General features: G+C 38.2%; 1 pseudogene; it reads left to right on the forward strand.

The window, feature by feature from the left end:
• The first annotated feature begins 16,533 nt into the window (after positions 1-16,533).
• LOC147609510 (phospholipase A1-Igamma1, chloroplastic pseudogene) lies at positions 16,534-18,330 on the forward strand (annotated as a pseudogene).
• Positions 18,331-72,089: the final 53,759 nt, after the last annotated feature.

The following is a 72,089-nucleotide window of genomic DNA, read 5'->3' on the forward strand; positions in this document are numbered from 1 at the left end:
CTTTAAACACCCCCTTTAAATGATACCCTTTTGTATGTAAAACACGTGTAAAAAAGAGGATTTAAAAAACCCTATTCTATTGAACCCACGTGCTATGTTTACATATTTATGACTGAACCCCCCCCCTCGAGATTGGGTTGCATAGGCCATTATTACCTTCCATGGGAATCAATATATCTTTTTTGCTTTATTTCTTTCTATCTCTATATTTTATTTCCTCTCTCTCCTTCATGCTATCGTATTTTTTCACTATAATAGTTTGACCAAATACTAGTTAGACTTAAAAAAGGATTCACAAAGAGGAATCCTTAACGAGGCTTCAAAAAGGGAAGCACCGTATTGATCTAAGTACAAAATTATACTAGCTAGTTTTAATGCGAGATTTTATACTCTTGATCACATGAATAAGAGACATATACTAAACTCAAAATTATTCAAATTAATGTGCCCTTTTTCACAACAAGTTCTACCTATGTTAAAGAACCGTGTTGTTTTGTTGTGTTTTTGACACGTGAAAGACTCAATGAACTTCAAGCCGTTAAAGTTTTAATGAGGCTTCAAAAAGGGAAGCATCGTATTGATCTAAGTACAAAATTATACTAGCTCGTTTTAATGCAAGATTTTATACTCTTGATCACATGAATAAGAGACATATACTAAACTCAAAATTCTTCAAATTAATGTGCCCTTTTTCACAACAAGTTCTACCTATGTTAAAGAACCGTGTTGTTTTATTGTGTTGATAGGTTGTGTTTTTGACACGTGAAAGACTCAACGAATTTCAAGCCGTTAAATTTTTAAGAAATTCTCATGAGAGTATTTTGATCAATTGAGGATATTGAGAGATCAACCAAACTCCCTAATTTTGGCATGAGATTAAACTAGGGTTTTTCACAACCGTGAATACCTTAAGAAATTTAGGTAAAAATACTTTACGTATTTTGACTTCTGAGGTAACCGATCATTGTAAATAGGATGTAGGAATTAGTTAGTAGCAATTTGGCATTCAAAATTTAAAACATATTCGGCATCAGAAACCAGACTTTTTTCATGACCATGAATATCTCAGGTTTTCACATGTAACTATCATTTGATTTTCATGTAGTGTTTTTCTTTTGGGATAAAATAATTATGGACGATGTCTGTTCTAGCTAAGTAAGTAAATAGAACCAATGAGAAGAGTAACCTTGAGTTTAAGGGATAAGTGAAAAGTCGAACATGAAAAAATAGACTTGTTCAAATTGTTGAATAACTCAACCTTTAGGTAACCAAAGGTTCACAAAAAAAGGTCAAAAAATTAATATTTAACCTACTCCCTTTCAAGCAATGAAGATCATGAAACATTTTGGGTGATGAAGTCTCTCTCTAGATGATAGTACATCAAATTACCAAGTATCTTCCTATCTAGAGAAGTATCCAAAGGAGTGTTGGATCTATCCTTTCGGCTAGCACACATTAAAGTGTGTTTATTTGGAGAGGGTTGTGTTCAATAGAGACTAGACTGTAAAGATGATTTTAGGGAGTTTGAAAACATTCCATTACTTTATTTTCAATATTGTTTTTTACTGTATCATTAGTATACTGAAGTTATCGATTTAGAACCTACCCTTCAAGAAGAGATTTCCAATAAATTTTCCATGAGCTTCTTTAAACAAAAAACTTAAAAGGATTCACTAATGCCCCCATTTTTCTTCTCTTACAAAATGGGAACTAGGATTTTCCCAAACTCCCTAACATGGTCTTAGTAACAAAGAGTCCATGGAAGATGCTTATATGGTTGATGAAGTGTGAGTAGAGGAAAGAGTTTCCAACCCCGCATACTATTTGGTATCCTGTTGAACATTATTATCGGGTTATTTGGTATGTGGATGAGTACGGATCAAGAGCCTCATTCCGTCAATCAGGGTCATGTAATGTGGAATATTTTAAGGCTCCCAATAGGAAGAGGAATTGTTCAAGCATCCTCTTTAGACTTTTGTATAGAGAAGGACCTTCAACCATTCTCAAGAGTCAAAATCTCTTACACTCCAAGGATTTAGAGAGATGTAGAGAGTATCGCTAGAATAGGGGAAACCTTTTCTCCTACAAGCAAAGGGATGGAAATAGAAATGGTCGCCCAAAAATAATTACAAATTTATAACCAAGCAAAAAAAGATTTAGATGCTAGAATGGGTGTCTCAACAAAGACACTACGAAAGAGGGACAATCCTATAGTTGAATTCTCTACAGAATGAAAGATCAGAGGTTGGGCATAGGACCAAGCCCTAGGACATGCATTAGCAGATGGGATGACCCTCTAGGACTAATGTAGGAGGAACCAAAGGTTGAGAGGGTGATAGATACCCCTTATGGGATGTTAAAACCCATCTCAGAAAAAAGTGAAGAACCCAAAGAAGAATTGTATAATACCAAGGAAGATATTAACAAGATGAACTTTTATTGCTTACATGCAAACAACACTATTACAAGGGCAAGAAAGAGTTTTCAAAGGGGAACAATTTTATTACAAGGGCAAGATAGAGTTTTAGAAGAGAAAGAATCACTAAATGCTAAAATACCATCCTTCCCCACCACAACCTCAGGTAGAGAGGAGTATCACAGAGAAACTCAACCAAGAAGCAGGATTGGAAGAGGGAGAGGAAAGGTACATTTCATTGAACTAACCTATGAGCTACTTCTAGTCTTAACTATAACTACTGTTGATGAGAGGTGAGAACACCCCCTAGCATTAGTAGCATTAGCTTAGGCTAATGAGTTCTGGGATTTTCTTATTATAAGATGTCATATCAAGAAGTGGTTCGAAGAGCGCTAGTGAGGAGTTAGGATCTTACAGAGGTTATGGGAGGCCAACAGTCACATGGGTAGCCCAACAGCCACATGGGTATCCCAAGAGTCACATGGTTGGATGACTATATAAATCCCCTCTTGTATGCAAATTGGACATGACATGACATGACTTTTATATGGACACGATTCTTACACATGATTCTTGTACACACAATATGTGATACATGTATATGGAATACACTGTGGTGTTGTGTTATTATGCTTGTATGTTTATCTTGTTGTTGATACATGCCTCGTACTCCATGCTCATGTGTACATTTTTACTCAATGGCTATGTATGTAGGAGCATGTGTTCCCCTATGTTAACAAGGTGATGCTAACACTTGGCCATCACGGTGGGACGAGAAGCTTCAATCTTCTCCTTGCCTACAACTCTTGAGTACAAGTTAAATGCCTAATCCATATGCATTTCTTTGCAAGAAGAGAGATTAGTAGCGTGCATGATTATTTCTTGATTCTAGATTAATCATGATGTTTGTTGCTTTTCTCAAAACTCCATAAGAAGGAAGATTAGCGTCATTATTGCTGATTTTTGGGATTATATTATAAATCATTGAAAATTTTATTCTTAGTTATATAACGGATAAACATCTAGCATTAGTGAATAGTTAAGGGTAGAAAGTATATACCGATGAGACGAGCAGCCTTATCACGACGAATCCAGTATGCAGTATGATCAATTTTCCACTATTCAAAAATAGGACCTTCGGTAATAATAACATCATTCTGAAGTGGAATAGGTTGAGGAGGGCATGCAAGAATACCAAGAACAATATCTGCCAATTCGTCTCCTTCCAAAATTAATAGCATCTTGTATTTCCAACGAGGAAATCCTTGGCCTTGGAAAAGAAGAACCGAACGCTGCCTAGAAGGAAATCCGTTATTAACAAGTATGGTGTTTGCCATGTCGGGTTGTGAGAACACGTACAAGATAAGATCGCAGAACTTGCAGACCATGTACGAGATATGAGAAACGTAGCCAAAAATAGGCAGGCACAAGCATAAAGTGATCATGTAAAGAATAGAACGTGAACCAAAATTAGAACTCTAAAAGTGGAGACGCGTGTCTCATGCACGTAAGAAAACTTAGAGGTCCATAAAGGACAAAAATAATAATAAGAAAAAGCACCGCGTTATGATGCAACTTGCATGCAAGTTTTGTATGTAATCGTAGCTTGTACAGCAAGCATTCATCTGAAGCTTTCACGGAAAGCTTTGCTACCTCCTCATCTCGCTGATGAGGAACACAAAAGTGGCAAGCCGTGAGAGGAACATAGTTGCTAAATTGCCCTTCCCTAACCTCTTCACCTCCGGCTTATTGAAGGTACAATAAGCTCGTGCGAGGATGCAGATGATGTCTATGAAGCATTCAAGGCGCTGGATGTAGGGGTGGGCATATTATTGAATGTCCTAAGTAGCTCAACAGGCACCCATCGATCATTGGGGCAATGGGGAAAGGAGATGGAGTGGGGAGCCAAGTATTGCTCCATGTATGCAATCTGCATCTCATAATGCTGGGACGCAAGGGCGAGCGACTTTTCAAAGTTGGCTTCACGAGAAAACATGGCAAAGAGCTCGCTCTTGCTGCCTGCCCATGAGGTGGTGGAGAGGAACTCATAGAAGTTGTCAAAGTGGGTAGCCATGTGAATGCAAAGAGATAGTGTGAGCTCGTGCTTGGTTTCTATCACGTGAAAATGAGAAAGAAGGCACCTTTGGCTATTTATATTAAGATTTCAGTTAAATAAAGATTGGTTAAAAAAGAGCCTCCTACAAAATTACAAGCATGTCATCTAATCTAAAATTATTATAATGTCTTCATTTTTTGCCCCTCTTGTGACATTTACTTCATGTGATCTCCATCTCCTTGTTGACTTGAAAGTTTGTCATTGCCTTCACCTCAATCCTGATACTCTTGTCCCGCACGTGCATCAAAACAGAGGCTATTTTCCCATATACTCAGTTCATCTTCAAGCTCTTCCACATGCCTACTATGTGTTGGGTTTAGGGCTATGCACCCCCATTTGCCATGATTCTGAGACCATGGTTGTCCCCTCCTTACGCTTCCCAATCTATAAAAATATAGAAAGTGGCACAATAACCAGAAAGTGTAAGGGTTAATTCTAGACTTGTAGTGGAATCAGATATACCTTTCCTCTCATCAACTTGAAACTTGACTCTTCCACATTGTCAAAGCCCATGATGCTAAAGTGTTGACGCAGGTCTGCTAGGCTCCAATGCTTGCTTGCTGACTTCCACTCACTCAATCCATACATTTTGATTCATCACACCTACCTCAATAGGCATAATTTCTTCTTCTGAGGCTTGAAGTCGATCCATGTCCCGTGCTTTTGCATCCATCTTTGGTAGTGCAGACGCATGTACAAAATAGAGCGTGCCTTCAAGAACCTGAAAGACACTATAGAGTCTACTACATTGCACTTGTACACATCACCTTGATGTGACCCCTCATTAACCTCCCAACCCTCTCCTAGTAATCCTTGAATGAGGTCAGACCGTACCTCCTTACAAATATACATTGTTTTTGTTTGGTGCATTGGCATGGAATTGAACATGTGTACAAAAACATGTAAAGGACAAAACCAATTTAGTCCTATTGACCTAGATGCCTTTGAAAACTTGAGTGATGTCTTGATATCACTTACCATCTTAAACTATAAGATGGTCCAAGCATCAGGTTTGGGCCATTCGGGATTGTTAAGAGGGGGGTTGGGGATCTCTTCTAGCTTGCCAAATAAACCTTGTTTTTTATCTACAAAATATGAGAGAAAAGAAAAAGATATTATTTTGTACAATATCACTTGGGCTTTGAGATACAAACATTGCCTCTCCAATGGATGCATGCATAGCATAGAAAACTCTAGTGAGTCTTTGGAGTGGTTGTTCCTCATTAGAGGGGAAAATATCTATAGAGAGACATAAGAAAATGGAGAATCATAAGAAAATTTGAAACAAAAATTCCAATATTAGCATGTTGTTAAAGCTATGTTTATGTTACACTAACAATTTGAAGGAAACCTTGGTCGTTGGCCTTGAATGTACAGGTCTCCAAGGGTATTCACATGTTGCACTATGGCAACCAGTCCTTCCTTCTTAGTATGCTTGAAGCCTTGTAGCCGCCCCTTCCAATGATGTAGCATATTCCCCAGTTGATGCGCTCGATGTGGTCCCTTAGAGCGTGGCTGCATGTAGACCCAAGCCCCAACCCTGAATCTTGTTGGAGCCCAAACTCCATTCTCATCTCTTGTGTTATGTAGCACAAGCTCTTCCACCTTCTCCCTATGTCTTCTCACATTACTAGAAGAGGCCATGGTGGTAAGAAAAGAGAAGAAGGGAAAAGAAAAGCTTGTTTTACAACAAAGGAGTGGAGAGGAGAGAAAGTTCAAGGTTTTCAATGCAGCAATGGAAAGCTTAAAAGCCTGGGTTAGAGTTTGAGAATAGGCTTCCTGAACCTAGAGTAGACTAAAGAGGGATAGAGTTTCTGGAGCAATGGAGAGGCAGGGAGCTTGAGAGGAGAGAGAGAGAGGGAGAGAGCTTGAGAAAGAGGGAGAGCTTGAGATGGATGGAGTTTCTGCAGCAGTGGAGAGCTTAGAAAAGGAAGAAAGAGGGAGAGGGAACTTGAGACTGAGGGAGAGGGAGAGGGAGCTTGAGACTGAGGGAGCTTGAGACTAAGGGAGCTTGATAAGAAGAGAGAGCTTGAGAGGTATGGAGTTTTTGCAGCAATGGAGAGCTTAGAAGAGGAAGAAAGAGGCTCAAAATGAGCTTTCAAACCTAGAGGATGTTGGGGGGGAGTTTGAGAGGGAAAACACACTTTTGGAAAAAAAATTAAAATTTTTAATTTTTAGGGTTTTTAATCTGCGTGATTCTAGGTGGGGGGACCTCTAACTTTGGGCCCAAGAGGTAGGGGACAAGAGTAGTAATTAGGCCCCATTAGCAAACCAAAGCCTAGGGTCAAAAAAGTCAAAAATGTGCACCCAGCCCTCTTCCTTTTGGTCCATTCCTAATCAAAAGTTTATCCAAGAGGCCATCTTTGGGTCCAAAAAATTCCTAATGGAATAGTAGATATAAATATGTAAATGATAAATATACAACTATGAAAAACCTATAAAATCAATGAAAAGCAGATATAAATATGTAAAAATAAAAAATATACAACTATGAAAAACCTATGGAAAGCAATGAATATGTATCAATACCTTGACATTGGTCGGGCATCGATCATGGAATAATACGCACCACGTACTGGATGCTCTCAGTGGTACTATGCACATCGATCCCCACCTAAGTGCCAAGTGCCTGGATAGTAGACAAAGGTAAAAATGGTGGATCTGCAACAACTTCACGTAGGGTTGGTGAGGCCATCTCTTGTAGTCTCAGAGATGAACTCGACCAGCACCATCGTTGTGCCAATGGCTGGTGTAGTCAACTTGCTTCCCCAATTTTTTTTTGTGTATACTTGCTTCAGAAAGTAGATGGGGATCTAGCAGTTGTTCAGCATCCTCCCATATGCGACAACACATAGACTATAGATATGTGCTACCATATGAGGATGTGAACAACACAAAATAGTAACGGGATTCCCTGCCCCAGGCCACATCCCATAGCTATCAAGAACAAGGTCCTAGTATGCTCTATTTCTAATAGGTCAAGGCTTACACACCTGATGATATATCAAGCAATGTGATAGTGGAGCAATACGATGATGTGCTATCTACTCATCCTGAAGGCTATGAAGGGATGAGAGCCTCTCCTCCAAGCCCAACAAGATATGTAAAGTAGGTGGGGTGTCTCTAAGACTCCTACGGATAGATGCTCACTCACAAGCTACACCCTAAGCCTAATACAAATGGGAGGGCCAATCTGAAAGGATAATGTGAAAGGTCCAATGACTAGTGCTAAAAAAATACTAATGAAGCATTAATGAATCTCTAAAACATTATTAATGTTAGATTTAAAGCCCACTAGTTGTGTTTAATGCAAGAGAGAACACAAAGTAAAAGAGAGTGAAATACAAAAAAATGACACAAGATAATGAGGGGAAAAAAACTTTGGGATTTTATAATATGGATCAAGGTCACATGGCATAACTTCTAGGGTTTGCAGAATGAATGATTCTGATGTATGCATGGTTTAAGGGTTGGTAAAATGAACTGCTTAGATTTATTGAGAGTATCTCAATTGAGATACATGGATGGTTCCAATCAGAACCATGTAACTCGATCAATTAAAATTTACATCTAAGATCACATCTCAGTATCTCATTCAAGACACATGAACGGCTAAGATCACATCACAATATTGCAATTGAGATATGTCAACGATTGAGATCACATTCCCATATCTCTTTCAAATTAGGTGCATGGCCAAGATGGCATCACTCTACATGCTAAATGTACATCTAAGTGGGGAGCTATGTGTATGTCAACAAGGAGTGAGATCCCTTGTGGCATTAACGTGAACTCGAGTGGCCTTAGTATCTAAATCGAGATGTCCAGGTAGCAGCAATGTCATGTTTTAGTGACATGGATGGTGATCGAGGTACAAGAGCCCTTTTGAGGCTACTGGCATGCCAATTCTTTGTATCTCGATTGAGACATTGGGCTATTAGCTTGGGAGACACGTGTTAAGCTATAAGTGATGTTCATATCTACATTGAGATACCCCGCCTGTGAGTTTTTCTTCTTGCATTGATGTCCTATTTTCCTTGAGAGTGAACATTCAACCATCTACACAATCAATTGGAGGCTCTCTAGCATCACGAAAAGTGAAAAGCACACATTTTGGGGGTTTATGTCAGTTTCAAAGAAGATTAAATAAGAGAAACTATGTGCTCCAACAAGGGGTGCAAGAAATAATAAAAGAAACTCTTGGTAAAAAAAAAGTTATGGTCACTACATAAATGAGCTTACATTTCATATATGATTCTTCTTTGATTTTTTGTACTTAATTCATAGGTATGCAACAAATGAAAAGGAAACATTGGGTACTAAAGGATGTTTTTTATTGTGTCGATTAAGATTGCACAATTGATACCCCTTTGATTGTTGGTACCCAATATTGTCATGGCATATATAATTATTTGGAAGGAGAGAAAACCCTTTTTGCACCAAAGTATGGTGCTTTTTTCAAAAGAAAAATTGTAGCTGATATTTTCCTCATCAAAGGATTGGATGTAGAGGCAAACTTTATTACTCCGTAGATGTATTTATAAATCAAGTATTATAACCAATATTATGGTGTCCCCCCTTAAAGAAAAATCCTTGTGAATGTGTTTTATTTTGAGATTTTATGCATAACCATTGTGCATAAAGCTAATCATTTTTAAAAAGCCATATAAATTGAATTACTTATTTTTCTTGCACCCTCAAGCTTGATTTATCTATTATCAAAAAAGGAAAATAAAAAAGAAAACACATATTAGGCAACCTTAATTTGTTTACCTTTTCAAAAAGAGCTTCAAGAAGCATCTCTATGCATAAAGTTTGTACATAAGCTCATGCATATAGTGTATACATAAAATGTTTGTAACATTAACAAGAAGAAGAAGAAGAAGAAGAAAAAGATGAGAATGAAAAATAAAAGAGGAAGAAGATACTAAGATTTTCTTGGGATATAAAGAAGAACCTTACCTTGCTTAAATAGAGAGCTGGAGAGAACCCTCTTGAGATCTCAATGTAGCAAATTTGGGAAAAAAAATGTTTTACATTTATAGGTGCTTGTTGACCACATCAATGTGCATAAACTAGTGGCTAACAAAATGGCCCCCATGCATCCCCATCCAAGCAGGAAATAGGGGCATAAAAAGAATGTGGTGCTAAAATTAAGAATAAAAACTAATATATGTATGGATACATTTATTTGTAAACTTTTTCATCTAGAATAACTATCAAGAACTCTTTGATTTCTACATAAAGGAAATTCACACAAATATATTTGTCGTATAATTTTAAACAAAACATAACTTGGATAGATATTGCATCAAATTTGAGACTTGAATTTAAATCCGAGAAATGATCATCACCTCCATTCTATCTTGAAAAATACTTCACCATAGAAGGAACCTCAATGCTCTAGAGGCTATGTAGCAATCTTCCTCTCAACCTATTTTCTTGGTTATGAGTGGAGGCCTTTTTGGGCAATAAAGATACTCCTTTACATCCTAACATGTTCAAAAAACCTTTCTCACCCTTGGGTTACTTAGGCCTCACAAACATTGCTTATCGGAGGCTTATGTTTTATGAACTTCTTTGGTGTCTAAAGATTACCTTCAAACACAAAAAGCAAGAGTTAATGAGAAATATACATGTCATTGAAGTCTAACATCAATGCTCCTACATGTCTTAATTTATAGTAGACATGTGGAAACACATGGTTAATTATAAACTGTTTATAGAAAACTTTAAAATCAAAAACTCTAGATATGTGCATGGTTTTGTACAATCTTCTTGTGGAAACACACCTGTCTAAAATATAAACATGCAATATGATTAGATGTTTTGATGCATCTAGATAATAACAAAAACCAATCCATTAAGAGAAATTAGTCAAATTCAAGGGTTTTTTTATGGTTTTAAGAAAGTTTTTGAAAGATTAAGCTACTCCTAATACTTGCTAACATTCTAATCCAGATAATTTCAACAACAGAAAACACACAATTAAACTAGAATTAATGATCTTAGATCTATGTTTAAACTAAAGAGAGCTAACATTCACTAAAAATTGCGTTCTATTGCATTTCTTGATGTAATGGATGAAAACTAAGCCTATACAACTATGTGCAAATCCTAAGAACATGAAAAACCACAAAAATAATAAATTAATATAAAAATTAAGCAAAAAACATTCTTTTCAAAAACAAAAAGAGAGCTATTCTACACCAAATCTCACACAAATCACCATCAAATCCACATCTTTTTCATGGGAAACCACTAATCAAGATAATGGGCAACGGATTATGCATATATTAGACAAAATGATGGAAAAAGCAAAGGGCTGGCTCCCCAGCAGCGGCACGAAAAATGTTATGGCTCACCAAAAAGAGATTACCTGGTGAACCGCAAACTATCGTGAAGATCTTTCTAATGGCGAGCTTGCAACCCTTGAGGTCTCCAAGCTCCACACCTCCTTGAGATGCACCACTGCGTCTCCTGCGAGCGTTGTCACACCGCCGCGTTGCACTACAGGTCCTCGTCCCTCCTCTAACTTCACTTCACTCACACACACTCACTAGCATGCATTAGGGAGAGATTTGCAAGAGCAAGACTCAATTGCACAATGGGAGAGTATGTTGTATAATGAGAGAAATTCATTTATATACATGGCCATAAGTGTTCATACTCACTTAGACTATGGCCGTATGGGCACTTTAGGCTCATAAGAGGCCTAATGCTATTACAATGACTACTCTCATAATATATCCATGAGGTACATCACTTAGGACTTCATCCTAACTTGCTTCCACATGCTCTTGAAGTGGGAATTGCCATAAATACTCTGTCACACCATTACGGGCGCCCGCCCAAGACACTATTGCTTTATATCTTGAATGTATGACCCTTTGGTGTATCTACCATGACTCCTTGATGCAAGATAATGGCAGTAGATCTTGTTAATCCTAGAACTGGATTAATAATAATACATTAGAAAGCAAATTGACCAGCCTTCCACATACACACACATGATTCGAATTTTGAATTTGGACGCGTGGGAGGGAGGTGATGAGTGCCTTGGGGAGAGAGAGCATTATAAGCACCTCTTTTCAATCACAAGGCCTTTTGTCAATTTGAATTTTGAATTTGAAGAAGTGGAAAAAGAGAATGCATTCAAACCCTTGTCTGATTAAATTAGATGCCTACATTTGGGCTAGAGGAAACTTTTGTATTTATTTCACTTATATATATATATATATATATATAAACCACACACAATATATATGCACAAACTATACATACACAAACACACACACACACATATATATATATATATAAAAGACATGTGCTCACACACACACACACATACACACACACATGTATACACATACACACACTTTTTAGTTAGAATTAGATAATATTTTCCACACACGCATGTGCATACACACACACACACACACACACACACACACAAACACACATGCAACCCCAGGGTCAGGGGGACAAGAGGGACACACAAACACAAATACACACATGCACACACATTACCCTAGGGGGAAGAGAGAGGAGTTTTGTGGTTAGGGAGGGTGGATCTAGGAGGGAGGGAAGCACAAGGCTGGGAAGGGATTGGGGGAGGGGGAGGGGGGGTACACACAATATATGCATACATACATACATACATATATAATATATACATGTATATGTGTGTGTGTATATATATATATATGTGTATTTGTGTGTGTGTATGTGTGTGCATACATACATATACATGTATACATTTAGACATACATATGTATATATGTGTGTGTGCGTGCGTGTGTGTGTGTGTATGTATATACGTGTGTGTATATATATGCGTGTGTGTATATGTGTGTCTGTGTGTGTATGTATATACGTGTGTGTATATATATGCGTATGTATGCATATATGTATGTATGTATGTATGTATGTATGTATGTATATGCAACTTGGAATATATAATTTCATGTCACAAATTTACAGCTTTAGAGGGGGTCGAAGATAGATAGATAGATAGATAGATCAAGAGAGAGAGAGCACCACAATATACATAAGCATACAAATACACACTAATCTATACACACACACACACACATATACACACATACATTCCCTATATAATATTTATAAACCCTTTCTCTCTCCCTCACATACACACACACACACACACACAAATATTTATATACCCGCTCTCTTGCTCTCTCTCTCTCTCTCTCTCTCTCTCTCTCACACACACACACACAAATACACATAAATGTATACACTACTCAAAAGCATGCACATGTATAAACACACGCATATATAGATGCATTTGATACAAAGATTTATATGTGCGTGCATGTATGTGTGAACGTGGCATGATGTGTCAAAGATGTACTGTTGCACATGCATGTGTGTGGGGGGGGTGGGTGTGTGTGTGAGGTGGATCATATTTATGAACTTTAGATATATATATCTATTATGTGTGTGTGTATGTATTTATATATGTATAAAAATACACACGCACACTTGCAATCATGCTTGCACACATATTCACACGTACATGCACAAACACACTTGAGTGTATGTGTATACACACATATTTTTAAAGAAACATACCCTCACATGTGCATGCACAGACACATGTATAGACACATAAGTGCTCACACACACACACACATATGAATGCAAGCAAAAACTTTCTGTCCTAGGTTTCTTGTTACATGTATTTGCATGAATAGATTCTAAGCCTTGGGAGGTTGAAACATAAGCCTTGTGCATGACCTTGTTTGATGGGAAATTAGTTGGAGCATTTAGAAATAGTTTTTGCACTTCTACAAGGTCTTCTATTTTCGACGGCTAGTTTCGATGGTACTCGCGTCGTCGAAATGAGCGACGAAATAAATGTCAAAAAAATCATCCATGCTTATGTTGAAATAAGCATCAAAATGAGAGTCGAAAAGAGCGTTGAAATTTTATTTTTTTATTTTTTTTTGTGTGATTTCAAAAAAAAATTGAAGTGTTTTTAGTTTTTATAGTCCTTATCAACCTAGCTTTTAGTTACTTTTCAAATAAATACAAGGATATGTAACAATATCAATAAAAATTAATAAGCCAATATTTGTTTGCCAAATCTTCTACTAATGAGTACAGTAGACATGTTTAAATAGATTTGTGGAAACTCATGTTTAATTATAAAAACTTTTTAGAAAACTTCAAAAGCAAAAAGTCTAGATAAGTGGGTGGTTTCAAGCATGTGGAAGCGCAAGTTTAATTACAGAAGACTTTCTAGAAAACTTCAAAAGCCAAAACTCTAGATAGGTGGGTGGTATGATACAATCTTCATTATTTTTGTTTCAAAAATAAACTCCTAATTTGTAACCAGTTCTTCTTACTATGTATAGAGGTGTGTGTCAACTAAAACTTACATCATTTTATCTATAGGAAACCACACTACTTTTTTCTCTCCTTGTCTTACACAAATGTTCTCTCTTCTTTAAACCATTCACAACTCTTTGAAACAAAAAGAAGTGAGCATATAATCTTTGCTAGATAAATTATGGGTTTGAACTCTTTAAAAAAACTATTCGATGATGCACGTGTAACAATTATTGGCCAGATGTGTCGTTAAATGGCATAAACAAAGTGGCACCCCTATTGTTACTTAAAGGCACCCATAATTTTACTTTTAAATGTGTTGTTATGTGAAACCCATATAAATTCTCTCCTAGTAGTGCTATCAAGGTGTCCTTAAGCCTTCCCTCCCTACAAAAACGTTAACAGAAAAATTCTAGATAAATGGTATTGCACACTCTTGTTAGGTTTTGTTCCAAAAATAAGAATCTCTCTGTAGTAAGATCTTTTTTCTATGTATATGTGTGTGTGCCAACTAAGTCTCACATCATTTTACATACATATAACCATACGGGTTTTTTTCTCCTTCTTTTACATGTGATCTTTTCTATAAACCATTCACTACTCTTTGAGAGGAAAAAATGTGCATATATATTCTCTTTGAAAAATAGTGGGTTTGTACTCTTAAAAATAAAGTAATCCATGAGTAGGTGTCGCTAGGTGTGTCGTAAACCTCCCTCTATTGCCACATAAAGGTATGTATAAGTTTGCATTTATAGGTAAGTAAGACATAAAAGTGTATGTGGACATATTTATGTCATGTTTACTGGCCAACTTTATGGAGTTATTTAGAACACATGGATAGTGAAACTCAAACTTTTCCTATTTTCATATCATCAGCTATATAGAGGAGGAAAATTAGGATTTATTTGGGATCACATTGGTTACGTCAGGGCTTTTTAATTTAATAAGAACTCATAGGCTACATTATAATCAAAATGCATAGCTATTTGGACTATATTAGGATCAAAGGCTTTAATTAGCCGATTTCTCATAGCTTTAATTAGCCGATTTCTCATTGCTTTTCAAAGTTTTTGGATATAAATTTCCTCACAAATATATATATATCGTGTAATACAAACCATCTTAGGCTCCAAAATCAATTAGAACTCCAAAATTTAGGTCTTATTGAAAATTCTAAAATATTTAGCTGTCTTTAAAAAAAATAACTTTGAGGATTTTTATATCTAATCAAACAATCATAGACTAAGTTTAAATCTTGCATGCATGTTCTTTACAATGTTATGCTTTGCAGCTGGTGATCTAAATATAAGCAAGGGTTCATAAACATTGTTTTGTTTTCAATGCAGTTTTAAAAGTTGAGACCCATTACCTTTTCTTCTAGCTAAAATTGAAATATTTAGATATATATTCTTGACCAATTACTTTAGTAGAGAGACATTGATTTATTAGTATAACTAAAATAAATCACCATATAAGCTCACACTATTGCCATATTTTGGGTATCAAAGACTCAATAAATAAAAAGAGATTCTAAGAAGTAAATTTCATTGATTTAATTATAATACATTTTTTGTCATAGAAATTCTCTCTCTCATTTCTTAAATACTATGTAAGGTTTAGGAAAATTTAATAATGAGTCGAGATCATTTTATTCTTGCATGTAGGAACCTACTTTGTAAATTCATAACCTATTTGGATTATAATGTTGGATATATCTCTACTTATGGTGATTTCTCAATTATATTTAAGGTTTTTTAAATTATTTTAGTAATTTTCTAAGGTTTGCCACATTCATTGTCAATATTAATCACCATGGACTTCTAGAGAAGTAGGGTGGGGTGAAGGAACTGAGACGAAGGGTTTGACACATGCTAGAGGTACAAGAGAGAAGGGGTGGACTACTATAACGAGCGTGTCGTGTGTTGCTTGCCGAAGTAGCGAGGGTAACAACGCGTGGCTTGGCATGAGAGCCACACGTGTATTAGTAAAGACCTAGGACATGGAAGCGGACCGGTTTGGCATCGAGCAAGTGTAAAGGCAAGCGGGTTGTAGAGGAGACCTAGTTGTGAACATTCTCGGCAAGGTAAATGCTGAAGACGAAGATCAAGTTGATGATGAAGGATGTTGATCTTGTTAGTGATGAAGAAGAGTTTGAAGCTCATATTTATTTATGAACTTTAGATATATATATATATATATTGTGTGTTTGTTTGTGTATGTATGTATGTATATAAATACATACACACACTTGCAATCATGCATATGCACACATAGTCACACGTACATGCACAAACACACTTGAGTGTACGTTTGTACACACATATTTTTAGAGAAACATACCCTCACATGTGCATGCTTGCAACAACTCACAGGTCACATGCTAGTTATGAAGAATGTGCGGGTCAGGCGAGGACGGAGAAGGCCGACAACAATCGAGCATCCCGGCGGAGGTGGCTTGGCATGCTGAGGTGGAGCGCCGACCAGCTGTTAGCCGACAGAATCTGTGAAAGGTGTGGCGTACCTATGCTGACTCTGCTGGGTGGCCTCCCTTGAGAAATAAGGCACGTGTCATTTGACGGCTTTATCAATATTGCAGCTTTTTATGGGTGAAAACATCTCCGGTCTAATCGCCAATCTAGTGAAAACATCTCCTCCTCGCTCTCGCATAAGCTCTCCTACGGCATTATCAGCGTGACAAGCTCTGTATTAATGGAGTACCCGCCCGCTATTTGCTCTGTGCCAATGGAGCCCTCTCGCGCAGCTATGAGCTCTAGTGTACAAAGTATGGTTTGCCCGCCCGCTAGACAATATAGTAAAGCCACGTCAAGCGAGGGGACTAGCCACTTGGCAAGTGTGTGGAAGGAAATTCAAGGGCAAAACAACTGGAAGGGCTTCCTCGACGTGGAGCCATTGGATCAGACCCTCCGGGCGGAAATCATCCGCTATGGTGAGCTCGCGCAGGTTAACTACGACGCGTTCGACTCCGACAGTCACTCGGTCTACTGTGGCAGCAGCAGGTATGCCGCCCGGGATCTTTTCAAGAAGGTCGACAAGGAGGACTGCGGCTACGAGGTGACCAGGTACCTCTTCGCCACATTGGACATCAAGCTGCCCAAGTTCCTCCTCCTGTCAGAGAGGGATGCATCGGAGCGGTGGACCGGGGACTCCAACTGGATTGCCTACGTGGCAGTGGCCACCGACAAAGAGATGAAACGGCTGGGTAGAAGAGACATCCTCGTCGCATGGAGGGGCACAGTCATGGGCACGGAATGGGTCGCAGATCTCACAGACGTTCAAACGCGTCCGGATTTCGAGCCAGGCCAGAAAAAGGTGAGGGTGGAAAAGGGTTTCCTAAGCTTGTACACTTCCAAGAAGGCGGGGTCCAAGTTCAATGACACGAGCGCCAGGGAGCAATTGGCATGTGCGCTGAAGAAGCTGTTGAAGAAGTATGAAGGGGAGAAGGTGAGCATAACCATAACAGGACACAGCCTTGGGGCGGCACTGGCTGTGTTGAGCGGTTATGACATATCAGCCAACATAGGTCAGTGGAACGGCGGCGGAGCTGGGCAGGCACCGATTATAACGGTCTTCTCTTTCGCAGGGCCTAGGGTGGGAAACTTGGCCTTCAAGCACAGAGTGGAGGAGTTGGGGTTGAAGGTGTTGAGGGTGGTCAATGTGCATGACACGGTGCCTAAGGTACCTGGATTCAACGTGAATGAAAGAGGGGTGTGGGGCGCCATAGCAGCCATGGGTTGCGGCCCACTGCTCGACTTGTGGCCATGGGCCTACTTCCACGTGGGCCAGGAGTTCCGCCTCGATAGTCATGTTTCACCCCACCTCCGAAAGCCTTCTTTCTTCTCCACACGAAACCTGAATCTCCACCACAATCTTGAGGTCTACCTACACACACTAGATGGCTTCCAGGGATTCGGGCGGAAGTTTGCGTCTGTGTTCGCTCGAAACCCTGCCCTAGTGAACAAGTCATCCGACTTTTTGGTGCATAAGCTATTTTTCCCATCCCATTGGTGGCAGGAAAGAAACAAGGGCCTCATAAAGAACCTCTTACTTTCCTCTTTCGTTTGTCCCAGGGATCACTGAAGCATGACTTCTGGGCTATACTTGGGCGGCCTGTTGAGATAAAAAAGGGCAAGGGCGTCGTTTGCTTGCAAAGCGTTCGATCTCCATTACATTTACTTGGGTAGCGACAAAGCTCCATACTTTATTTACGTGCAATTGCAACAGGCTGCAGAAAGAAGAGCGTAGCAGGGCGAGGTAGGTGCTGCGGGTGTTGAAGGTGCTTGTGAAGATGTAGAGGTGGAGGTGAGAAGCCACCTTGTGAAGAGGTAGGCAAGAGGTATCACTGTGCTGCATACAGGCACTGGTGAGGCTGCAGACGAGACTGAGAGCCAGGCAGGTGAGGACCATGCGGGCTGTAAGAGCACCAAGCAAGAAGCCCACAAGGCATAGCAAGTGTGTAGGCCCCAAGAAACTGGAGGAGATTGCCGCCAAGAACCTTCTCCCATCACCCCCACCTTTTGAAGTAGAGGTCCTACATAGCCGTGGGCATGCACAATGTGGACTGCAAGCACTCTCGTCACTACGAGGTCCACCGCATTGCCTTCCACAACGTTCTAGAGATCGACACCGAGCGCATTGTGGATCGTGTGGTGAACATGGGACAGATCACCTATAGCTGGTTGCGGTGGTGGCACTGCACAACCTCATAGTGGGGCGGTCTCATCACAACAACTACGGCATTGTGGAAAGTTCCCATATCTACGGCCTCTTTCCCGACACCTTTGTTTCCTACCAAGTGTCCTGTTCGAAGGGAAGCTCGTCATTTCAACTACTAACAAGGAATATTTTGATCTCTTCTATACCATTCCCTGGTCTCAGGGCACCTTAGCCTCCTTGTCGCACGGTATTGTATGTACATGACTGGCTCTTGAGCATGTTCCACGTACCATTGCAAGAGGTTGTTCACAAAAACGAAAGTAATTAACCTACAACTCATAAAAAGACGCCCTATCAATACCAGTTGTCCTTGGTACTATGTCCAAAGGTAAGGCAGGCCCATTTCAGTTCATTGGAAACCTTGGAGGATTTTTTGGAAATGTCTTCTTGGTTCATCTGGGTGGCACCACGGTGTTTGGTCTAATTGGATGGCATGCCTCTTTCTACTTCATTGCTGGTATAAGTGGTCTCATGGCATTTTTAGTCCATTGATTTTCTATTGACCCTCACTTCAAGAAAGATAGCAAAGCTCTAGATTCTTTAAAAGGAATGTAGCTTGAAAGTTTTATGCCAAACATTTTGTCTTTCTTGAGTGCTCTTGATTCATGTGCCAACATGGCAGCTTTAGACGAGGGGAAAAGATTCATGTAGTCATTTCGCACTTCGGTTTTGAGGAAGATATAATAGTTGGAAATGCCCTTGTTAATATGTATGGATCATGCAAGTCACACTTGATGTTATCCCTCACATAGTGGAGAATGATGATGATGTGTTCTTTGTGTTGAAAATACACGAACACGAAGAGATAGGGACAGAGTGACTCAGAGAGAGAGAGAAGAAGGGAGAGTGTTATGCCATATACGCTCCCAAAAGACTAGTTCATATTGATTATGAGTTTGTATATATATAGGTGAGATCTAGGTCAAGTTAGGGTATGATATATATAGCTCCAACACCCCCACTCTAACAGAGGTCTCTAGTTGTGAGTGAAAAAACCCTTGGGGAGTACAAGGGAAAAACCCGAGCCCCTATACATACATATCATATACAAAAGATCAATGTGCGTAATGTGAAAGAGTATCTACAAGGATACAAAAATACATTTTGTACAAGTTTAATTATTCAGGGTGTGAGTGTAAAAAGTATTAATCTCCAAAGCATGAAGTTGCAACAACTCCAAGTTCTCAACGTAATGATGTGAATCGAGCTTCACTCAGTCCTTTGTGAATATATCTATAATCATCTGATCTGTGGGGCAATGCTCAATCATTATTGATCCTTTCTTCACTTCATGTCGAACATAATGATAATGAATAACAATATGCTTAGATTTGCTATGTAGAACATAATCCTTGGCAAGACTAATGGCACCTTGATTGTTGTCACATGTAAGTGGAGTACTTGACAGGATAATGGATGTCCAAGATCAGCAACGAAGCTTTTCTAATGGCTTTGACTTTCTGACATATTAGGCATTGATGTACATGGTTAAGTACATCCTTTTTTAGGCCATACCAATTCACGAGCTGCTAAAGATGCAGCTACATACTCAGATTCGGTTGTAGAGACTGCAACACAACATTGTTTCTTGCTAGCCACCCAAGAAATTAAGCAACCATTAGCAAAGAAATATTTTTCACTTGTGGATTGCATAGACGAGTGAGAACTTTCCCAGTTAGCATCTGAATAACCAAGAAGACATAAAGAATATGAGGGAGAGGATTCTTGTTGGCAAAGCATAGATGAGTCCAAAGTCTTTAGTACCTTTCAAATATTTAAGAACACATATGCCCAAGAGAAGGAGATGCAAGATGTTGCCCCAAGAAATTAGACGCAAAGAGAATATTTGATCTAGTGTTTAGGCCAACAAATTGTAAACAGCCAATGAGATTAGCATAAGGTTGATGTGGGGCTAATTCTTTGTCATGAGTTATAGCTGTATACTTGGTGGAGCTTACATGACATAGAGTATTTACAGAATGAGCATTGACTAGACCAAACTTTTCAATAATATTGTCAATGAATTTTTAGTGACGAAGAAACAAGATACCTTTCTGGCGATAGCGTTGAACTTGAATACCAAGACAACAGTGAATCTCACCAAGATCCACCATCTCAAAAGGTGATGATAAATCTTCTTTATGAGTTGCATAAAGCCAAGATTATTGGGAAACAAGTATGGTATCATCGACGTATAAAGCAAGAATAACAAATAGAATACCTTCATGCTTGATATATATATTAGGATCAGAGAAACAAGAGATAAACCCTTTTGATGTGAAGAAGAGATCAATTTTGATACACCAAGAACGTGATGCTTGCTTTAAACCATAAACAGTGCGATGAAGATGACACACAACATGTTATTTGCTAGGAATTGAAAATCCTTGTGGTTGTTCCATATAAATCTCTTCTTTGAGATCTCTTCTCTGATGAATCTCCAAATCAAAATGAGTAGAAAATGCCAAAAGGACACGTATTCTAGTCATGTGAAGAATAGGGAAAATGTATCATGATAATGTATCCTTTTGCAACTAAACAAGCTTTGAACTTATCAAAAGATACATCAACCTTTGTCTTTGTTTTATATACCCATTTGCACACTTAATAGGAACATGATCAAGAGGCAAATCAGTAAGAACCCTTGTACCTTTGGAAATGAAAGAATCATATTCAGCTTCCATAGCTGCCTGCTCTGCCAGTGATCCTTTTGTGGAGAAGAGATAGCTTCTGTATAAGTTGCCAGATCTTCATGAACATTTATAGCATCATCAAAACTTTCCTCATAGACATGATTTCAACCATGCTCAATATCAATGGAAAGATCAATGTATATATCAAGATTATCACTATAATCCTTCGTAGGGTCTTCAGAATCCTTCATAGGAGAAGAAGGATGCACAACATCTTGAGAGATACAATGATTATCAAATAGAAAAGAAAAAGCGATGAGTAAGGATTGCATATCATCAGAATCTTTACTAGACCGTATACCTCCCATTAAACGTTCATTGAATAGAGCATCACGACTGATGATGACTTTCTGAGAAGTAGGATCATAAAATTTATATCCTTTAGAATTATCACTAGAATATCCAATAAATATAACTTTCAAACCAGGAGGATCCAACTTTTGTCGCGTCTCTTTTGGCATGTGAATATAAGCAATGTATCCAAAGGTGCAAAAAATGTGATACATAAGGAGTTTTCCCTATCCAAACTGTAATGGGAATCTTACAAGGAGGTGCAGCTGTGGAAAGATGATTTTGAATAAAGACTGCTGTATGAACTGCTTCTGCCCAAAAGCTCCTGGATAATCTAGAACGAATAAGCATACATCTTGTAAGATTCCTCCCCAGCCCCTCAAGATGTCCAGTTTCTTCCCCTATAATCAATCCTCTTCTCAAAATAATAAAAGATCTTGTTTCTACCTGTTTTGGTCTAGAGAGAGAAAATATTCTAGAGACAAGTAATTCAATTTTTAGATATCTTTGGATGGAAAAATATCCCTTCTTATTAAAATAAATTCCCTCGAAACAGAAGTTTAAAAAGAAAATTCCTAAGGTGCATTAGAATTAAATTATAATGTGCACAAAAGACCTTAGCCTAAGGGTCCATATTTTTTGGAAATTTTGGATTAAGGGTCTTATGGAGATCAATAAGATTAATCCAAATGTAGGGAGGAGATAAATTGAAGAATAAAAGAAAAACACCCCAAAAATGAGTAAATGCTCACATAACATGAAGAAGAGTGGACTAAGGACCAAAGAAAAGAGTAAAAAAACTGAATTTTGACACCTCAGAGTGGGAATCTCCCCTCATGAATTAGGAACCTTTTTTCTCATCATTACCCCAATTTTTAATCAATAAAATGAGATATTTCATCCCTTCTCTCTCCTATTTAAAAACTAGATCCAAAAAGTAAGCCGAAGTAACCCAAAAATGGTCAAAATTGACCAAACTGATCTGGAAAATTCTAGAATCACTTTGCTTGTTAGAGGCTTACTTTTTCTTATAGATAGAAGCCTCCCTCTTTGTAAAATCTTAATGGTATTTATGCACTGTTACTCTACTCCTGTCCTGAGCCATCTACATTGAATTTCTTAATAATTCAATTGTTTTTGGCCTAATCCTCTCCAAAGTGAATTGGTGGCCACTCTTGCTTCAAACAAGAGTAGACCCTTAATCCCTCAAGCCAAAGGAGAGACTACAAGCTTCATGTAAGCTAATTTTCTTACTTATTTATAAATTTTAAATCTATGGTTTTCTTGATTTTTATGTTTTACAGTTGATTGAATTAAATTCAAATGCTATGCCTTTGAGGAAAAGGCCACCCCCTTCTCTTCTTTACATTCCAGCCTTTCTTAATCCTAGAAAGATTAACTAAGGGAATTAAACTCTTCTTATTGTTTACTCTCTTGAATCTAAAAATTGTGTAGATTAGAGTTCTATGAATCTAATTTGGGTTAATTTAAGTTAAAAATAGAATGATAAAAATGAGAAATGGTCAGCCATATAAAGGAGGTTATGGCAAAATTTTCCAAAATTTTGTGAAAAAGAAAGCTTGTTTTTATGTTATTCCAAAAGAATAATTCCCACCATTTTTGCATCTAAAAGAATATATTCTAATTACTCCATGTACATATTCACCTATGAATATGCATGGATATCACTGATACTAATTATTAAATTTGATTTTTATGCATAGAAAGATGCATAAAGGAAATTTTTTATTATAAAAGTGTTATTCTTAATAAATGTGTTTTTTATGCATAGAAAGATGCATAAAGAAATTTTTTTATCATAAAAGTGTTATTCTCATTAAATTTGATTTTTATGCATAGAAAGATGAATGAATAAATTCTTTTATTACAAAAGTGTTATTCTCATTAAATTTGATTTTTATGCATAGAAAGATGCATAAAGGAATTTTTTTTAAATTATAAAAGTGTTATTCTCATTAGATTTGATTTTTATGCATAAAGGAAATTTTTTATTATCAAAGTGTTATTCTTATTAAATTTGATTTTTATGCATAGAAAGATGCATAAAGGAAATTTTTTAATTATAAAATGTTATTCTCATTAAAATTTAATTTTTGTGCATAGAAAGATGTATAAAGGAAATTTCTTTATAAGAGTGTTATTCTAATTAAAATTGATTTTTATGCATAGAAAGATGCATAAAGGATTTTTTTAATTAAAAAAGTGTTATTCTTATTAAATTTGATTTTTATGCATAGAAAGATGCATAAAGGTTTTTTTTTGTTATAAAAGGGTTATTCTTATAAAAATTCATTTTTATGCATAAATAGATACATAAAGAAATTCTTATATATATATATATATATATATATAAGTGTTATTCTGATTGAAGTTGATTTTTATGCATAAAGAGTTTTTATATCAAAATTAGAATTCTCTTAAAATCTATGAGTATTTGATAAATAAATAATTAAATACTCTAAGAGAGAAATTTTGATCGTTTTATATTCACACGGATTGTAAAAAGAAAATTCAGGAAATCTATCGAGATTGAAATATTCAGATAAATGATTATTTTATTCCTCATTGGAATCCGTAACTAATTTAGAAATTAGTTAAGTGAATATTCAAATAAAGAAATTCAAAAAAATAGTAACTAAATTATCAAACCTTTTTGAGAAAGATAGTTCAGGAAAAATCTTATCCGACTCGAACCGTGAATCAGACTCTGACCAAGACCAAAATCTTTTGTTAGTTTTGAGGAAAGAAGGTGTGACCAGTTTAGAAAAAAATACTCTCAAAACTCCCGCCAAATTTGAAACTAAGTTTGAGACCCTTCGAATCATTTGTGGATCAAGGTTATAGAATTTGAGGAATTATGGTATGGAATTTAGAATTTCGATGATCAAGAAGTTTTGGGGATACTGATTCAAGAAATACTCCTTGTATTCAAAAGAAAATCAAACTGAAAACTTGCATAGAAACCCTATTTTCTTAAAGGACTGTCTTATGCTAGAATGCTAGAGGGAGCATTTGGTATATGTTTTTCTAGGGGAAGTTCAGTTTTGCAACAGCTGGTGGGGAGTGTTCAAAGGACGGCTCACGCACCAAAGCCTGCCTCGGTATGGTTGAAAAATGGTGTGCTTTCGGTACGATGGGCGAGGGCCAATGATTCAAGAAGTTTTGGGGATACTGATTCAAGAAATACTCCTTGTATTCAAAAAAGAATCAAACTGAAAACTTGCATAGTAACCCTATTTTCTTAAAGGACTATCTTACGCTAAAATGCTGGAGGGAGCATTTGGTATGTGTTTTTCTAAGGGAAGTTCGGTTGCAACAGCTGGTGGGGAGTGTTCAAAGGACAGCTCACGCAGTAAAGCCTGCCTCGGTATGGTTGAAAAATGGTGTGCTTTCGGTATGATGGGCAAGGGCCAATGAAGCGGTCCCTGAGTGAAGTGCCAAGACACCTAAGAAGGATCCTGGAGGGTTCTAACCAGGCGATGCATGGGCTCACGATGCCTAGGACACCCATGCATATGTCGAGAAAGATATGTATGATGGACGAAATGATTAATGTAATCTGTTACTGGATCTCGTTGTTGCTGACCAGTTGGTCTCAACGGAGAGTCCCGAGGAGCGATACTATTTTTTGAGAAACAAGAGACTGGATGGAATTTTTGAGTTATGACATCTGTAACCAATAACTGTTTGTCAATGGATTGTTTTATAAGTTAAAGTTTTAAAGAGGAATGTGTGCGTATCTGTATTCAAAAGAAAAAGTTAAGAAAGGCATTCAATTATGGGTGGGTGAGTAATTGTCTGGTTTTACCAATTAACTCAAATTTTAGAATTTTGAAAAATATGCACAATTTTGGGACAATTCTTTGTTAGCTCCAATACAATGTTTATTGTGCGATATGCAAGATTTATTATTGGATGTTCTCAACAAGAATTTAAATAATGTGATATGATTTATGTACTATTGTACATTTGTAACAAGTATATATGATGTTGGTGGGATGTAAATTTGCATGTACACACACACACACATGCACACCAAGAATTAAGTTTGTTTATATCACATAGCCTCCAGTTGACCATTAAACACAGAAACTTTAACAAAGAAATGATATTCAATGTAACTTTAAGTTGTAAGAAAGACAAGGTGATAGAATTAAAAAGATCACCATCTGTATTGAATCAAAATTCTTGAACAATGGGTGAACCATAAATCTAAAAGCTTAAGAAAGACTTATAATCTGAATAATGTTGAATTATGAGTTTGGTAGCTTCATACAACATTGCTAAAAGATTACAAAGCTAGTTGCCCATGTGCTAACAAATCATTCTTGCTCAACTGCACTAACGTGTGATGGTGCCTCACTTTCATGTTGATTCAATTGATTCACTTTGGCCTTGAGTATTATAGCCTTTGGAATCTTGATTTTCTCTAGAAGTCATCCACCCCTAGGCTTCCATGCCCAAATGATGCAGCTAGTGTCTTCCCAGTGCTGAGGATCATTTCTGTTCTCTCGCCAATACTTGTTCCAGCAATCCTTATAAACCTCCACATCACTTGCATTCTTCTTCTTTGAAATTGGTGCCCAATATTGTATCTGAACTTGTAGGTAGTTTATCAAGTTGTTGTTTTGATCAACATCACTTGTTGTCACTCCCAACCATATTGGGTAATTTGCATCACAAGGTTGTACAAGCACAAAATCTCCTTTAGACACATCAAGAGTCGGGTTGAACTCTTCGGCAGGTCTGTTGCGCATTGGACCACAATAATGGTCCTCATTTACATCAAACCCTTCATCTACATCTTCATCTTGAAGGTTAAGAGGCTCAGCTTTTTTGCATACACTCCTTGGCCAAAAGTCATGAAATCCAATGTCTTCCCTTGCACTAGGGGTTTGCATGTTTAGCATAAGATTCTCCCAATAGGAAAGGACCGGATTGATCCACTTAGCATAATCACTTTGGTCTCCTTTCTCTTGCAACTGCTCTTTTCACCAATTGACAAGTTTTTTGAAGCTCTCCACAACCTTCTCATTTTCCTCAACATACTCAAAGGGTGGCAATACTTTTGGAAAACCTTCAGGAAGCTTGGGTCCTCCCTGGTCATTTCTCTTCCATAACTCTATACTGCTTTCTGGTAACCAATCAACATTTTTGGGGTGTACTTTGTATTGCATCAAAGGTATTCCATCACTCATATAAAACCTGAATTGCAATGGCTTTGAATGTCCAATCAAGCTATTGGCTCCATCATGTAAGCATCCCTTGACAAAGCCTTTGAAGTCTGCCACCTTTTGTAGGAGAAAGGATGCTGGATGCATGCTAACACACTCATTAAAGATCTTCATCAAATGTGGAAATGTGAAAATGGTTTGTTTCCTCAACTTCTCAGAGAAGCGACTAAACAATGCATCAATATCTTCATGAGTATGACCAACCATAAGAAAACCAAGCTGCACCATGTCAAACACTCCTCGTGCAACCAATAGGCAAATACATAACAATTCTTATTTTCAGAACCACAATTGTCAAGTTGCAACAACAACGTCCTTGGCAATCTCTTGAAAAATGTCTTTGAATTTGATGGAATTAAACTTGAGGCATTGGCATTGCCCCTATCCTACACATGTGTGTTAGTATGAAAGACTGATTGCATATGTGAAGAATAATTTTCCTCTGTATCCACATTTGTTTCTACATGTGTCTCTACATCTGCATCCTTAATGCTCTGCTTGCAATATGCGTTTCTCTCCTTCAGCACTTCCATATGCTGATACATGGCCATAGTAGACAAAACACAATAAAAAAGATTTGTTCCTGGTTCTGCATTTGAGTTTTGTGAGCTCAAGTCACCATACATGTGTTGCTCTCCTCTTTCTAAGTTTCTTAAACATTTTGAGAGAGATGAAATTGTGAAGTTGGGATCACTTGGCTATAACCCCAAGGCAAAGTGACCATAAGCTGTTTGTCCATGTCCATGAGTGAGCATTCCTGTTAAGGATACTGGAAGCCTCTCAACCCCATTGAGAGATTTAGGAATTGGTTTAATTTGTGGTATGGCAGTCTTGCTCTGGTCCACCGTCTTATCATGTATAATACACAAATACCTATTTGGGTTCATTTCGGAAGAGCTCCTCCAAGCATAGTATAGATTTCTACAACTCATTTGCTGCAACATGTGTGCCCTTCTTTGTGCCATGTATCTGGCATGCTCCTCTTGATTTTTTGTTGATTCCAACTTGACCTTGATTGCCATACAAATGTCGCATTTTGAGAAGGTGCTGGTTTTTGATGAGCTAATTGTCTTGAACTCTGTGTTCCATAATCTTGAGAATGATGGTTGTGACAGCCGGTATTCGAATGAGACAAGTGTGTCATTCACTTCAGGCAATATGTCCACTTGTTTGTACATTTCTGGTACAACATGTTGGGTCTGCGGGCTCCATGCATAGTTGTCCTTGACCTATGTGGCATTTGATCAACATTATTATCTATAAAGCCCTGTATGATTGATTTTGCCACCTCAACATGTGTCATGCCCTTCCATATTATCTCATTGTTGCCATGACTGACATTACATGCACCATTCAAGAACTTCTTTCTGAGCCTATAGAATATTGACTTACCAATGCCATGCATTACATACCGTGCTTTACTACAAACCTTCTTCCCATCAAAATGTGAACTCAAAGCACTCGTCATCTTGACCTTGTCTATAGGCCATGCCCATGCAATCCAGTACAAATGTGTATCGTGTACTATAGCTCTGTCCCCAAAAGTGTACACTAGCTTGCATGATTTTGGATCTATCTCCAAATTGACAACATCGCTTCTCGCAACAACCAATGGTTGCGACGTTGTGAATGTTTGCAACATCACATTTTTTGCTAGCTCCATGGGTTTTATCATAATTTTTCATTACCCGTACTACCCTATGGACATAGCTCCTTTTCTTATTTGTCCCTTCAGTGATATCATATTCAGTGATCATGGCATCATGGTGTCTGTCTCATCACAACTATTGCCATCATTGCCCTCTATATCATCATCCTCTTTTTCATCACTTGAATTGTTTAGGCTGTCAATATTTTTTTGCATGAAGTGATCTTGAATACCCTCATCAATAAAAGAAGTTTCTGTGTCCTTCACTAATGGTTCACCATTCTCAAATGTGAGTTGCCTGATCGGCCAACTAACCAAATTTAGACCTGAAACACAAGTTGAACTTGGATGCAAAGATCCTTCTATAATGACACCCAAGCTACTCTCCCCTAGTTCTCTACAATTTATAGCCTCGTATGGGTGGACCAGCAATACTACTCCATTGCCAAGTTTTGTAGGTCTGTTGTCATCCCAGAGGATGACACTTTTCTCTTTCCAGCTCTCCCTATCTATAAAGTGATCTTCTTGATCAACAAGAAGTTCCGCAAAATTATCCTCTTTGGTATTAGTAATGTCCTTGTCCATAACAAGGTTGAGCAATGGACATTTGATGATGCTTCCAACTGCTTGAGACATTGTTCTTGCATCCATTGTGGCAAATGGAATGAGAAATGTGTCATCAAAGCTTTGTTGGACATGTATTGCTACACATGTCTTGCTAATAAATTGAAAACGACATGTTTGAGATGCATCAATGGAATGAATAACCCTGCGTGCCTTCCTTGCTGAACCATCAATGAGAAACACTGAAGCACCTTGTTTTAGACCCTGCAATCCTTGAGAAAATCAAGATCTCAATAAGAAAGATTTAAGCGATGTTTTTACGGTACTACACAAAACTATAAATGTAATTCAATCTCAACATGAGTTCAGGCTCCAACCAAAGTTTGCATCTCACTTATCAATGCTAGTTTGCTAGGAGGCTAGGCTCCATCTAAAGCTTGAGCCTTGCCTACATATGCTAGCTTGTTAGTAGGATGCTCCATGAGTCTCACCATCACATGTTAGTTTGCTAGGAGGCTCCAGTTAAAGTTATCATCCTCACTTGCATAATGTATTAGTTTGCATATGTTAGCTAGAAAGGTAGGCTCCTCCAACAAAAGTTTGAGCCTCACCTGCAGATGCTAGTTTGCTTCTAGGAAGCTGAAAGTAAAGTTTGAACCTCACCCACAGATGCTAGTTTGCTTGGATGCTCCAACCGAAGTTTGAGCCTCACCTTCATATGCTAGTTTGCTATATTAAGAGGTCCCAATTGAAGTGATAATCCTCACCTCATGTATATGCTAGTTTCCCAAGAGGAACCCTAAACGCGATTCTGCACCCAAATCGATTCTGTGTGGTGAACGTACAGTGCTCGTCATCGTAATCACCATCGTGCACGCGATTCTGCACCCAAAGAAATTCTGTGTGGTGAGTGTACACTGCTCGTCATCGTAATTGCCATTGTGCACGCCATCGTATGCAATAATCATCTCTGTTTCCTATCTCTGAAGTACTCGCTCAGCCTTGCATTTCAAACAGTTTCTTTTCCTCCCACAATCGACACATCTGTGTTGGTTCCGATCTCTGTTTCCTGCAAAAACCATCATGCCCACACGCCATCAGAGACTTCAAGCATCCGTCACGTGCGTGCGACATCGAAGACTTTCGTGCACCCATCTGCGTTTCGTGTGTTCCCTCATCTAATTGAATACTTTATGCAACAAGTAAGTTCTTCTTTAATTGACTACAGTAATCAATATAAACGCTTACTTGATTACACATTAAGTGTGCCATTTGTCAATCATTGCTCGTCATAGATTGTTTGCACTTCTTGCTGCTCTCTTTTGTATCTTCACATATGTCGACAACTTGTAAAACTGATCTTTGTGCACATTGTATAATCTAAATGACAAGGGTTCCCTATATAAACATGGTATATGTGTCACATATCTGAGTGCACAACTTGGATATAGACTCCACCTTAAGTTCGAGCCTCCCCTACATGTAACTTGTGTGTTAATGCATTCAGTCTTTGTTCTCCATGTTAGTGTACCCCAGCCTTAAGGCTGGAACTTGAGTTTGAGCCTTTGCTCTCCATGCTAGTGCACCCCGGCCTTAAGGCTCGAACTTGAGTTTGAGCCTTTGCTCCTTTGCTCTCCATGCTAGTGCACCCCGGTCTTAAGGCTCGAACTTGAGTTTGAGCCTTTGCTCTCCATGCTAGTGCACCTCGGCCTTAAGGCTCGAACTTGAGTTTGAGCCTTTGCTCCTTTGCTCTCGATGCTAGTGCACCCCGGTCTTAAGGCTCGAACTTGAGTTTGAGCCTTTGCTCTCCATGCTAGTGCACCCCGGCCTTAAGGCTCGAACTTCAGTAGATTGAGCCTTTGTTCTCCATGCTAGTGCACCCTAGCCTTAAGGCTCGAACTTGAGTTTGAGCCTTTGCTCTCCATGCTAGTGCACCCCGGTCTTAAGGCTCGAACTTGAGTTTGAGCCTTTGCTCTCCATGCTAGTGCACCCCAGCCTTAAGGCTCGAACTTCAGATTGAGCCTTTGCTCTCCATGCTAGTGTACCCCGGTCTTAAGGCTCAAACTTGAGTTTGAGCCTTTTCAAGTTTGAGACTTTGCTCTCCATGCTAGTGTACCCTGGCCTTAAGGCTCGAACTTCAAATTAAGCCTTCGTTCTCCATGCTAGTGTACCTCGGCCTTAAAGCTCTTACTTCAGTTTGAGCCTTTGCTCTCCATCTAGTGCACCCCGGTCTTAAGGCTCGAACTTGAGTTTGAGCCTTTGCTCTCCATGCTAGTGCACCCCGGCCTTAAGGCTCGAACTTCAGATTGAGCCTTCGTTCTCCATGCTAGTGTACCCCGGTCTTAAGGCTCGAACTTGAGTTTGAGCCTTTGCTCTCCATGCTAGTGCACCCCGACCTTAAGGCTCAAACTTTAGATCGAGCCTTCATTCTCCATGCTAGTGTACCCCGACCTTAAGGCTCAAACTTGAGTTTGAGCCTTTGCTCTCCATGCTAGTGCACCTCGATCTTCAGATTGAGCCTTCGTTCTCCATGCTAGTGTACCCCGGCCTTAAGGCTCGAACTTGAGTTTGAGCCTTTGCTCTCCATGCTAATACACCCTGGTGTTAAGGCTCGACCTTCAGATTGAGCCTTTGTTCTCCATGCTAGTGTACACCGGCCTTAAGGCTCGAACTTCAGATTGAGCCTTTGTTCTCCATGCTAGTGTACTCCGGCCTCAAGGCTCGAACTTGAGTTTGAGCCTTTGCTTTCCATGCTAGTGCACCCCTAGCATCTGAGTGCACAACTTGGATATAGACCCCACCTTAATATCGAACCTCCCCTACATGGAACTTATGTGTTAAGGCTCATTCTCCATGCTTAACTTTACATGGAACTTGGCCTTAAGTCACGAAAGCATTCACTATATAGTAATTGATCTAGAAAAACTTTCCTACATAGTAATCTATATAGTAGTATATTATAGTAATAAATAATCAATAAATTAGTATATAATTAAATATTACTATATATAATAAAAAATTACTATATATAGTAAAATATATATATATATAAAAAACCAATGTGTAAAAAATAACTATATGTATATGTATATACATATGTACTAGTTAGTGACCCGTGCGTTGCTGCTCCCTCGCACGTTACCCTTCACGCTCGAGTGAAGAACCACGTGGTAATTCCCAACACATTAGTGTGGATAATAGGAGGGAATATTTGGAAACATATGACATAGAATAAGCATATGACTTAATTGAGACAACTATATGAAAACATCATCTAATCCCTACCATCAATATAAATCGCTTTGTACATATAGCACTTTTGCACATACACCCCAACATGCATGCACATGAATATGTAGTTGTGTCCATGAGTAACAAAAAAGGGAACTTAAATTATGGGGGTGTGAATTCACACCAGCTCCATAAGCCCAATCGCATGGTAGTAGGCTAGACCCATGGGATCAGACGGGGCTAGGCTAAGTATGGATCTAGTCAAAGTCGCAACAAGGGATCAAATAAGGGAAAGTGGGTGGCTGGGTGGACCGGAGAATATGGGTGCTTTCTAAACATGAGACCCAATCTATTTGAAAGCTTAAACACTTGGGAAAAATGCACATTAGTTTTAGATTTAGAGATTTAGCAGATCTTGGTAGAATTGGTCACCTTCGCCAATCAAGGAGTAAAGACATCATGTTGAACCTCGAGCTCGCGATGAACATCCCTATATCTTCGTCCATACATTCAAGGAGCTAAGACTTGCAATATGATATGATTAAGTCTTGGTCACTTGTGATATATATGTTATTTGTATTATACTCTTGATGATGCCATAGAAGATGGCCCTCAAACAACGTCCCCAGCTCCCCAACGCACGAAAGTTCGAAACCACCACTGTCCTGTTCATGAATGTAAGACACAGGTGATTCTTATACAGAAAGATGAAAATTGTAATAGAGTCATAAACTATGTCCTGCTCACTCACTTCTCTCAGCTGAGATTTTCTTACCTACCACATCCCCAGATAACCTAAATATCAGCACCAGGTGAGGGATTCCCAATATAGCATTCAAAGCCCCCAAAGAAAACAATGACAGGATGCACATCAAGGATTTGCAGATTCTCATTGTCATGTTTCACATGAAACTTCTCATTGAACTGCTCAATAAAATCATCCTTCTTATTTTTGTGAGACGAAGATGCCTGAAATCTGTGCCAAACTCTATGGATAATATTGTCAAAGGGACATGTGCCAACTGCAAAGCCCCTGTGGGGTGGGCAACCAGCCATTGGAAAGTTGAGATCCTACCTCGTGCGTGTCTGCTAGCCCAGAGCCTGGTCCAAAAATCCTCCAGGAACTCCTGTGAGAGTCCCTGTAGCCGCCAATGCTCTGATGCAGCTCGAGATACCATCCTCCTTGCAGTCAAAATATGCCTCCCCAACCGAATAGTGTACTGGAAAAAGGTGATCTCTATGGCCTCGGGGGAGGCATAAGGATCATGCCACTTGTACTTGCCAGGGTCCCACTGGTGGAGCCGGGCCGAGGGGCACGCAGCATATGCCCATATGCGCCAATCAGAGTCCACATCTGCAGGGTCTGGATTAATATGCCACTTCTGAGAAGCAGCGGCCACTACCCGTATCCTCTGAAAGATGCACTCTGCAACCAAAGGTGACTCTGCCTCCACTCTCTGAAGTCTGCCCTAATCCTGTATCTCATAGTAGAGGCATCCATCATCCTTAGTGCAAGCTCTGATAGCAATCAGGATCTCCAACTATGTAAAGGCTCCCATCCACCATGGGGCCGCTGGCTCGAATGGCGTGAACCACTCAGTGATGAGTGCCTCCTGAATGTCATCCCTCATAATCAGCCCCCCTCTAAAGTGACTCAGACTCTCCACCTAGATCTCCTCCGAGAGATTGCAAAAGGCCTGCCAATCTCCAAAACTGCGTGCTGGGCGGCTTGCCGCGAATGGTCCCCAGGCTAGACGAGGCCAAGAACCTAGCATATGACCCTGCTCTGTGCATACCACTGTGCATACCGTAGGGCTCCAGATGAGCGGCTATCTAGCCCGCTCCTCATCACAAGTGGGAGGTATCTGAGAAAGCCCCGGTCTCAGCAACTCCCAAGCTCGCAGGATGCTCAAGGCAAATCTGTCCTCCTATCCTCTACTGAGGCCTATCCTCCTCATCTCTATGAAGATCCACCGTATCTTTGGTGCCCAAGTGCCCCCTGCTAGGGGAGCTCTAGCTTGCAGCCGCCGCTGAAAAAGAAGCTCCTTCCAAGTCTCAGTGCCTAGAAGCAGCCCCCGAACAATAAGCTTCCCCAACAAGGCTCTACTTTGATGCCCTGACCAAAGAAAGTTCTGTATCAGCGTCTGTAACCTAGCTGATGTAAGAGCTCGAGAAAATCCAGCAAGATGTGATATACCACATAGTCGCTAAAAGCACCTGATTTGTCACCACCACCGTCCCAGCCAAGGAAAGCTAAGCTATACTCCAATATAGAAGCTTCTTCCGAATGCTCAGAAGAAGCAGGGCGATCTGGTGCTCAGGTGAGAAATCAAGTCCAATCTGGCATCCCAGATACTGCACTGTTGTGCAAGGAGGAATCCATCTAAAACCCGGGTCTTGGCTCCATGCCAGAGCAGGAGGGATACTGATCCAAAAAGCCACTGTCTTGCACCAATTGATCATCAATTCTCCTGAAGCCACACCAAGAACCTGTAGAGACTGCTCTGCCCTCTATAGATTGGCCTCCTTGCCATGCAAAAACAATCTCGTGTCATCAGCAAACTCAGAATCAAGCAAGTCCTCACCCCAAACTGGAAGCTGGAGTCCTCTCAAGCCAACCTCCTCTGCTGTCAGATACATTCTCATAGCCTCTGCAAAGAAAAGAAAAAGGAACGGAGCGAGAGGGCATCCTTGACGGACTGATCTGGTCAACTCAAAACTCGGCCCCCATCCTCCTACCATTAACACCTAGCTATACGAGCTATGGAATATAGAGCCGCCACTCCTCGAATCCTGTCTGGCTCAAAACCCAGGCGAAGCATAGTGCCCTCCAGAAAACCCCATTCGACTCTATCGTATGCCTTCTCAAAATCGAGAATCATAACGCTAGCTCGGGCCGTCGCCTCCGAGAAGGTGGAGATGTTGTCAAGGATACTGCGCTCCTTGACAGCCTGTCTGGGTAGCATGAATCAAATCCCCAAGGAAGGGCTGGATCCTCAAACTCAAGGCCTTGGCTAGGACCTTGTAAAAAATATTGAGGATCATAATACGCCTCCACTACCGAATATCATCTGACACTCCCTCCCTCTTGGGGATAACAAAGATCAAGCCCTCTCAAAAACTCTATGGCAGTGTCCAAAACATGCTGAAAACCCCTGCGGAGGCCTTGCCCCAAAAGGTCCCAATAGCGCATAAAAAAGGCAGGCGTCAAACCGTCATTCTCAAGGCAACTATGATGCGGGAGGGCTCTCAAAGCCTCAACAAGCTCATCCTTGAAAGGGGTGCACCCAAAGCTGTGCACATACAATTTATAACCCTCCTCTGCACATGGGTCCACACAGTCTGTCTGCAAGCATCACGTGCCTCCGTGGTGGCTGGCTCCGCTGAAAGAAGGTCTCTGTAGAACTCAGTGGCAATAGCTCTAATCTCCTCGGGCTCAGTGGCTAACGATCCGTCCTGCCTCCTAACTGGCGTACTCCTGCTCGAGCATGGCGGGGTCCGGTGATCTCAAAAAACTCCCCAGTCACTCTATCACCAAGCTGAGTCCGCTGAGAGGCCTGGCGATGATAGTAAAACTCGTGTCTCTACTCCTCTGCCTCTCGAACCTCCTAACGTGCCTGGCTTAGCTGGGACGCCACCCACTCACATGTGGGCTGCTGCTCCTGAAAAGGCATTGGAGCGAAGCAAGGCTACGTCTCAAGCGACGCTCCTGCTCTCGTGTCTCTCCTAGCCGTGTCAAAGCTATAGCGTGCAAAAAAGAGCTGAGCTCGATGAGCCCCTGGGCACACTGGCCTGCTGCATCCAGATCAGAGCTCTAGCTATCCTGCCATATCCTCTCAATGTCGTCAAAAAGACTGGGGTCTGTAAGTATCCTCTCTGGGATCCTCAACTCTCCCGTGTCCTTTCCTCAAGAGTCAAAATAACTGGCGCATGGTCTTAGAAAGAGGTGCCAACGAGAATGCCAACGGAGCCACCACGCTTCCCGACCCTGTCGCCCACATAGAAGCAATCAATCCGTGATAAATTAGTCCCTCCCTGCCGGCGATCCGACCGAGAAAAACTAAGACTATCCTAAGGACAAGAGCCTGAGGACAGGAGAAAGCCTCATGCTGCCATGCATTAGTGATCTGCAGTGTCATACAAAATTGCTCCCATGAAAATGCATAAAAAAAGAGATTGAGAGATAGAAGAGGGAGAAAAGGAGAGATGGAGGTATAGAACATAGAGAGAGTGTGTCAAGGAAAAGAGTGAGGGTTGAGAGAGAGAGAGAGAGAGAGAGAGAGAGAGAGGGAGAAGAGAGAGAAGAGAAAGAAGAGGAGATATGGAGGTATAGAATATAGAGAGAGTGTGTCAAGGGGAAAAGAGTGAGGGTTGAGAGAGAGAGAAAGAGAGAAATAGAAAAGGCATAAAAGGAGATATGGAGGTATCGAATATAGAGAGGGTGTGTTAAGGCAAAGAGTGAGGGTTGAGAGAGAGAGAGTGAGAGAGAGAGTGAGAGAGAGAGAAAGAGAGAGAGAAGAGGGATAAAAGGAGATATAGAATATAGAGAGAGTATGTCAAGGAAAAGAGTGAGGGTTGAGAGAGAGAGAGAGAGAGAGAGAGCCAAAAACATTAAAGTATCTCAAAGACATTGGTGAACCACTGGTGGATGGTGTATAGGTAGGAGGATGCACATTGGTCATCACATGTAAGCAAGGTGGTCTAATAAAGCATTTTTTAAATGCCAAACTTCCTACATGTATGTGTATCTAGTTGAGATCTAATTATGCTTGTGTATATTCATATTAGATGTACCTAATTCAATGTTGCTTTAATGTAAGACTCGTCTCAATCCTAAAAGAGGGTCATCCCATATATCATATTGAAAGATGCCTCTCTCAATCCTAAAAGAGGCTCATCCCATATATCATATTGAAAGCTGCCTCTCTCAATCCTAAAAGAGGCTCATCCCATATATCATATTGAAATCTGCCTCTCTCTCTCAAACACACACACACATGCATGTACACACACACATTCATCAACTTACTCAAAACATTTCCAAATTGAACCAACTACTTGCACTCTGTTTGTTGGTTTGATTTTGATAACATTAATGAAGGTCCTAACCTCTAGCATATATTTTATTGCTTTAAGTGGATCCAATAATATCTAGGCTATAGAACCTCTAGTATATATTTGATTACCATAAGCATATACACCAATATCTAGGCAAAAAGCAAAAATATATCCAAACTAGGTAGCTGTATATTTGTTAACTATTTTGATGTGGCAATGTTGCAATTGGAACTGTCTTGAAATCAATCTTTCAACAAACACTATCACTTTGCTACTAATCACTTATCTCATGTCTAGCATGGTGTCTAATACTCCAAAATGGCTACTCCTATTAAGTGGCAGTGGCATGGTGATATGTGTGCTGCCGGAGGCCTCGTCCTTCCGCCGTCATTGCCTCGTGACTCGCACATCATGCGAACCTCCGTCGCACCCTTGCCTTGCTTTGGTTCTCCACTGGCAAACTCATTGAACATTGTACCCAGCTACTAACACCGTGAGCTTGCCGGTCAAGCTGCTGTAATCATCGGCCACGCTGAACCAAGGGATGGAGAGGGCACCGTTGGAGAGCCAGGAGGCAAACGTTGCTCCCAGCTACTAACAATATGAGCTTGCATGGGTGGTGTAGGTCATGTGTATGATGTCATGCATATATTCTCTTTGAATATATTCAAAAAGCATATTTCTTCTTTAGTTTCAAAGAATTATAGTAATTCTATGAAGAAAGAAATCGATGATGCAGTATTCAAAGTATCCAAAGTAGTGCCACCTACAATTCGGTATGGTCGATGGCCTAAGTCTCCTAGCAAGTACTTTGAGAGTTTCAAAGCCAAGGAAAATCAAAAGTTTATCCAATGGTGCTTGCCATACGTCTTGCATGTAGTGGAAGGCATTTTAGAAAATCATAAAGACTTGGGTATCTTATTGATTGATATTGCACATAGCTTTTACAACTTTAGCCGAGACAATGGTCAAAATAAAGTATGGAAGTTGAGAGGACTTTGTTACAATCATAAAGAGTCTGAAAAGAAGAGTATACAAAGCCAAATTCTTCTCCTTTGGAACATGTTATAGGTATATCAATATCAAATTTTTTTTGATAGTTTTATATCTTTTACATGTTACTATTAAGTCTAATTAATTCAATGATATCTGTATAGGTAATGGAGAGATCTTAGATGATGTTGTAAGGCATGGTCTACATGATCGATTTTGATGTTATACCTTTGAGTGTAATGTGTCTTGTTATGTTGCGATTAAAACTAATAATCTCAATAATGAGGTGACTTATATACATCACTACAACTGTGTTCTTTTCACCAAAGCCTATAAATCCATGAAATTTGATAGAGATCATCTATTACCTAATGAAAGATTGGTATTGGAATTGGTTCTCTCTCTTCAGTCATCTCTCGCTCTCTCTCTCTCTCTCTCTCGTGCGTGCTCACGCTCTTTTTTCCACAGTTTTGCTAAGCGATCTCTCTCACACCCTGCCACTCTCTCTCTCTCTCTCTCTCTCTCTCTCTCTCTCTCCCTCTCTCTCTCTCTCTCTCTCTCTCTCTCTCGTGCCCTGCTTCTTGTGCTAGGCTCTCCCTCTGTCGCAGCTTCTGGACTCCCTCTCTCTCACACACGCCTTCAGGTGAAAGCTTAGGCAAAGGTCAGAGCGAAGGCAAGAGAGAGGGAGAGGGTGGTCGAGGCGAGGGAAAGAGCGGGTGGTCGTTGGGGCAAGGCAAGGAGACTATGCCCAGACCCGACGAAAGCTCTGGGGCGAACGAGTTGGTGGTCGCGGGGGGCAAGGGCGAGAGGGAATGGAAATCAAGCTCTAAGGTATTAATACCTTCGATTACGCTAAGGTAATAACTAACTAATCAAACCCAATAGGGCTTGATTAATTAATTAAGTGCCAATATCTTCTAGTGAGTTATAATATCATATTTGAAGATATTTAATTTTCATCAAAGGTCGAATGTGATCATGGTCACTAAAATAAGCTCAAAGACTTTAAAGTTGAGTTAAAAGGTCGAAGAATTAGATCATGGTCCTTAAAATAAACTCAAATGCTTTAAAATTGGGGGACCAATGATTAATGATCTCACAATCTTAAATCACACGTGTATATATGTCTATATACATTTATATATATAAACATATATGTATATAAAATTAAATTTCACACTTTTTTCAAATTAGAAAGTACATCACAACATAAAAACCCATTCGTGCCACGGCTTGGACAGTGAGGGCTTGAACCCATGACTTTGTGACTCTCAAGCAACACCTCTATCAACTACACTAACTCACAGTCGATAGAAAATAAATTTCACACTTGGAAGTAAGATGTGATATACCACATAGTCGCTAAAAGCACCTGATTTGTCACCACCACCGTCCCAGCCAAGGAAAGCTAAGCTATACTCCAATATAGAAGCTTCTTCCGAATGCTCAGAAGAAGCACGGCGATCTCCTGCTCAGGTGAGAAATCAAGTCCAATCTGGCATCCCAGATACTGCACTGTTGTGCAAGGAGGAATCCATCTAAAACCCGGGTCTTGGCTCCATGCCAGAGCGGGAGGGCTACTGATCCAAAAAACCAATTGATCCTCATCAATTCTCCTGAAGCCACACCAAGAACCTGTAGAGACTGCTCTGCCCTCTGTAGATTGGCCTCCTTGCCATGAAAAAACAATCTCGTGTCATCAGCAAACTCAGAGTCAAGCAAGTCCTCACCCCAAACTGGAAGCTGGAGTCCTCTCAAGCCAACCTCCTCTGCTGTCAGATACAGTCTCATAGCCTCTGCAAAGAAAATAAAAAGGAACGGAGCGAGAGGGCATCCTTGACGGACTGACTTGGTCAACTCAAAACTCGGCCCCCGTCCTCCTACCATGAACACCTAGCTATACGAGCTATGGAATATAGAGCCGCCACTCCTCGAATCCTGTCTGGCTCAAATTCTTCTCCTTTGGAACATGTTATAGGTATATCAATATCAAATTTTTTTGATAGTTTTTATATGTTTTACATGTTACTATTAAGTCTAATTAATTCAATGATATCTGTATAGGTAATGGAGAGAACTTAGATGATGTTGTAAGGCATGGTCTACAGGATCGATTTTGATGTTATACCTTTGAGTGTAATGTGTCTTGTTATGTTGCGATTAAAACTAATAATCTCAATAATGAGGTGACTTATATACATCACTACAACTGTGTTCTTTTCACCAAAGCCTATAAATCCATGAAATTTGATAGAGATCATCTATTACCTAATGAAAGATTGGTATTGGAATTGGTTCTCTCTCTTCGGTCATCTCTCGCTCTCTCTCTCTCTCTCTCTCGTGCGCACTCGCGCTCTTTTTTCCACAGTTTTGCTAAGCGATCTCTCTCACACCCTACCACTCTCTCTCTCTCTCTCTCTCTCTCTCTCTCTCTCTCGTGCCCTGCTTCTTGTGCTAGGCTCTCCCTCTGTCGTCGCAGCTTCTGGACTCCCTCTCTCTCACACACGCCTTCAGGTGAAAGCTTAGGCAAAGGTCAGAGAGAGGGAGAGGGTGGTCAAGGCGAGGGAAAGAGCCGGTGGTCATTGGGGCAAGGCAAGGAGACTATGCTGAGACCCGACGAAAGCTGGGGCGAACGAAATGGTGGTCGCAGGGGGCAAGGGCGAGAGGGAATGGAAATCAAGCTCTAAGGTATTAATACCTTAGATTACGCTAAGGTAATAACTAACTAATCAAACCCAATAGGGCTTGATTAATTAATTAAGTGCCAATATCTTCTAGTGAGTTATAATATCATATTTGAAGATATTTAATTTTCATCAAAGGTCGAATGTGATCATGGTCACTAAAATAAGCTCAAAGACTTTAAAGTTGAGTTAAAAGGTCAAAGAATTAGATCATGGTCCTTAAAATAAACTCAAATGCTTTAAAATTGGGGGACCAATGATTAATGATCTCACAATCTTAAATCACACGTGTATATATGTCTATATACATTTATATATATAAACATATATGTATATAAAATTAAATTTCACACTTTTTTCAAATTAGAAAGTACATCACAACATAAAAACCCATTCGTGCCACGGCTTGGACAGTGAGGGCTTGAACCCATGACTTTGTGACTCTCAAGCAACACCTCTATCAACTACACTAACTCACAGTCGATAGAAAATAAATTTCACACTTGGAAGTAACCACCATTAACTAATTAATAAATTTCACACTTGGAAGTAACCACCATTAACTAATTAATAAATAACCAATTAATAGATTTAAAAAATGGTCTTCCCTTTCTTGGGGAAAAAATTTCCCGCCTACGCATCCTGTTCCTTCCATGGCCTCCTATGGTTCTCATGTTGGCATATACTTGTATTAAATCCTTTCTCTCATAGTCGAGTATCCAAGCTGCAACAACGGGATCCGCATGGAAACTTTGCATGTTTAGGATTCCTACACCACAAAAGAGCACGAGGAAACACCCGATTCCCCTCTTTTGGGAGTTGGCACATTTCTTTGATAACGAGAGTGCGGATGCCTCCAGGAATCGACACTTGGTGGTTTGTATAGTGGCAGACCTAGCGCGAGACCCTGGCTATGTATGCATACATGAGGATTCTTTACTCACATCCCATATCATTCATTTACATCTTGATTCACATCTCATCACATCTATTCACCTCACATCTCTTCACCCCTATTCACACCACATCCATCCATCCATTCATGCACCCCTATTCACATCACATCCATCCACCCCTATTCACATCTCTTCACCCCTATTCACATCACATCCATCCATCCATTCATGCACATCTAACTGATTCACATCACACATCTCATCACATCTATTCACCTCACATCTCATCACCTCTATTCTCATGACATCTATCCATCTCTTAATTCACATCTATCTGATTCACATCACACATCTCATCACATCTATTTACCTCACATCTCATTACCTCTATTCACATCACATCTATTCATCCCTTCATTCACATCTATCTGATTCACATCTATTCATCCCTTCATTCACATCTATTCATCCCTTCATTCACATCTATCTGATTCACATCACACATCTCATCACTTCTATTTACCTCACATCTCTTTTTCTTCCTGAATTATATTTCTCGAAAAGGGGGTGATATTTCAATTACTAATTTAGTGAATTTCATTCATTGAATATTCACTTAACTGATTTCTAAATTAATCATGAATTTTAATAAGGATTAAATTAATCATTTATCTGAATATTTCGACTTCAATAGATTTCTTGAATTTTCTCTTTACAAACCGAGTGAATATGAAACGATAGAATTTTCCCTCTCAGAGTATTTACTTATTCATTTATTAAATATTCATGAAAATTAAACATAGAATTAAAGAGAGTCTAATTTTGATATAAAATTTCTTTATGCATCTATTTATGCATAAAATCAATTTAATAGGAATAACACTTTTAAAATAAAAAGATTAACAATATGCATCTTTCTATGCATAGAAATTGAATCTGATGAAAATGACACTTTTGTAATAAAAATATTTTATTATGCATCTTTCCATGCATAGAATTTGAATCTGATGAAAATGACACTTTTATAATAAAAATACATCTATTATGCATCTTTCCATGCATAGAATTTGAATCTAATGAAAATTACACTTTTATAATTAAAAAAAATCCAATATGCATCTTTCTATGCATAGAAATTGAATCTAATGAAAATAACACTTTTATAATAAAAAAATATCCAATATGCATCTTTCTATGCATAGAAATTGAATCTAATGAAAATAACACTTTTATAATCAAGAAATATCCAATATGCATCTTTCTATGCATAGAAAATTGAATCTAATGAAAATAACACTTTTATAATCAAGAAATATCCAATATGCATCTTTCTATGCATAGAAATTGAATCTAATGAAAATAACACTTTTATAATAAAGAAATATCCAATATGCATCTTTCTATGCATATAAATGAATCTAATGAAAATAACACTTTTATAATAAAAAAATATCAATATGCATCTTTCTATGCATAGAAATTGAATCTAATGAAAATAACACTTTTATAAAAAAAAATATCCAATATGCATCTTTTTATGCATAGAAATTGAATCTAATGAAAATAACACTTTTATAATAAAAGAAAATCCTTTTATACATCTATTTATGCATAAAATACGAATAACACTTTTAAAATAAACAGAATTTCTTTTAGAATGCATAAATGGTGGGGATTATTCTTTTTTGAATAACATAAAGATAAAACTTATTTCCACAAAATTTAAGGAAATTTTACCATAACCTCCTTTGTATGGCTGACCAATTCTCAATTTTTACATTCTAAATTTACTTTAAAATTTATCCCAAGATGAAATAAAGCATTCTAATATAATCAAATTTTCACTTCTAAAGAGTAATCAATAGGAAAAGTTTAATCAAATTTTCACTTCTAAAGAGTAATCAATAGGAAAAGTTTAACTCAATTTATTTGTTACTCGTTTTAGGATAAAGAAAGGATGAAATTCTTAATGAAGAGAAGGGGGAAGCCTTTTCATCAAGGCTTAGAATCCATAATCACATTAAAAAGCAAAGAATTCAGAAAACCATAGATTAGAATTTAAAAAAAGTGGAATTATTAACTTACATAGAGTTTTGTGAGCTTTCCTTTGGCTTGAGGGATTGAGGGTTCTACTCTTGTTTGGATAAAGAGTGGCCACTAATTCTTTATAGAGGATTTGGTAAAAAACAATTGAATTATCAAATTAATTCAATGTTTTTGGCTCTGGGGGGACGAGTAGAGTAGCAGTGCATAAACACTATTAAGATTTTACAAAGGAGGAGGCTTCTATTTATAGGAAAAAGTGAGCCTCAAACCAAGCAAACTGATTCTAGAATTTTCCAGATCAGTTTGGTCAATTTTTGACTATTTTGGGTCAGTTTAGCTTACTTTTTGGAACTAGACTTGAATTAGGAGAGAGGAGAGATGAAATATCTCATTTAATTGATTTGAAATGGAAAGAAATTCTTTGTAGAGGATTTAGTCAAAAACAATTGAATTATCTCAAAAAGTGAATTCAATGTTTTTGGCTCTGTGGGGAGGGAGGAGTAGAGTAACAGTGCATAAACTCTATTAAGCTTTTACAAAGGGGGAGGCTTCTATTTATAGGAAAAAGTGAGCCTCAAACCAAGCAAACAGATTCTAGAATTTTCCTGATCAGTTTGGTCAATTTATGACTATTTTTGGGTCAGTTCAGCTTACTTTTTGGAACTAGACTTGAATTAGGAGAGAGGAGAGATGAAATATTTCATTTTATTGATTTAAAATGGAAAGCAATGATGAGAAAAAAGGTGCCTCCTTCATGATGGGGAATCCCCATTTTGAGGTGTCAAAATCAGTTTTTTAAACTATTTTCCTTGGTCTTTCGTCCACTCTTCATCTTATGTGCGTATTTACTCATTTTTGGGGGGTTTTGTTTATTTCTTCAATTTATCTCCTACCTACATTTGGATTATTCTAATTGGTCCCTTAGAACCTTAAACCAACATTTTCAGAAAACCTGGATCCTTAGGCTAAGGCCTTTTGAGCAGATTATAATTTATTTCTAATGCACCTTAGGAAATTCTTTTTAAACTTCTGTTTTGGGGGAATCTAGTTTAATAAGAAAGGATATTTTTCCATGCAAAGATATCTAAAAACTGAGTTATCTCTCTCTAAAATATTTTCTCTCTCTAGGCCAAAATAGGTAGAAACAAGATCTTTTATTATTCTGAAAAGGGGATTGATTACAAGGGAAGAAACTGGACATCTTGAGGGGCTAGGGAGGAATCTTACATTCTCTCCCACTTGAAAAACGCAAGATGTCCTCATTTCGCAGGTGGAATATGATCTCTTTCATCTTCTTCTCTTCTTCAATTACTTCCAGCGTTACTGCCTTGGAAGTCGACGGTCGATTTGGAAATATCTCTCTTTGCCTTCCCCTATTCTGAGGTGGAGGTCTTGCATTACTTTGGATTGAGACTGCGGCTTGGTTAGAGGGTCTATCTCTGGGATTTTCTTGATTTCGACGGAAAGAAACCTGATTACTCTGGAAGGAAGGAGCTCGAGTTTGGAATCTTGATCCTTGATTTCCCTGCCCTGAAAACCTTGATCCAAAAGGTGTTGGTTGGGAAATCCATACTGTGATGTCCTAATCCTTCTAAATCTGAATGGTAGTTCGGTAATAATCTTGGTCTCTGGATTAATAGTAGTCTCCTCTTGAAGTTCTTCTCTTCCCTTCCCTTCCGAGCAACAACCTTCTAAGTTGAAGGTCATAGGTTCAAGTGGAAGCAGCCATCCCTCAAAGAAAGCCTAAACAGTTACAGCATATCACTTCCTTGTTCAAGGGTGGAACTTCTAAAGTTAATTTCCAAGGGATTGAGTTTCGAAAAAAGGACATTTCTTCCATTCTGGAACTTCCTATATCCTGGGCTTGACCCTGATATCTTTTAGGCGGTGGAAGGTTGGAATCACCTTTTGGAATTAAAAACCTTTTGAAAGGTGATGGTGCTGGCTTCGACGGGACTTTGACATCAAAGCCCTTGGTGAAATCCTTCGCCATCCACACTGCTTCAGCCATGGAAACTGGCTTGGCATTCTTCACCAGGATATTCAAAGGTTTATTCAGTCCTCGAATGAACCTGGCCAGCAGCTCTTCTTCATCCAGTGGTGGCGAGAATTTGAGGAGGAGAGCGAACGCTTGGTGATATAAATCAATAGTTCTTCTCCCCTAGGTTAACTCTAAAAACTCGTTCATCTTTGTTTCCAAAAAGCCAAGAGGACAAAACCTCGTCCTTAGGTAATTTTTGAGATCATTCCATGTCTGGGTATTCCGATCTAGACGATTTTTCTCACAATGGTTTCTCCATGCCACTCTGGCTGTTTCTACTATCTTTAGTCTTGCAAGAGCCATTTTGCTCTTCTTATTGTACCTGGTGACATCGAAGTACTCTTCCATTGCTTCGATCCACTTTTCCACAGCCTCACCCAAGTTTTCCCCTTCACCCTTGAAAGGTCGAGGCTGCGATCTATGAAGAGTTTTACGAACATCCAAGTCGAGGGGGTTATCATTTCTACCATGACGACCTCGATCCATGCTCCTATCAATCCAAAAATTCTTGTTAAGTCCCTTTATTTATGATTCAAATCCGATTTTAGATTCAACTTATACTGGGGTTCTTTAGATTGGTCAGTTCCTCAAAAAATCATAGGATAAAGATATTAACTCATTATCGGATAACAATTCATTCAGAACATCTCATTCATATCTTTAACACAATAATGGTCCATTAGACCAAAATTTCTATCTGAACAGTCCTCCATGGGGATTTCAATTATATGGATTTTTTTATTTGTCATCCCTTAACTTGATCCACTGGGTCAAGTGTTAACATTAGCAATTTGTCAGCACAATCAACTAATCTCATAGTGATTTGCTGAAGTCATTATCGTCATTCCAGTTATGAACATCATCATAGGGACTCTTCCCATTCATCCTCATTGTGGTTTTGTTTAGCTTATTACATTTCAGCCAAAATTCAGGAATCATCATTTTCAATCAGAATCCAATTCAACTCATTAGTTCTCAACCAGAATTTTAAAATTATATCAAACTACATTCGAATTCATCATCTGGATAGCATTTTTGCTTATAAATTCAAGAACTTAGATTTACTCGTATATACTGCCAGTAAAGAGGTGCAGTTATACCCTCGGTATATAGGGGTAGTCACGGTCCTTGGAATTATAAGGTAAATACTATCATGTCTAGGCCTCAAGCAAGTCAGGGATTCCATATAATTGCGGTACTTTCATCTGAAGACCCAATTACCAATTTATGAATTTCAGTCTGAATAATAATTTGTATGAATTTATCACACAATTTCAACCTTTTTTACTGCTACTTCATCAATTTTTGACGTTTTTGGCTACTCAGTTGATCCACTTTAGCCAAATTTGCTCTGATACTAGCTGTAGGGTCCCTGTCCCCACTACGCCACGAATTCATGGTTGCTAAGAGCGGAAGTAGCACTTCTTGCATGGGCTAGGGTCCCTCACTCGGGGCCTCGCCCACGGATATTCGGGACAAGAGACTAATCAATCTGTTCTTCCAAAACTGATGAACCCGAAAAAACTTCCCATTGCCTGGAAAGCACAGGTGATTCCTCCAAGATGAATTTTCTCTAACGTAGTCAAAAAGTCTTAACTACCAGAACTGATCTGACCAAACCTCTAAGTCCCATAGTTAGATCAGGGAAAGATTGCACTTGGATCATAGAGACCAACGCTTTTTTCCTCATTAAGAGGCACAGCCATTGATTCTTTTCCATAGAACAATTTTTGTCTGAGATTTACTTCATCTATCGTACCATAACAGAATTGAGTCTTAATTTAGGGATCCATCAGTCCAGCCTAACCCCATCTAGTCCTATGGGTTAGCCAATCACCCAACCTGTAGTGATGGGATCCAATTAAAAATTTGGTTAGGTTTTGTCCCGAGTACCAGGGAAAAGAGTTCCCAGGCTCCCTAGCCGGATATTCATGCAAACTTAAAACTAGTCACACCACTTACACACCCAATATGAAATATGTTAATATTAGATAAAATGGGAAAAATCTCTCAAAATGGGAATGTATTTAAAAAATTTGTTTTGGCCATAACTTGAACATGCAAACTCCAAATTTGTCGGACAAAGTAGATCTAGACTCTACTTTTCAAGCTCTTTCCAATGATATGTCACATGAATATGTTTTGACAAACTTTTGGATGAGTTTACCATACCCCCACTTTTTTCATGGGAATGGGATTTTTCCCACTTTATCTAATATTGACTTAAATTACCTTTTTCACAGAATCAGCTGTCTTTAAAACAATCATTTAATGAAACCATAGTATCACTGGTCATAATCCTGAAAATCTCTTGTTGAATCTTTATTTCCAATCATTCCTTTATCCGTATATCTATGGCATCATAGGCAACCAGAACGCTCACCACCTGTCCACTCAGGGGCCTTTTCGATAGTTTCTAGCTCATAGTAATCGGCAATATATTCACATATCAAAAATGGAATCTCCGTTAAAGATCAACCAACGGATCCATATAAAAGATCCATGGACTCATCCATTGAGGACCAGCAAGGTCAATCAACCAGATCCATGCCCGAATCTAGAAAACAACTCTTACTTCTTGTTCCAATATCTTCCACGAGATGCACGTGTGTTCGGCGACCCAGAGCCCGAGCACCGTATGGTGAGCACCCTCTAGGATCCTTTCGCAGGTCACCTAGCGCTTTACTCATAGGCCGCTTCCTCGATCCCTCATCCACCGTACCGGAAGCTCACTATTTTAATCGAACCGAGGCTGGTCAAGACCTCGGCCGACCTTGCTACGTGAGACGTCCTCCATTGACTCTCCGTCAGCTGTTGCAACTTGATCAGATTAGGTCTCCACGACCTCATTCAACAAGACGATCAAAATGCTTCCCCGACATTCTTAACATAAAATAATCATTTTAAAAAAACACGTTATAAATACAGTTTCTATAGCAAACTCTCATCTTTTCACATTGTTCCACATCATTTCTCATTTTATTTCATCTGTAGTCCCTTTCTCATCACATCATAATCATTCACATCATAATTCACATGACACCACATCAATTCTCGTCCATCACATTCAATTACGTCACATCCATTTACACCCATCACACCTTATTCATTCATATCCATCACATTCACTTTTTCATACCACCACATACATTCTCATAACCATCCCATCACATACATTCTATCACATCACTTCTGTCCACACCATATCTCATTCATACACATCCATCCAATCGTTCACCTGTACGACTACCCACATCTATTCATACATTCATATCTATCACTTCACATCCACATATATTCATGTCACATAACATAATTTTTTCTCACATCACATTCCTTTGCATACACATACACATCCACATCACATTCTTTTACATACATTCACATCCATTCTTTTACATACATGAGGCTCACTTTTTTCTATAAATAGAAGCCTCCACCTTTGTAAAAGCTTAATAGTGTTTATGCATTGTTACTCTACTCCTTCTCAGAGCCAAAAACATTGAATTCACTTGATAATTCAATTGTTTTTGACTAAATCCTCTACAAAGAATTGGTGGCCACTCTTGATCCAAACAAGAGTAGAACCCTCAATCCCTCAAGCCAAAGGAAAGCTCACCAAACTCTACGTAAGTTAATAATTCCACTTTTTTTTAATTCTAATCTATGGTTTTCTTAACTCTTTGCTTTTTAATGTGATTATGGATTGTAAGACTTGATGAAAAGGCTTCCCCCTTCTCTTCATTAAGACTTTCAGCCTTTCTTTATCCTAAAATGAGTAACAAATACATTGAGTTAAACTTTTCCTATTGATTACTCTTTAGAAGTGAAAATTTGATTATATTAGAATGCTTTATTTCATCTTGGGATAAATTTTAAAGTAAATTTAGAATGTAAAAATTGAGAAATGGTCAGCCATACAAAGGAGGTTATGGTAAAATTTTCTTAAATTTTATGGAAATAAGTTTTATCTTTATGTTATTCAAAAAAGAATAATCCCCACCGTTTGTGCATTCTAAAAGAAATTCTTTTTATTTTAAAAGTGTTATTCTTATTTTATGCATAAATAGATTTATAAAAGGATTTTCTTTTATTATAAAAGTGTTATTTTCATTAGATTCAATTTCTATGCATAAAAAGATGCATATTGGATATTGTTTTATTATAAAAGTGTTTTTTTAATTAGATTCAATTTCTATGCATAGAAAGATGCATATTGGATATTTTCTTATTATAAAAGTGTTATTTTCATTAGATTCAATTTCTATGCATAGAAAGATGTATATTGGATATTTTATTATTATCAAAGTGTTATTTTCATTAGATTCAATTTCTATGCATAGAAGGATGCATATTGCATATTTCTTAATTATAAATGTGTTATTTTCATTAGATTCAATTTCTATGCATAGAAAGATGCATATTGGATATTTCTTTATTAGAAAAGTGTTATTTTCATTAGATTCAATTTCTATGCATAGAAAGATGCATCTTGGATATTTTTTTATTATAAAAGTGTTATTTTCATTAGATTTAATTTCTATGCATGGAAAGATACATAATAGAAATATTTTTATTATAAAAGTGTCATTTTCATCAGATTCAAATTCTATGCATGGAAAGATGCATAATAGAAATATTTTTATTATAAAAGTGTCATTTTCATCAGATTCAATTTCTATGCATAGAAAGATGCATATTGGAAAACTTTTCATTTTAAAAGTGTTATTCCTATTAAATTGATTTTACGCATAAATAGATGCATAAAGTATTTTTTATCAAAATTAGTTTGTCTTTAATTATATGTTTAATTTCCATGAATATTTGATAAATAAAAAAGTAAATACTCTGAGAGGAAAACTTCTATCATTTCATATTCACTCGGTTTGTAAAGAGAAAATTCAAGAAATCTATCGAAGTCGAAATATTCAGATAAATGATTAAATTATTCCTCATCGAAATTTGTGATTAATTTAGAAATCAATTAAGTGAATATTCAATGAATGAAATTCAGTAAATTAGTAATTGAAATATCACCTCCTTTTCGAGAAAGATAATTGAGGAAGAAAAAGAGATGTGAGGTAAACAGAAGTGATGAGATGTGTGATGTGAATCAAATAGATGTGAATGAAGGGATGAATAGATGTGATGTGAATAGAGGTGATGAGATGTGAGGTAAATAGATGTGATGAGATGTCTGATGAGAATCAGATAGATGTGAATGAAGGGATGAATAGATGTGATGTGAATAGAGGTGATGAGATGTGAGGTAAATAGATGTGAAGAGATGTATGATGAGAATCAGATAGATGTGAATCAAGGGATGAATAGATATGATGTGAATGGAGGTGATGAGATATGTCAAGGTAAATAGAAGTGATGAGATGTGTGATGTGAATCAGATAGATGTGAATCAAGGGATGAATAGATGTGAATCAAGGGATGAATAGATGTGATGTGAATGGAGGTGATGAGATATGTCAAGGTAAATAGAAGTGATGAGATGTGTGATGTGAATCAGATAGATGTGAATGAAGGGATGAATAGATGTGATGTGAATAGAGGTGATGAGATGTGAGGTAAATAGATGTGAAGAGATGTGAGGTAAATAGATGTGAAGAGATGTGTGATGAGAATCAGATAGATGTGAATGAAGGGATGAATAGATGTGATGTGAATAGAGGTGATGAGATGTGAGGTAAATAGATGTGAAGAGATGTGAGGTAAATAGATGTGAAGAGATGTGTGATGAGAATCAGATAGATGTGAATGAAGGGATGAATAGATGTGATGTGAATAGAGGTGATGAGATGTGAGGTAAATAGATGTGAAGACATGTGTGATGTGAATCAGATAGATGTGAATGAAGGCATGCATACATGTGATGTGAATAGAGGTGATGAGATGTGAGGTTAATAGATGTGATGAGATATGTGATGTGAATCAGATAGATGTGAATGAAGGGATGGATAGATGTGATGAGAATAGAGGTGATGAGATGTGAGGTGAATAGATGTGATGAGATGTAAGATTCCTCCCCATCCTCTCAAGATGTGAGGTGAATAGATGTGATGAGATGTAAGATTCCTCCCCATCCTCTCAAGATGTCCAGCATCTTCCCCTGTAATCAAATCCCTCTTCAGAATTATAAAAGATCTTATTTCTAACTGTTTTAGTCTAGAGAGAGAGAATATTCAGATTTTAAATATTTTTGGATAGAAAAATATCTCATCTTATTAAAATGAATTCCCCTGAAACAAAAATTCATAAAGAACTCTCCAATGTGCAATTGGAATCAATTAGAAATGGGTATAAAGGCCCTTAGCCTAAGGGTCTAGATTTTCAAAAAAATTTGGATTATGGTCCAATTGAGGTTCCTATGGACCAATAGGATCAATCCATGTGTGGGGAGGAGATAAATCCAATTTGTAAATGAAGATACCCAAAAATGAGTAAATGCTCACATAAGATGAAGAGTTGACTATGTACAAGGTTTATTAGTAAGAAACTATGAGTAATATCAAAAAAATGAGATAATTTGGGTATCCAAAAATTAGTAAATGCTCACATAAGATGAAGAGTTGAATATGTACAAGGTTTATTAGTAAGAAACTATGAGTAATATCAAAAAAATGAGATAATTTGGGTATCCAAAAATGAGTAAATGCTCACATAAGATGAAGAGTTGAATATGTACAAGGTTTATTAGTAAGAAACTATGAGTAATATAAAAAAAATGAGATATTTTGGGTATCCAAAAATGAGTAAATGCTCACATAAGATGAAGAGTTGAATATGTACAAGGTTTATTAGTAAGAAACTATGAGTATTACTAAAAAAAAATGAGATATTTTGGGTATAATGATTCCATTTTGACACATATGTAAGGAAGGGGAGTCCCTTAAAGGAGGTGCATACTTCACATGCTTGAATGAGTTTTAAACTCAAAAATAATGTGATATATTTATCTCTCCTCTCTCTTGAACCAAACCAAATCAAAATGGAACCAAATCGAATCAAAAAGGAACCAAACTAGGTCCAAATCTAGTCCAAATTCAACCAAATTGATTTGGAAAATTCTAGAATCTGTTTGTTTGGTTAGGAGCTCAAATTTTTCTATAAATAGAAGCCTCCCCCTTTGTTGAAACTCAATAGTGTTTATGCATTGTTACTCTATTCCACCCAAGCCAAGAACTGTGAATTCATTAATAATTCACTAGTTTTTGACATTTCCCTCTTCCAAAGATTGGTGGCCACTCTTGTTCAAACAAGAGTTGAACCCTCAAACCATCAAGCCAAGGGAAAGCTATCAAAGTCATTAGTAAGTTGGTGATTCTCTTTGTTTTTCACTTATTTTATGGGTTTTATAGTTTTAAATGGTTTTTATGCTTCATGTCTTCTCTAAAAATGTTATGGCTCATTACAGAAAGGCATTCCCCTCTCTTCTCTAGCAAAACCAACCATTCTCTATCATAGGTGGATGGTTAATTGATTAATGTCAAGTTTTTATAATGTTTATCTCACTTAAGTGGAAAAATGTTTACTTTAGGATAATTTCAATACTTTGATGCACTTTTAATTAGTTTTAAAGACTTAGAAATTTGAAAAATGGTCAGCCATACAAAGGAGGTTATGGCAAAATTTTTAAAAATTAGTGAAATAAAATTCATCTTTTATTATTCTAAAAGAGTAATCCTTTGATTTCTATATTCCAAAGTATCATTTTCATGCATAGAAAGCGCATTTTGATTATGTGTATAAAAGATAATTTTTTTATCAAAAGTGTTACTTTTATCATTTTTTTTATTTTTATGCATAGAAGTATGCATAAAGGATAAATTTTTATATCAAAAGTGTTATTTTTATCAAAATTACTTTTATCAATTTTTATTTTCATGCATAGAAGTATGCATAAAGGATAAATTTTTATATCAAAAGTGTTACTTTTATCAATTTTTATTTTCATGCATATAGAAGTATGCATAAAGGATAATTTTTTATCAAAAGTGTTACTTTTATCATTTTTTTTCATGCATAGAAGTATGCATAAAGGATAAATTTCTATATCAAAAAAGTTACTTTTATCAATTTTTATTTTCATGCATAGAAGTATGCATAAAGGATAAAATTTTATATCAAAAGTGTTACTTTTATCATTTTTTTATTTTCATGCATAGAAGTATGCATAAAGGATAAATTTTTATATCAAAAGTGTTACTTTTATCATTTTTTATTTTCATGCATAGAAGTATGCATAAAGGATAAATTTTTATATCAAAAGTGTTACTTTTATCAATTTTTATTTTCATGCATAGAAGCATAAAGGATAAATTTTGATATCAAAAGTGTTACTTTTATCAATTTTTTTTTCATGCATAGAAGTATGCATAAAGGATAAATTTTTATATCAAAAGCGTTACTTTTATCAATTTTTATTTTCATGCATAGATATATGGATAAAGGATAAATTTTTATATCAAAAGCATTTCTTTTATCAATTTTTATTTTCATGCATAGAAGTATCCATAAAGGATAAATTTTTATATCAAAAGTGTTACTTTTATCATTTTTTTATTTTCATGCATAGAAGTATGCATAAAGGATAAATTTTTATATCAAAAGTGTTACTTTTATCAATTTTTATTTTCATGCATAGAAGTATGCATAAAGGATAAATTTTTATATCAAAAGTGTTACTTTTATCAATTTTTATTTTCATGCATAGAAGTATGCATAAAGGATAAATTTTTATATCAAAAGTGTTACTTTTATCATTTTTATTTTCATGCATAGAAGTATGCATAAAGGATAAATTTTTATATCAAAAGTGTTACTTTTATCAATTTTTTATTTCCATGCATAGAAGTATGCATAAAAGATAAATTTTTATATCAAAAGTGTTACTTTTATCATTTTTTTATTTTCATGCATAGAAGTATGCATAAAGGATAATTTTTTTAATCAAAAGTGTTACTTTTAACATTTTTTATTTTCATGCATAGAAGTATGCATAAAGGATAAATTTTTATATCAAAAGTGTTACTTTTATCAATTTTTATTTTCATGCATAGAAGTATGCATAAAGGATAAATTTTTATATCAAAAGTGTTACTTTTATCACTTTTATTTTCATGCATAGAAGTATCACTACAAGGGATCGGGCTTATACCCACGCTCCTAGCTGCTAAAAATGACTTGTTTGTGAAAAAAAGTAGCGGGCCCGTGTATCAGCGCGTGTATAATCGCGGCCAGAGACATGCGTGTAAAAGCGCGTGTATAGGACTGTTCAGACACGCTGATACACGGGCATATACACGTGTTTAGACACTTTAGACGGGCTTATACAGGCGTCTATACACGCGTTTTGTCACTTTAGATGCGCTTATACACGCGTATTTCTCAGATTTGACGTGTTTATACACGCGTGTTTTACAGATTGTCCGCGTATATACACGCGTGTTTTACAGATTATCCGGGTATTTACAGGCGACTTTTTACAGATCTGTTGCATTTATACACGCGAACAGAGAGCCAAAAAAAAATCTACAGAGTGCTATTTGGTACCTGAATGCTGTTCCAGCATTCCAGCACCCAATAACACTCTCTGGATTTTTTTTGTTGGGTGCATTGGAGAAGATATCCACGAGGAAGATTAAGACAAGAACGATATGAATGCATACATTGTGAATACACGATTCAAGACAGACATGAATGCAATACTATCGATTCATGATTCAATATTACTATCAAAATTTCACACATATATACAAGGGAGTCCATATGTCAAAGTAGCCCGTGGCTTCACTTTACAAAAAAATATATACAACCACATCCTCAATATGGAATGTGATACTTTAAGTCTGAGTACTACTCAGACCCAGATGATGACTCGGTGCTCCCTCCATGCTCAGATGAGCTCACATCGGTCGGAATGTCCGATGAGTAGTGCTCACGTCCACCCTCTGCAGTGGCGGCGGGTGGATCATCAGCAGCTTGTGCTTGTTCAAGTAATATATAGTATATAAGTATATATATATGTAATTCAATAAACCAAAATCATTCGTTTAGAGTTTTCAAGTACCTGTTGACCGTATGGTCTCATGGCCATCTCAAACTGCGCATCTGTAATACGTCCCTTGGCTCTGAAGATGGCCCACGTGTCACGTCTGCTATGCCGGCGAGCATACCCAGTATCGTGGGCTGTGGGCTTCCTCCCCGTAACCCGTCGCTGTATCATAATCAATACAATTTGTAAGATTAAAATAATCATAGAATCAATGAATTAAGTAAACAATCAAATAAAGTGGCAAGATACTTACGAACTCTGCCTCCCATGACTCGACGCCGCCAGATCTGAAATGCGAAGATCCAATGGTCTCCATCTGGATCCGTCGTGCCTCCACATGCTGCCTGCTCTTCACGCCACCCTCTGCTCGTTTCTTTGCCTCCTTCCACTCGCGTTTGTGCAAAGTGGCAGGTTTTTTGGCAGGATAGCCACCCGCAGCTACATTTAGCCCATACGAGTTTTTTAAGGTGAGATCTTTTATTACTTAAGATCTCCTTTATTCGCGTCCTTCCCCATACATCGGAGAATGTAGCATGTGGGGGATTGGGGTACCGACTATGTACAGCCTCTATCACCTCCCCAACTAATCGGCTATTTTGATCTTTAAATTTAATAAAACAATTTCTATACAAGTTTGATACTACCCCACGCATGTACTCCATTACCTCTTTCCCCCTCGCATCCATCACTATCCCGCCCCTATCCGTCACATCATAGCAGATCACTCCATCCACCTCTCTCATCTCCTCCTCTTCCGAACTGTCTCCTCTAACTCTTCTCCCTCTATCTCCTCTCTCACCACGTGCCCTACTACCTCCCCCACCAAAGCACCCACCGCATCCTCCACTCCCACTCTTCCTACTGCTGTGGGTGGAGTCACGACTGGGGGATTGTCTACGTGACACTGGCTGTGAGCCCTGACGTGACGGTGCTTGGGAGGGTGTGCGTGAGGGACGAGGTATGTCTCCTCGGTGGGCGTGGAAGAGGAGAAGCTGCATGCCGTCTCATCCGACTCGTAGGCATAGACGACAGTGGAGTGCCTTGGATACTCGCGGTAGGGGTATAGACACCAGGCATGGAAGGAGGGGGATGGGCATACATGTACTTTGTAAGCTCAACTAGACCAGGATGGCACCCGAAATGATTTAGCATCTCCATCAGCCAATTACTGTATGCAAATGGATCGGATGAAGAACCTGGAATATCCATAAAGAATCTGCAAAAATAATCCTCATGTACATCATGGGATGTCTCTTGACTCACACAAATATCATCATCCAAGCCACCTATCAGCCTGCAAACCATAGAAACAGGAAACACAGTCTTGTGTATACACCCATACAGAAACGCGTGTATACACCCGTCTAGAAACTCGTGTATACACCCGTCTGGAAATGCGTGTATACACCCGTCCAGAAACACGTGTATATGCGCATGAACAGTCTGTGCAGACAGGATACACACAGACATACATGCGTTTTTACACGCGACCTGCGTAAATTTTTTTTTTGAAAGCAATCGACCTCCGACAATGTGTCCTTATAAAAGGCCCATTGTCGCCCCTGTCAGAATCATTCACCAGATGGCAACCAGATAAGAAGAAGGACGAAGACAAACCCAAAAATCAAAGAGAAAATAGCTTAAACAAATTTGAGGACAAATCTGAGGAAAGAGACAAGGCAAAGGACAAACTGACTCACCTCTGAAAAAGTGAGTCTTCTTTTTTGGTCGGTTTCTTTCACCCGTGTGTGCTCCTTGTCTGCTCCTTGCACTTAGGTTTAGTGTCTGTTGGAAGAGGCAAAAACGAAAGAGAGCAGATATGTTAGTTCAAAATGTTTATTTGGGGAAGGCGGGTTATTTTTAGTTTAAACAGGTCGTCGCGTGTAGAAACGCGTGTATTTTTGCGTTTGTGATAAATTAGCCGCGTTTATACACTCAATTTTTAGGATCTAGCCGCGTTTATACACACGATTTTCAGGAAGTAGCCGCGTTAATACACATGATTTTTAGGATATAGCCGCGTTAATACACGCGATTTTTAGGACGTAGCCGCGTTAATACACGCGATTTTTATACTTTCATTAAAAACAAATTATGATTTTATGTTTTCTGGTTTGTACATAGGATGTCATCAACCTCCTCAAGCAGTTCTGGTGAAGATGAGACAATGCGTCATCGTAATCGCGATGTGTGGTTGGGACAAAGGATCAAGTGTATGTGTAATCGATGTCAAGGATGCATTGTATGAGCACGTCGAATTACCTTGAATCACATCTCCATGTATGGAGAATGGAATCAAACATGTTTAGAGGTACCACACCCTAACATGGTGCCCTACGCGCGGTGAGAGCACACAAAGCGTCGACGAGATGATGCTAGAGCTTCGAGATCTATTGTCAGAGATGAGTGGGATTTAGATGACAATAGCCCTGCACCCCACGAAGTTGTGGAAGAGGAAGTGTTTGATGATATGGTGCGAAATCTTTTTAAGGATGATCCAAAGGTATGGACGACGATGATATGGAACAAGAGCATCTTTACAAGGCTTCATCGTCAACACCGGTTTTTGAAGGGTGCACATTCTCTATTTTACGTGCTTCACTTGAAATACTCAATATACAAACAGTTTATGGATGGAACAATGCAAGTCTTGACGCATTATTGAAGTAAGCATTCTAACTTGCAAATTTGAATTAGTGGTTTAAGGTTTAGGATTTAGGACTAATTGATGATATTGGATGCAGGCTATTATCAAACATGCTTTCGAAAGGGAAATAGACTACCCACCTCAAGAGACATAGCGAGGCACTATGTGACATCTCTTGGAGGATTGGATTATGATCGCATACATGCATGCGTCAATGATTGCATTCTCTTTCGTGGGACGTATAAGGAGGCTCGACATTGTCCCACTTGTGGTGAAGCAAGGTATAGAACAGATGTGAAGAGTTTTGATGTACCTCGTAAAGTCTTGCGACACTTTCCTATAATTCCTCGCATCAAACACATGTTCAAGTGTAAATCCATAGAAGAGATCATGTCATGGCCTTCCTCACATCGATCGGATAATGGCATGTGGAGAATTCCCGCAGACACTCCTGCTTGGAAGCATATTGAAGATGAGTGGCCCAGCTTTAAAACAGAGCCCAGAAACTTGAGACTTGGCCTAGGTATGGATGGAGTGAATCCATTTGGTTTCAAAAGCACCGCATACAGTGTGTGGCCAGTTGTGTTGGTGAATTACAACCTTCCACCATCAATGGCGATCAAGAAGGGACATCTTATGTTATCCCTTCTAATTCTAGGGAAACATAAAGTCAAGCATATGGATGTTTATCTCGAACCGTTGATTAATGAGTTGGAGAAACTATGGAGAGGTGTTGCAGTGGTGGGGACATTAGTAGGCCTCCCTCCTCTCGACACTTCGACTTAAAAGCAGTGTTGATGTGGACAATGCATGACTTTCCAGGATACAACGATTGTTCTGGTAAGAATTCTAATTACCTCCCTACCCTAATACTATTCGCTATATTAATTATAGATATTGACTTTATTATTCTAACTTTTATTTATATTTTAACAGGTTTGAAAACATCGAGTAAACATGCATGTCCTGTTTGTGGCCCTTCATTAGTACATGAGTATGCTGATGGTTTGTGTAAGACCATATTCGATAATCATCATCGATTTCTCCCCTCAGATCATCCGAAATATGTTGCTAGTAAGAGTAACATTCCTCCACAAACACTTCGTGCAAAAGATTGGAAGCGTATTTGGGAGTCTACAAATATTCTTCCTCTAGATGGCATGAACAGGTATAGTAATATTTTTCAATCTTGTTTTGTGGTCTCTAATTGGATTAAAGGTCACATAGAGCAATCCCTTGTGTAGGTACTCCATTTTTTTCGGCTACCATATTGGACCCATCTTAAGATCAACCATCTTCTTGATCCCATGCACATCTTCAAGAATGTGGGATCTGGTATTTGGGAACATGTTATTGGTAAACAAGACAATGTTAGCGTACGTGAGGACTTGCGGGTCGCAAGACGTATGCGTCAAGCTTGGCCACGAGAGGAGGGTGGGCACGTTCGTCTTCCGCTGCACCATGGATTATATCAAAGAAAGAGGAGAAGCAGGTAAAGCAGGCCATCACCACTTTGCGTACTCCCACTGGATGCATGAGATCATTGAAGGGAGCCTTTACAACCACTAAGAAAAGAGGCGTTGAGCAACTATATGGGTTGAAGTCCCACGATTGGCACAAGATGCTCCAAGTAAGTGTTTTCCAAGTCTTGTACGTTGAAATTAAATTTTGTAATGCCATAAACCATACATACATGTGCTCTTATGTGCGCAGTTCATACTACCTACTAGCATCAACCATTGTGCAAATAAGAGTTTGAAAAAATGTATTTATAAAATGGGCGAGCTTGTGAGGCATGTAAAACCCATGTCAGATCACCCTTCATTATACCTTGCAAAATGAACGTGCATGATGTATAACGTACTATTTATTTATTTTTCAGATATGTTAGTTCCAAAGTAATTGATCCAGCCACGTTGGATGATGCGCGTGTTATGGCAGTGGAGGTGGTTTGTTTGGTAGAGGAGATTTTTCCGCGAACCATTCTCACAAGTCAACTAATATATCTAAGCTCGCGTACCCCTTGACTTTTGATATGCTAATTAATTACTGCAGTATGTGTATTTGAGTAGGTTTTCTATCTACCAATGGTGCATGACATTAAATGGTGGTACGTCATCCCTATTGCACCACCTTCCAAAGTGATGTATAATACATTCACTGATATGGAGCATATGGAGGATGTAACAAGATGCAATGAAGATGATGTCGAACAGGCCAATGAAGATGTTGTGATCGATGATCAAGAAATAAGAGATGATCATGATAATGAGGATGAGCGTGCCATATCTCATGATCATGAGAATGACCCTACCATTGAGGATGATGGTGATGTTGATGAGGATGATCAGGACATCAATACCATTATCAATGGACAGAATATCGATAGTGGAATAACTTTAATCGTAGCCTTACAAATTGATCAAATGGATATTGATGTTGATCGTTTGGCAAGGATGGATCTTATTGAAGATGCGAACCCTAACCAATCCGTCACTGTATCGTTCTAAATTGATGACATTTCTATTGTATGTGTTGTCTTTTAATTATCATCTCATGATTTATTTTTGAATATATTTCATTGTTGTAAATGCATGTAGTGGGATTGTGTAATGATATATACTGTAATGTACTATGAGATGGTTTAAAGAAAATAGTTTTTAAAGGAATTCAGTTTTTCTTAATAGAGCGTGTATTGCGCTTATACACACGCTGATAGATGCCAATATACACGTGAATTTAAATGCCAAAATACACGTGCCCGATACTATTCAAACACATGCGCGTGCCCGTAATTTATCGCGTGTATGAAACGCATGTATGGCAGCATTGTCTTATAGTGTATGCATAAAGGATAAATTTTTATATCAAAAGTGTTACTTTTATCAATTTTTATTTTCATGCATAGAAGTATGCATAAAGGATAAATTTTTATATCAAAAGTGTTACGTTTATCATTTTTTATTTTAATGCATAGAAGCATGCATAAAAGATAAATTTTTATTATGAAAGTGTTACTTTTATTATATTTGATTCTAATGCATAGAAGTATGCATAAAAGATAAATTTTATTATAAAAGTGTTACTTTTATCATATTTGATTTAATGCATAGAAATATGCATAAAAGATAAATTTTTTATCAAGAGATTGAGGTAAATAAATATTCCTCAAGATATTCATATTTTTAAAATCTGTAAACAAATATCTGTCGAAAGAAATTTTAGAAAAAGAGAAATGGAGATAGTACCTTTCGAGAAAGATAATTTTAGGAAAACCTTTTTCAAATCTAAACTCTGATTCAAACTATTGACCAAGACCTAAATCCTTCGTCAATTCAATCAATGACGATGTGCCTAGTTCAGGGAAAATGTACTTAAAAATCTGAAACTAAGTTAAGACTTGTGATTCTGATCTCAGGATCGAATTAACAGAATTCGAGAAATTCTGTTTAGAATTGAAAACTGGATCTAGAAGTATTGAGATACAGATTTACGATATACTCATGGTATTCAAACGAAAATCAAAACTGTAAACTTGCATAGAAACCCTGCCTTCTTAAAAGACTGTCTTACGCCAGAATGCTGGAGGGAGCATTTGGCATATATGTTTATCTAAGGGAAGTTCGGTTGCAACAGTTGGCGAGGAGTGTTCGAGGGACAGCTCACGTGGCAAAACCTGCCGAGGTCTTGACCAGGCTCGGTATGGTTAAAATGGTGCGCTTCCGGTACGATGGACGAGGGCCGATGAAGCGATCCTTGTGAGTGAAGTGCTCGGACACCTAAGGAGGATCCTGGAGGGTTCTGACCAGGCGATGCACGGGCTCGCGATGCCGAGGACATCCATGCATATGTCGAGGAAGATATTATATGATGGACCTATGTTTTTTGTAATCTATCATCACTGGATCTCGTTGTTGACTCGCTGGTCTCAATGGAGAGTCCAGAGTGATACTGTTTTGTTGAGAAACAAAGACTCAATGGAAATTTTAAAGTATGACATGTATAACCCGTAAATTGTTTATCAAGGATTATTTATATTAAAGTTTTAATAAAGAGGAGTGTGTGCGTATCTGTTTTCTAAAGCTAAAGTTGAGAAATGCATTTCAATTATGGGTGGGTGAGTACTTGTTTGGTTCCACCGATTCCAGTGGTGGTAGGGTGGTGGCTAACCCATGGGCCGGATGGGGTTAGGCTGGAATCAGTGGAGTTTTAATAATCCAATTGAAAAATCTTAGAATTACACTAAGATTCGAATAGTTAGACAATTCCCTGATAAATTTTTCAAATAAGTGGATCAACGGCTATGCATGACCTTGATCAAGAAAAAAGCGTTGAATTTACTAAAATGATCAAATTATATCAGTGATAGTTTCCTTCTATCTGATTTATTCAGTTGAAGGATAGCATAGAATTGTTCACGTTAGAAAAATTCGTTTAAAAAATTTCATAAAGGTGGAATCGTCCCCGCTTTTTGGGCATGGGAATTGTTCTCGGTTTCGGTTTTTGGAGTGACCACCAGCCTAGTCTCGTGCCCGGACATTCGAGGGTGAGGCCCCGAGTGAGAAACCCTGCCCCGCGCATGAAGGGCGCTGCTTCCACTGTTCAGCTACGCGGAGTCTGGCACGCGGAGGGGACAGAGGGATCTCACATGAGATGTGTGATGTGAATCAGATAGATGTGCATGAATGGATGGATGTGATGTGAATAGGGGTGAAGAGATGTGAGGTGAATAGATGTGATGTCATGTGAATCAGGATGTAAATGAATGATATGGGATGTGAGTGGATGTATGTGAAAGAATGGATGTGAATGTATGTAAAAGAATGTGATGTGGATGTGTATGTGTATGCGAAGGAATGTGATGTGATGAAAAATGATGTGATGTGACATGAATATATGTGGATGTGAAGTGATAGATATTAATGTATGAATAGATGTGGGTAGTCGTAGAGATGAACGATTGGATGGATGTGTATGAATGAGATATGGTGTGGATAGAAGTGATGTGATATAATGTGGATAGAATGAGATATGGTATGGACAGAAGTGATGTGATATAATGTGGATAGAATGTATGTGATGGGATGGTTATGAGAATGTTACATGTGGTAGTATGAATGAACGAATGTGATGGATATGAATGAATGAGATGTGATGGGTGTAAATGAATGTGTTGTAATTGAATGTGATGGACGAGAATTGATGTGGTGTCATGTGAATTGTGATGTGAATGATTATGATGTGATGAGAAAGAGAATACTGATGAAATAAATGAGAAATGATGTGAAACAAAGTGGAAAGACGAGAGTTTGCTATAGAAACTGTATTTATAACCTGTTTTTTTTAATGACTATTTTATGTCTAGAATGTTGGGGAAGCATTTTGACCGTCTTGTGAATGAGGTGGTGGAGACCTAATCTGATCAAGTTGCAAAAGCTGAGGGACGGAGAGTCAATGGAGGACCTCTCGCATAGCAAGGCCGGTTAAAGTCTTGACCAGCCTCGGTTCAATTAAAATGGTGAACTTCTGGTACGGTGGATGAGGGACCAAGGAAGCGGCCTATGAGTGAAGCGCTAGGTGACCTGCGAAGAATGCTAGAGCGTGCTCACCATACGGTGCTTGGGCTCCGGGTTGCCAAAGATACCCACACATGCGTTGTGGAAGATATTGGAACAAGGAGTAAGAGTTGTTTTTTGAATTCGGCATGGATCTAGTTGATTGACCTTGCTGGTCCTCAATGGATGAGTCCATGGCTCTTTTATATGGATCCGTTGGTTGATGTTTAACGGAGATTCCATTTTTGATATGTGAATATATTGCCCATTACTCTATGAGCTAGGAACTATCGAAAAGGTCCCTGAGTGGACAGGTGGTGAGCGTTCTAGTTGCCTATGATGCCATAGATATACTGATGAAGGAATGATTGAATGATTGGAAATAAAAATTCAATCAGAGATTTTGAGGATTATGACCACTCATACTATGGTTTCGTTAAATGATTGTTTTAAAGACAACTGATTCTGTGAAAAAGGCAATTTCATATTGGGTGTGTAAGTGGTGTGACTAGTTTTAAGTTTGCATGAATATCTAGCTAGGGGGCCCGAGAACTCCCTGGTACAACCTAACCAAATTCTTAATTGAATCCCATGACTACAGTAGTTGGGTGGTTGGCTAACCCATGGGACTGGATGGGCTGGACTGATGGACCCCTAAATTAAGACTCAATTTAGTTATGGTATGATAGATGAAGTAAATCATGGACAAAAATTGTTCTATGGAAAAGAATCACCGGCTGTGCCTCTCAATGAGGAAAAAAGCATTGGTCTCTATGATCCAAGTGCAATCTTTCCCTGATCTGACTATGGGACTTACGGGTTTGGTCACATCAGTTCAGTTAGTTAAGACTTTTTGACTACGTTAGAGAAAATTTATCCTGGAGGAATCACCCGTGCTTTCCGGGCAATGGGAAGTTTTTTTGAGTTCGTCAATTTCAGAAGAACCAATGGATTAGTCTCTTATCCGGATATCCGTGGGCGAGGCCCTGAGTGAGGGACCTTGGCCCGCGCAAGAAGTGCTACTTCCGCTGCTAGCGGCCCTGAATTTGTTATGCAATGGTGGGGACAGGGACCCTACAGCTGGTATCATAGCAAATTTGGCTAAACTGGATCAATTGAGAAGCTAAAAATGTCAAAAATTGATGAAGTAACAGTAAAAGGTTGAAATTGTGTGATAAATTCATACAAATTGTTATTCAGACTGAAATTCATAAATTGGTAATTGGGTCTTCAGATGGAAGTACCGCAATTATATGGAATCCCTAACTTTCTTGAGGCCTAGACATGATGGTATTTACCTTATAATTCTAAGACCGTGACTACCCCTATATACCGAGGGTATAACTAAACCTCTTTAGTGGCAGTATATATGAGTAAATCTAAGATCTTGAAATTATAAGCAGAATTGCTATCGAGATGATGAATTTGAATGTGGTTGATATGATTTTAAAATTCTGGTTGAGAACTTATGAGTTGATTTGGATTCTGATTGAAAAATGATGATTCTTGAATTTTGTAATAAACTGAACAAAACCACAATGACGATGAATGGGAAGAGTCCCGATGATGATGTTCATAACTTGAATGACGATAATGACTTCAACAAATCACTATGAGGATGAATGGAAAGAGTCCCGATGATGTTCATAACTTGAATGATGATAATGACTTCAACAAATCACTTTAATCACCCAACATTTTTGTATACATGGCATCACATGATTGGCCCTTTTCCTTAATAACCTTTTAATCACATGGCATCTTAAAGGGCCCCTATAGACCTCAACCTTCCCCTAATGTTGAAAACAAAGATGAATGAATTTTTAGAGTTAACCCAGGGGAGTAGAACTATTGAATTATATTACCAAGCGTTCGCTCTCCTCCTCAAATTCTCACCACCGCTGGATGAAGAACAGCTGATGGCCAGGTTCATTCGGGGACTAAACGAACCTTTGAATATCCTGGTGAAGAATGCTAAGCCAATTTCCATGGCTGAAGCAATGCGGATGGCGAAGGATTTCACCAAGTCCTTTGATGTCAAAGTCCTGCCACCAAAGCCAGCACCGTCACCTTTCAAAAGGTTTTTAATTCTAGAAGGTGATTCTAACCTTCCGCCGCCTAAAAGATATCAGGGTCAAGCCCACGATATAGGAAGTTTCAGAATGGAAGAAATGTCCTTTTCCCAAAACTCAATCCCCTGGAATTCAACTTCAAAAGTTCCACCCTTGAACAAGGGAGTAAAATGCTATAACTGTCAAGGATTAGGACGTCATAGTATGGATTGCCCAACACCTTTTGGATCAAGGTTTTCGGGGGGCAGGTAAATCGGGGATCAAGATTCTCGACTCTAGCTCCTTCCTTCTAGAGTAATCAGGTTTCTTTCCACCAAAATCAAGAAAATCCCAGAGGTAGACCCTCTAGCCAACCCGCAGTCTCAATCTAAAGTAATGCAAGACCTCTGCCTTAGAATAGGGGAAGGCAAAGAGAGATATTTCCAAATCGACCGTCCACTTCCAAGGCAGTAACGCTGGAAGTAATTGTGTTTTTCAAGTGAGAGAGAATGTAAGATTCCTCCCTAACCCCTCAAGATGTCTAGTTTCTTCCCCTGTAATCAATCCCCTTTTCAGAATAAGAAAAGATCTTATTTTTACCTGTTTTGGCCTAGAGAGAGAAAATATTCTAGAGAGAGGTAACTCATTTTTTAGCTATCTTTGGATGAAAAAATATCCTTTCTTATTAAACTAGATTCCCCCAAAACAGAAGTTTAAAAAGAATTTCCTAAGGTGCATTAGAAATAAATGATAATGTGCTCAAAAGGCCCTGGCCTAAGGATCCAGATTTTCTGAAAATTTTGGTTTAAGGTTCTGAGGGACCAATTAGATTAATCCAAATGTAGGGAGGAGATAAATTGAAAAAATAAAGAAACCCCCCCCCCCAAAAAAATGAGTAAATACTCACATAAGATGAAGAGTGGACTAAGGACCAAGGAAAAGAGTGACACCTGAAAATGAAGATTCCCCCTCATGAAGGAGGTGCCTTTTTTCTCATCATTGCTTTTCATTTTAAATCAATAAAATGAGATATTTCATCTCTCCTCTCTCCTAATTCAAGTCTAGTTCCAAAAAGTAAGCTGAACTGACCCAAGGATATTTTCTTATGTGTTATTTTCATTAGATTCAATTTCTATGCATAGAAAGATGCATATTGGATATTTCTTTATTATAAAAGTGTTATTTTCATTAGATTCAATTTCTATGCATAGAAAGATGCATATTGGATATTTTTTTATTATAAAAGTATTATTTTTATTAGATTCAATTTCTATGCAGAGAAAGATGCATATTGGATATTTTTTATTATAAAAGTGTTATTTTCATTAGATTCAAATTCTATGCATGGAAAGATGCATAATAGAAATATTTTTATTGTAAAAGTGTCATTTTCATCAGATTCAAATTCTATGCATAGAAAGATGCATAATAGAAATATTTTTATTATAAAAGTGTCATTTTCATCAGATTCGATTTCTATGCATAGAAAGATGCATATTGAAAATCTTTTTATTTTAAAAAGTGTTATTCCTATTAAATTGATTTTATGCATAAATAGATGCATAAAGAATTTTTCTATCAAAATTAGATTTTCTTTAATTCTATGTTTAATTTCCATCAATATTTGATGAATGAATAAGTAAATACGCTGAGAGAGAAAATTCTATCGTTTCATAATCACTCGGTTTGTAAAGAGAAAATTCACCAAATCTATCGAAGTCGAAATATTTAGATAAATGATTAATTTATTCCTCATCGAAATTCGTATTTAGAAATCAGCTAAGTGAATATTCAATGAATGAAATTCTGTAAATTAGTATTTGAAATATCACCCCCTTTTCAAGAAAGACAATTCAGGAAGAAAAAAAGATGTGAGGTAAATAGAAGTGATAAGATGTGTAATGTGAATCAGATAGATGTGAATGAAGGGATGAATAGATGTGATGAGATGTGAGGTAAATAGATGTGAAGAGATGTGTGATGAGAATGAGATAGATGTGAATGAAGGGAAATAGATGTGAAGACATGTGATGTGAATCAGATAGATGTGAATGAAGGGATGCATAGATGTGATGTGAATAGAGGTGATGAGATGTGAGGTAAATAGATGTGATGAGATGTGTGATGTGAATCAGATAAATGTGAATGAAGGGATGGATAGATGTGATGAGAATAGAGGTGATGAGATGTGAGGTGAATAGATGTGATGAGATGTGTGATGTGAATCAGAAAGATGTGCATGAATGGATGGATGGATGTGATGTGAATAGGGGTGAAGAGACGTGAGGTGATGTCATGTGAATCAGGATGTAAATGAATGATATGGGATGTGAGTGGATGTATGTGAAAGAATGGATGTGAATGTATGTAAAAGAATGTGATGTGGATGTGTATGTGTTTGTGTATATGCGAAGGAATGTGATGTGATGAAAAATGAGGTGATGTGACATGAATATATGTGGATGTGAAGTGATAGATATAAATGTATGAATAGATGTGGGTAGTCGTACAGGTGAACGATTGGATGGATGTGTATGGTGTGGACAGAAGTGATGTGATATAATGTGGATAGAATGTATGTGGTGGTATGAATGAACGAATGTGATGGATATGAATGAATGAGATATGATGGGTGTAAATGGATGTGATATAATTGAATGTGATGGATGAGAATTGATGTGGTGTCATGTGAATTGTGATGTAAATGATTATGATGTGATGAGAAAGGGAATACAGATGAAATAAATGAGAAATGATGTGGAACAATGTGGAAAGACGAGAGTTCGCTATAGAAACTGTATTTATAACTTGTTTTTTTTTAATGACTGTTTTGTGTCAAGAATGTTGGGGAAGCATTTTGACCGTCTTGTGAATGAGATGGTGGAGACCTAATCTGATCAAGTTGCAACAGCTGACAGAGAGTCAATGGAGGATGTCTCGCGTAGCAAGGTTGACCGAGGTCTTGACCACCCTCGGTTCGATTAAAATGATGAGCTTTTGGTACGGTGGATGAGGGACCAAGGAAGCGGCCTATGAGTGAAGCGATAGCTGACTTGCGAAAGGATCCTAGAGGGTGCTCACCATACGGTGCTTCGGCTCTAGGTCACCAAAGATACCCACACGTGCATTGTGGAAGATATTGGAACAATGAGTGAGAGTTGTTTTCTGAATTCGGCATGGATCTAGTTGATTGACCTTGTTGGTCCTCAATGGATGAAACCATGGCTCTTTTATATGGATCCGTTGGAAACGGAGATTCCATTTTTGATATGTGAATATATTGTCGGTTACTATGAGCTAGGAACTATTAAAAAAAGGCCCCTGAGTGGACAGCTGGTGAGCGTTCTGGTTGCCTAATCTATGATTCCATAGATATACCGATAAAAGAATGATTGGAAATAAAGACTCAACCAGAGATTTTGAGGATTATGACCAGTGATACTATAGTTTTATTAAATGATTGTTTTAAAGATAGCTGATTCTGTGAAAAAGGCAATTTCATATTGGGTGTGTAAGTGGTGTGACTAGTTTTAAGTTTGCATCAATATCCGGCTAGGGGGCCTAGGAACTCTTTTCCCTAGTACCCGGGACAAAACCTAACCAAATTCTTAATTGGATCCCATCACTACAGTGGTTAGGTGGTTGGTTGGGGGCGTGGTTGGCTAACCCATGGGACTAGATGGGGTTAGGATGGACTGATGGATCCCTAAATTAAATTAAGACCTCAATTCTGTTATGGTACGATAGATGAAGTAAATCCTGGACAAAAATTGTTATATGGAAAAGAATCAATGGCTGTGCCTCTCAATGAGGAAAAAAGCGTTGGTCTCTATGATCCAAGTGCAATCTTTCCCTAATCTGACTATGGGACTTACGGGTTCGGTCAGATCAGTTTAGTTAGTTAAGACTTTTTGACTACGGTAGAGAAAATTTATCCTGGAGGAATCACCCGTGCTTTCCGGGCAATGGGAAGTTTTTTCGAGTTCGTCGGTTTTGGAAAAACCGATGGATTAGTCTCTTATCCGGATATCTCTAGACGAGGCCCCGAGTGAGGGACCCTGGCCCACGCAATAAGTGCTACTTCCGCTGTTAGTGGCTCTGAATTCGTTGCATAGTGGTGGAGACAGGGACCCTACAGCTGGTATCATAGCAAATTTGGCTAAACTAGATCAATTGAGAAGCCAAAAATGTCAAAAATTGATAAAGTAGTAGTAAAAGGTTGAAATTGTGTGATAAATTCATACAAGTTGTTATTCAGACTGAAATTCATAAATTGGTAATTGGGTCTTCAGATGGAAGTACCGCAATTATATGGAATCCTTAACTTGCTTAGACCTAGACATGATGGTATTTACCTTATAATTCCAAGGATCATGACTACCCCTATATACCGAGGGTATAACTGCACCTCTTTACTGGCAGTACATACGAGTAAATCTAAGATCTTGAAATTATAAGCAAAAGTGCTATCGAGATACTGAATTGGAATGTGGTTGATATGATTTAAAAATTCTGGTTGAGAATTGATGAGTTGATTTGGATTCTAATTGAAAAATGATGATTCCTGAATTTTGGTTGAAATGTAATAAGCTGAACAAAACGACAATGAGGATGAATGGGAAGAGTCCCTATGATGATGTTCATAACTGGAATGACGATAATGACTTCAGCAAATCACTATGAGATTAGTGGATTTTGTGCTGACAAATTGCTACTGTTAACACTTGACCCAGTGGATCAAGTTAAGGGATGACAAATAAAAAAATCTGTATAATTGAAATCCCCATGGAGGACTGTTCAGATAGAAATTTTGGTCTAATGGACCATTACTGTGTTAAAGATATGAATGAGATGTTCTGAATGAATTGTTATCCGATAATGAGTTCTATATGATTATCTTTATCCCATGATTCTGTGAGGAACTAACCAATCTAAAGAACCCCAGTATTAGTTGAATCTAAAATCGAATTTGAATCATAAATAAAGGGACTTAACAAGAATTTTCGGATTGATATGAGCATGGATCGAGGTCGTCGTGGTAGAAATGATAACCCCCAACTCGACGAGGAAGAGCTTGACTTGGATGTTTGTAAAACTCTTCATAGATCGCAGTCTGGACCTTTCAAGGGTGAAGGAAAAAACTTCGGTGAGGCTGTGGTGGAAAAGTGGATGGAAGCAATGGAAGAGTACTTTGATGTCACGGGGCACAATGAGAAGACCAAATGGCTCTTGCAAGACTGAAGATAGTAGAAACAGCCAGAGTGGCATGGAGAAATCATTGCGAGACAAACCATCTAGATCAGAATACCCAGACATGGAATGATCTCAAAAATTACCTAAGGACGAGGTTCTGTCCTCCCGGCTTTTTGGAAACAAAGATGAACGAATTTTTAGAGTTTACCCAGGGGAGCATAACTATTGAATTATATCACCAAGTGTTCGCTCTCCTCCTCAAATTCTTGCCACCGCTAGATGAAGAACAGCTGATGGCCAGGTTCATTCGAGGACTGAATGAACCTTTGAATATCCTGGTGAAGAATGCCAAGCCCATTTCCATGGCTGAAGTAGTGCGGATGGCGAAGGATTTCACCAAGGCCTTTGATGTCAAAGTCCCATTGAAGCCAGCACCATCACCTTTCAAAAGCTTTTTAATTCCATAAGGTGATTCCAACCTTCCACTGCCTAAAAGATATCAGGGTCAAGCCCAAGATATAGGAAGTTCCAGAATGGAAGAAATGTCCTTTTTT

This window comes from Cibotium barometz, chromosome 51 (assembly GCF_041138505.1).
Source record: "Cibotium barometz isolate CiBa-2024 chromosome 51, ASM4113850v1, whole genome shotgun sequence".
NCBI classification, from domain to species: domain Eukaryota; kingdom Viridiplantae; phylum Streptophyta; class Polypodiopsida; order Cyatheales; family Cibotiaceae; genus Cibotium; species Cibotium barometz.